The sequence below is a fragment of the Argiope bruennichi genome, chromosome 6 (genome assembly GCF_947563725.1).
Source record: "Argiope bruennichi chromosome 6, qqArgBrue1.1, whole genome shotgun sequence".
Taxonomy (NCBI): domain Eukaryota; kingdom Metazoa; phylum Arthropoda; class Arachnida; order Araneae; family Araneidae; genus Argiope; species Argiope bruennichi.
The window spans coordinates 81,741,333-81,813,421 of NC_079156.1; the positions used below are offsets into that span (position 1 = coordinate 81,741,333).

At 29.2% G+C, this 72,089-nt stretch overlaps 1 protein-coding gene across 1 annotated transcript; it reads right to left on the reverse strand.

The window, feature by feature from the left end:
• Window positions 1–22,636: 22,636 nt before the first annotated feature.
• On the reverse strand, window positions 22,637–30,748 carry LOC129972576 (neurogenin-1-like). The gene is made up of 2 exons (XM_056086768.1): window positions 30,543–30,748; window positions 22,637–23,808 (listed from the first exon to the last, which is right to left on the reverse strand). Exon 2 carries the CDS (start codon window positions 23,785–23,787, stop codon window positions 22,933–22,935), a length of 855 nt encoding a protein of 284 aa, XP_055942743.1. The 5' UTR covers window positions 23,788–23,808; window positions 30,543–30,748; the 3' UTR covers window positions 22,637–22,932.
• Window positions 30,749–72,089: the final 41,341 nt, after the last annotated feature.

Sequence of the window (72,089 nt, forward strand, 5' to 3'; positions counted from 1 at the left end):
CTGTGACAATGGCAAAACTACTGGCAAAGTCTTATTGAACCTGAAGGAAAAATTTAATAATTTATATAAAAATCAGAATGATTACCAATAAACAAAATGTTCTTTTTGATTATATATTATTTCAAAATAAGATCGATATTCTGGATACATAATCATAATGAGTTCCAATGTCATACAAGAGCCAAACTCAGTCCAAACTGAAGCCAAACGGGAAAAAAAAATGCAACTTTACGAAGCGTAATTAATAAAACAGGGCAAAAATAATTAAATTTACTTAATAGTCTTAAAATTTTAATTGATATGATGTTATATCGAATGTATTAAATATTATTATATAGAATATAATATTTCTTGGCATTTCCAGATTCAATTGATAAAAAAACAACAACAAGTAATATGTATAGTTGTGATCAGATATATCTTTAAATTGACTAATAAACTCAAAAATTAATAATTCTGAGCACTTTAATAACATTTCGTTGACTTTCAGTTCAGGGAAATTTCAGCACTAAACCTGAATTTCTTTTTACCGTTATGATGTATCTCTGCATAGGACCTTCAAAAAGTAACATCTTTTTCTGTTCCCATAACCTTGTTCTATTGTATTGAATTACTATTTTTCAAGACCAGTTATAGATCTTCAGAGAGGAAAGGAAGTAGTTTTACGAAGACAATACTCCAATGGTTCATCTCAAATAGAATCTGAAGGTCATTTTTCTTTCAATATCTTATATTTCAATGGTAGCATTCGATAGGCCAACTACATCCCTCCTTCTGCAAGGTGAAGCACAGTGGTGAGACACACAAAACACGTCAGATCGCTCATTTTCTGCCAAATCTAACACTCATACAGCACCCATTGGGTGAAGAAAGCAAAAAACTTCTTCTTTAACATTGCAAACAAACTCTTCAATGCTTTCAATGGTTGGGCAACAATAAAGAAGAAGCCTTCATAATCTGTCTTGTAACTCACCACTTGCATGCAAAACAAACTGTCTCCTTGGTGACATGCCGCTTTGCTGGAGTTAGTGTCAGGTGTACGATTACTTCTTGGACGGATGCAAACATGGATGACAGCATTCGTTTCGGGCGATCGGGAGATTAAAAAAACTGGGGGAGAGAGAATTTTTTGACAGGTATGTCAAAAGGTGATGTCACACAGCGTCAACTCCGAGTGGAATTTTTTTGCCTCACCTTTTCCTTGGGGAGCTGCTCTTTTTTTCTCTTCTCCCTTCATGTATACAGTGGAATATGAAGTTCGGTTTTTTTCTTCTTTGCCTAGGAGGGGTTCATTGGTTTGAATAGCCCGTTCAGAAGCATGTTGAACGACTTATTAAATGACTAACACTCTACAAAAGTACCTTTCCCTCTTTTAGAGAGTGCTTGTATGTCCAATTTCGTTTCTTATAGTCTTGCAGGGTACCCCACAATTGCTGTTTCATCTCTTGGATATTTCTTGTCTGTGTTGAGAGTTAGCTAAAATTCTGGACAATGAATTCAAGAAGTTTTTGGCTATAGGTGAAATTTTCTCATGCCTCTGAGATATTTCTGGAGACAAATTTATGTTTAAAAAAAATTCAAGTAACAATTTGGATAATTCAGCATTCTTTTAAGTGAAACGAAAAGAAAAAAATAGTTACTTTGGTTCAATAAAAATTCTTTCATATAAATACTTGATAAGGCATTTTTTAAAATAATTTTTTGTATAATTACTTCTTACGTTTTATTAGAAAAATATCAAAACTATTTTTCTCAATATATTCTATGACAGCAAAGGAACGTAAACTAAATAATAAGACTATAGAGGGCAATTTATAATGTCAAATTAGTTAATGAATAATAATAAATAATTAATGACAGAATAACAATATAACACAAGTTTTCAAATAAACCTTAGCCGAATTCTGATCAGAATTGTTTAAATCAAACTGAATGTTGATATGAAATTTATATCTTCAGATTTCAATCTCAGATGGAGTGTTTAAACAGTATTAATTGTTACATGAAATGCGAATTTAAATGTGAAATTTTAAAGCCACATGAGAAAGATATATTTGCTAAGATTTACAATGAAATAAAATTGTACAAAAGAATATCTTTACTTCACGGGGAAAATAAATCTAAAATTAATATAAAAAAAAACGGCAATAATGCTTTTTTTAAAGTTTTTTTTTATAACTTATTTCTAATTATAAAAGAATATCTATCATTTTGGGGTAAATAATGATAAATAATTCGAAAGCTATAACAACATTTTTTTCTCGACTAAAACTGAGAAGTTAATGATAATGAAGCTAGTTTCTGACTAAAAATAAAAATAATCTTAACAGAAATATATTTGCACGTAAGCTGATTTTAGTTCTTCGTTTCAGCTGCAGATATTGCAAAAAGCACTTCAGTAGTAATCGTTTAAAAAAAGGGACTCTGAAAAATTCATTTCACTTAAAATTAAATTATCAAATATGCAAAAACGAATTAAAAAAAAACGCAAAGAAATCTAATCTGTTGCAAAATTACTTTATTCGGCATATATTGTTAGTTATTTTATTCAATATTGAATAGATTTTTAGGAAACAATGTAAAAATAGTGATAAAGAATTTTATTCTAAATAGTTTAACATATAAAACAATATTGAATTACTTTATTTTTTTCTCAAAATACATAATCTTTATTTGACACTTTAAATTTAAATACACCCGTTTTCTAGTTAATATTTTTGCATAACTGAACTATATGACGAACCTGAAAAATAAGCCATTCATTATAAATACGGAAAAAACATGATGACATGACGTTTATATGGTTTCTTTTCAGAATACATTAATTTAAAGTCGCATTAATTAGAAATGCCTGGAATTGCATAAAATATGCATCTAATTCCAAATTTTTAGACTCAACCGGCAATTTTGAACTTACAGAACTGAACAAAAATTGTGGAAAAGAACCTCCATCCTTCTATTGACGAAATTCTTCTGGACATCTTAATAAAGAATATTTGCTACAGGTGAAAACCGATGCTAGGCGGAACCTTTGCACTTCACAGACAACCGTCTCCAATGCTTGAAAATAACCATGTCCAATTCATTCGTTGCGACTCGAGCGTGCAAATCAACACGCAGTACACAAGTCAGGACGACCGTGTATAATGTGCCAACACTCGAGGTACCCCAGCGTACCTAATAGAACCTCAAAGACCAAGAGACAGGAGTGAGGAGGGACACATTTCACGGTCTCATCGGTCATGCTACCTCCTTTTCTCTGCCATCTTTTGAATGCCCGCTGGACTTTTCTTAGTGTCTGGTCAATGAGCCATGTAACCGTAGTGGTGTTCTTTCTGAAAGTAAAAACTCGGACCTCTTGAGATTCTACTTTGTGTCCTTTGTTAGCATTACAAGGTTCGGTGGAAGCGCAAAAGTTGCTCTTTTTTCGGCCTCTGGGCTTAAAAATGGGAGGTACATGCCATGTAATTGCTATTGTATTCTTTGAATTGTCAAGTTGCAGCGGCTTGCTCAGGTGATACGTAAAGGTGCCGAAACAGGATCATTTCTGTTGATTAATGCTCTTTCCTTTGCTGCTGTATCGAGCATTTAGGTACAGCAGCTAAGGAAGCAACTGAAGGAAAGTGGGGTGTTTTCAAAAAGAAGGTCACAATGAAAGCCTCCGTTTAGTACTCCTGAAATATATTAAGTATTTATTAAATGCCATATATAATGAAAAAAATCCGAAACAAATTGTTAAATTAAAGACGAACTTTTAATGAAGTTTGTTTTTATTATTACAACCAAGTCACTAAAGGCACAATTTTGATATTACACAATGAATGGAATATCAAGCTGCTTGTTCTCAAAAGGAACATCAGTACCATAGAGTAAAGGGCTGTAATTTTTTTAAAAAAAATCAAAATCTTTAAAATTGTTGAATAGCATTCAGTAATTTCGTTGCAATAGTTCATCTTCTATACATTTTATTCTACAATAATCTGAACGTCTGTACTTCCGAGTCAAATTTTGGTTTCAGTCGGCAAAATCGGTAAATTTCTCAAAAAAAAAGGCGTATAAAGTGCTTATTAGAAAGCATGCGAGTAAGTTTCAGACAATCCACTACCCCTAGTCTTAAGGTATATTCTTGTTGAAGGAATAATCATATCTAAGAATTGAAGACTAGATTTAAGCAAGAATAACAATTTAAACTTAAATTCCTTCCGTAGTTGATTTCAGTAATGTCATGTTATAGTATCGTTTTGTTTTAAAGCAGAACGTGGGCCATAAATTCAGTACTTACATTTTACCATCAGATTTATTCATTATACTACTGTACAATAAGAAAAATATAATTTTTTAGTATTATATTCGCTTTAAATTGCAAAGTATTCTCAAGAAATTCAAAACTATGAACTTACAAGTTAATATTAAACAATTTGGGAAACGAAATGCACAACAATCTGTGATTTCTTAGTTTCTAATTTTGAATATATGGAAGGATTAAACTTAAGGAGAAACGGTGCGAAATACTTTAACAAATAATAAGTAAATTTATACGAAGAAGCAATAATGAGCAAAATAATTTCTTTTCTATTAAAAAAAACAATATGTTCTATACTTTAATATTATATAGAACAAAGGTATGTTAGAATTCGAAGTAGACGATTAAAATAATTTAATGGCTAAAGTTGGTATGCTTACTTATAATTAAAATTATTTTATAATTCTCTTTCAAGATATGGGATTTGGAATGATTTATATAGTAACTGTATAGCATGGTTCTGAATGAAGGTAGAATCCAAATGGCTATGCTTTTCAATTTAAGGGAATTTAGATAGTTAATATCTGGATTAGTTGAATTTGAATGAATGTAAAATGTAAATGGTCAATTTTATTTCGCTATTTCTTTCAAATTAAGGTATTTTAGATCATTTTAAATCTTTAGGTACTGATTTTGTAAAAGAGTTTTGCGCTTAAAACATATTTAATTTGGTAATAGGCGGACTAGTGAGTAAAAAGAATATTAACGAATAAAGTTTTATTAAATTTATCATTAGAAACATGAATAAAGTTAAATAAAAGTTTTCTTAAATTATTTGTCATCTAACCAGAAAAATGATTATATGACGAGTCTTAGCCATCAAATGTACTCGCTGGTTGCTAGATTTCGTGACTCAGATCAAATGGTCAAGTTTATTTAGTCGTCTCTTTTGAATAAGGAGATTTTGAAGAATTTAAATAGTTTCTAGGTTATATATCTCGGAGTAAATGAAAAAATGATTGTACAAATTTATTAGTCTTCCTTTTCAAATTTAAAGATTTTGAATACTTTAAATATTAATAAGGTTACGTAACTCAAAATTAATGCTGAAGAGTTGCAATAATTTAAAGAGAATACCTACGGAAAGGAATATATTTTTATAATGAACATCTGTATGGCTTGAGAAATGCAGTAATCATATGATTGTAAGAAGTAAATGTTTTCACAGGATGCCCCAGAAGATGAGTGTGGACACAGTTGGCCATATCAGATGCCATTACAAAGAATCCGAAACTGACAGGAATGTACAAAAGTAAATATTTGATATTTATGCAGAAATAATGAGAAAAACACATGGCAGATTTTTTTTCTGCAGACATATTATATGATCACTCTATTATTTAAATAACTACCTTTTCACTTTCTTCGAAGTTTTGGATTCTTTATGAGGGACATCTGATATGACCAACTGCCGTCCACACCAAACCATCTTCTGAGACATCCTGCGAAAACGTTTGCTTCTCGCAAATCTCATAAATCTTCCATTTTCTGCAAAATAAAGAGCCAAGCCTTGGAAGTCGTTTTGTGACTGGCTATTTGGTGTGGTTTTTCGCGATCCTCCTACCTTTTCTTGAAGAGGGGTTGTCTACCGCACCTTTCCCGACCGGCCAGGCCCTATTGGGTGCCAAGTGAAAAAATATGAGCGAAAAAATAGGGAAAACTTTTCAATCCATAATCGTTCTACCTTTTTTGATAGTCTCACGCCTCAATGTATAGGGTATATATTCGGTATACCACAAGAGCACGCCTTCAATGTAGAGCCTTTCTTCTAAGCTGTGGATGTCCCCAAGTTCTAGTCAACATCCATAAATTAGATCTTCACTAGAGAATGAGGGGATGTCCCCGCGTGGTGGTCGTGTTTGTTCGGAAGGTGTTTTTTCTCTTTTTTTATGCTCTCCATCCGATCGCTGCCAAGACGTTATTTTTTCCGGAAAATGGGGAATATTAGAGATTCGGATCGTTTTCAGTGTTTGGCGAAAAAATAAAATTTTATTGCTGTTGGAACTAAGATAATATTACCTGTGCTATATGGAATTTCAATGTGGCTCATGGTATAGTGTAACATGATATCAATAGCGATAGCTGTTTTTATTGAAATATTATGTCTCGAAACGTAGTTTATGAGTTAGTAGTAGACAAAAATTGGCGCTTCGAAAAAAAAAATTCCAAAACAAACTCATAATTTTTTTTACACTTATCTGCTGCTTAAAAAGATTTTAGATAACTATGATTTGTGTAAATTTTTCATGAAACATATTTGGGAAGATTTTGCTGAAGATATTCGAGTTCGTTTTGATAAAGCCTTTCAAAATATTTTTGAAATTTTGCTGTCTTTGCAAGCAACATTTTTATCCACAGAAGTAAGCAACGATTAATTTTTTTATAATTCGTCCGTTTTTAAACGTTTCTAATCATTCCTATGATGTAACTACATGTATGAAAGTATTTTATCGTTCACTTGGCTTGAAAAAATTGTTCTCTTGTTATAATACAAAAAAATTTTAGGCTAGTTTTTTTTTTTTTTTTTTTTTTTTTTTTAATATATTGAATAACCTTCTAAGACATTACTTGAATTATTATGTACACAAGAATCCAGTGCTAAGGGATTTTAATATTTGTCTTGATATTTATTTATGAGCTTGTTTCAATAAATCAAGAATGTTATTGGATTAGTTGAAGTTTAACCACTGCCTTTTAAATTCATTATTAAATTTTTAGTCCAAAGTTTTGGTGAGATGACAGAAAGTTTGTATATTACACTGAAAATAAAAATGGTGTAATTACAAGAGAATGCTATCATTTTTCTGTTGAAGTCATTAAGACCAAATCATGTATAAAATATTTCATTGAAGTTTTTAGCAATCTTTAATCTCTGTCAATCAGCTGTTCACCAAAGATGGCTAATTATAACTGAAAATACTATATTGTGAATACTTGAATGTAATGATTATCAACCCATTTTATGTTAGTTTGGTTTGGTCTTAGCTATTATTAATTTGCTTTAAATTTTAACCATTTATATGTAAGATAAGTTCTCATGGTATGTGGAATAAAAAAAGAGTATTTTTCAAAGACTTTAATCAAATAAATTTCGCTTAGGATAGCAATATTTCCCAAAACTTTTTTTCCTTCTTATTTTTTAAGATTGTTTTGAAAAAATATATGCATTTTAAATATTTTATGAGTTTAAATTAAATAAAGATTTCTAGATAAAGAACAACCGCCAGTTGTTACTTTTTCATACTTAGTTGCTACATTATTTTTATTGCATACTTTTTCTTTTATATTTATTAATCATATCATGGAAAACGAAACAGTTTCGAAATTTTATTGCATTTATATAAATGAAAGGATGCATTTAATCTATATCTAATCTAGGATTTAATTTAACAATTATTCTACCCATGTTATTAAACTTGTATATGATGACGATATAATTATAAAAGGTAATAAAATTCTTTTTGCATCTCAGCCGATCATAATAAAAAAAATAAATAAATTACTGAGACTTATAGACAAGGCATTTTACTATTTCCTCTATTCTAAAGATATCATTCATTTGTCCTAGTTTTCCTTGATATTATATTATTAATATCGATTTTTCTATTAATGAATATTGCAAGGAAGTACAACAATGAAAGAGATTTTCGCTATGTCTTTTCATAGGAACATTTCAATTTTCAACTATTAAAAATCATTGGTGTCAACAATTTATAATTAGTTTTATTTTTCAGTTACATTTTCATAAATTAATAACGAAATGTACAAGAAGATGATTAAAATCTCTTAAATGGATTAATTTCGTATCATGTTTTGATCTACCATCTGAAATCCTTAAAGAACATCAAAAATTGTTTCCCTTTTTGCGAAAGTTTAACTTTTTATATTCGTACTATAAATCAAACCCAAATGCCAATCACTTTTTGGTACTCTTATTTGAAACCTGATCTTTGATATTTGAGCTGGTCATTCTTATGGAAATCTTGACCGTTTGACAACCGTAATCCAATATTGGATGTGGCCCCTTTTTTATCATGACGGTCACACGTCAACTTAGCGACTTATTTTCTGGAACTTAGTGCCAAGTCTCTGTTTCCCCTCTCTTCGCCAGAGTCCTTTAACCTCCAACATATATACATACATATATAAATATATATGTATTCATTCATTGATACATTCAAAAAATACATCCCTTAGGTTATCGTGATTGGATTATAATGTATCGAACCCTACGAGGGCATGGTCTCTCTTCCGCTACTGCAATTCTCTCGAAATCATTCTTTTGCTCTTTCTTACAATTCGAATGTAACCATTTCGGACCGGATTTAGGTTTGGCAATGCCACAAGTGGGGGAAAGGAAAAGACGAAGGAAGGGGGACACAAAAAATTAACAACAAAAGTGGAAGTCTCTCTCTCTTTCGTTCTGTGCTTAGTGCTGGAAGCAAGTCTATAAAATAGAAATGCTTGGCAAAATGAACAACTGATTGTGACGGCATTGTGTTGCTGCTAACATGTGAATAACAACCAATGTACATGTGTAGAAGTAAAGCCGGGCTTTTCAGTGTTGGAGGGGGGGGAGTGCATGATTTTGGCAGGGGGGTTCTTTTACTAGGGCAGCTAGCCACTCCTAGTGGTACACGTCAATTGGGTGGGGAAGGTCGTTCGACTGGAGGGTGTAAATCCTGAGTTGTTACTGAATTCCTTGTGGTTTCCTCCGGTTTGATAATTAAATTCTTAATTGAATCACTGACAAAACGCTGATAGTTAATTAATCTGTAGAATGCTTCCTGATCTAATATGTATTATATATTGTAAGGATGATTTCAAATGCCTTTTCTTTTCAGATTATGAATTCAACATTTTAATATAATGAATGTATATTGTCTTTCGTCTTTGACCTTTCTTTTCTGTACATATTTTCTGTACATTTATTCTGTACATTTTATTCTCATCAGTTTTTTTTTTTTTCATTTCTTTCTTCAGACTAGTTGATTAAAATCTATCTAATTTCATTATAAACAATACAATAAATTTCAGTTACATATTTTGTTTTTTGAAAGAACACAAATTGATGCCATAAATACTTTAAGCAGTTGGGAGTTGTTTTTTTTTTGTTTTTTTTGTAATTAATTCTTTTCATATATTATTTCCTTTGAATCTTCGGATTTCTATGACTTTTGAATCTAATTTAAATTTATTTACATTATTAGAATATTTTTATGAAAACGGATATTCTGTTTGGAATAAGATACCATAAGTTTAAAATTCAGTTGTGCTTCATTAAAATAGTTGAGAATGAGTTCTTTAAAATCATGCATTTTTAAAATGAATAATAAATAAATGGTGGTATATATTTCTCTCGGTGTACGAAAATTAATTGTTTTAATAATAAACGTAAAACAGTTTTTAGAGAATAAGTGTATGATTTCATTACAAATGAAGCCTCTTTAGTTATAATAAATTTATAAACGGAAGAAACAGGTTATCCAACAGAAACATCTTTAATAAGAAGTGCCTGAACAGAAAATAGAAAACTGTAGTTTCGACTTAAAAGTTCGGAAAAATGGAAAATAAAATGAAATTATTTTTTGAACACACAAGTTTCTCTTACGAACTTATCTGTAATTATTACACAGAAGAATTAACCAATTATTCTCAGAGGTTCGCATGCAACTAATTACATATGAAATTTGCATTTTAGTGATAGAATGTATTGTTTAGTGTTTTTTTTATAATAATACATCCATAGGCAGAAATTTGTTTCGTTTGATTATTTTTTTTATAAAATAACATAAATAATGAATAAAAAATTTTATGAAGTATCTATTAGCATTTTTATTCAAAAAGTACTTCTTAAGTTCCTAATTTTTAAAATTTTAAATACGCTTTGTGAAAAATGAAATATATGCGCAGCAAATAAAGCATTTTTATTCATTTAAAGTTTTAAATCGAACATTTATGAAAGATAAGGATGGATCAGTAATTTTGTAACCGGCTGATATCAAAGATTCGTCAGAGTTTTTCCAACTAATTTGATACCCCTTTTAGTTGCAAATATGACAATTATGAGATGTAGACATTTTAAGAACGAATTAAATTCTACATCTTTTGATGCTTATCACAACATTGAAATTGATTTAATATTTTTATTGTAGTATTCATTATTAAAACACATACTTCGTATTCTATAAAGAAAAAAGTGAATAATCAATTAATTTTCCATTATTATTCAATTATTTAATTAATAAACATTATTAATAATTATCAGTTACAATTATAATTCGATATTTGTGCTAAATACATTGTATAAGAAAGATAATAAGATAATGAAAAAATATTTTTGCTAATTGTATTTCCAAAATATCTTTAAGAATTTAAATTTATTGAAGTAATGATTCGCTGTTCTACTAAATGAAATTTTGCTTTCATTTGATTCTATGAAAGTAGATTGATTTGATTTTTATTTTTGATGGTTTGATCCTTCCGTATATTTGCCTAAAATTTTAAAAAGCAATACTCTCTCTCTCTCTTTGCACCGATGCATAAGTGGACATTTCCTAAATATGCAACCAAGCTCCGTTTCCCCTTCATCACGTGACCCACCACCGCCTGTCATCTTTATGACTTCCAGTCGAAAGTACCTGCTCACGTGTCTTCCGGAAACAATAGAACTGATACCGCCACGTGCTTGTGGTTACGCAACGTGATGAAAATTGGGTTGCGAGTCAATTGAATTGACTGGGTCGTGTGCCTCAACTATATCTTTTTAGAGAAGACTGCCATCCTCTGTTTGACTTGATGGTGTGGATTCGGTTTTATATAGATCGTCTTCTCTTTTTCTCTTTTTATTTCTCTCACCATCGTGGAAATGAAATATTTTTTTTTTCCTCTGATAAAGTTTCTGTTTTTTGCCGTGGGATAAGTCAATAAAGTCATATTGCGTAGTTTCCGATAGTTTGTCAAAGCTCCAGCTCAAGTATGTTTAATTTAACAACTTCGTCGTGCTCTAGCTGACCATCTGTGAACTCAGAAGATACAAAATTTTAAAACGAAAATAAGAGATGTTGAGTCTGAATAAAATTTCAACACTATAACAAGAGCTAAAAATTTATAAATCTGAGAGTTCTTAAATTTTTGTTAAAGTTCTGTTTGTAGAATATTCTTTTGAAAAAATTCTGTATTTAAAGTACTTGAATTCTAGCAAATAAGAGTAAAATTAAGTCACTGTTCTGATTCAAAATTCCTCTTTATATTTCTCTCTTTCTTACCCAGCACCCTTAAAATTAAAATAAATTGACTACTCTAAGCGTAAAATAATAATAATAATAATAATAAAATAAATCTTAAAAGAATTGTAGAAAAATTTTCAAAATTCGTTAAGATCACTTTTTTAAAAAATTCCTTGAACTTAAAGTTTACATTTTCCTTTAAGTTTGATTATCATTTTTGATATCCACCTTTTCCTGCACTCATCAAAGGAAAAAAATTAACCTGAAGCTTCTCATCTCACCTGACCTCAATGGAGGGAGTTTTTATATAAACAAAAAAAAATTGTCTCAGAATTTGATTTTTAAAAATATTTAGCTAATTTTATTACTCTTCAAACTGTATTACATGCAATGCAATCATCGTAAAATCCATCAAAATTAATTCCAACTTTTTTTTCAACAGTTTTGAAAAATTATTTTACCAGACCAATATTCACTGTAGGGAATAAGACAATAAGAATTAAAAATAAATCTCATTTAATACAATAAGTAATTTTAAAGATTAATTGTGGAATCTAATCCAGAAAAAATATTAAAACAATAAACTGCAAGTCTGACCTTGTATTTTCGGTGAGTAACAGATTTCATAAGGAATAAAACGGAAGAACTTTGTCAACATGTTTTTTTAAAAGGAATGCACCATTATATTTGTGTGAAATGCGTCAAAAAATGCCCATCTGTACGTCCCCCCTTAAAATATAAATGCGAAAATTCAAAAACGCATAGCTAGATAAACGAAATTCTGTATTTACACTTCACTCTAAATTTATGTTCCTGTTTTGTGTCTAATGATTCAATGGAGAAAGATTGAAATTTCATATTTTTTTCATCGTATTACGAAGCTCAGCTCAAAAAGTATTGAATTATATATTAATATACAAATAATCACCAAGTGAACACTCCTGCTGGAGTGAATTAATAGATGCTATCATAATGATTTTTCCACATTTGAAATGAGGGTTAGCTTTTAATAACACATTGGAGGTTCTACTTGCTAAAACTGTCACAAAATAATCTTTTTCAATAATTGTAAGCAGGAATAGTTGAAAATCCATATTATTTTATTTCAAATGTTTCTTTAAGATTTACTAAATTATTAATTTAAGTTGAATTTCTTTTTATTAATTACCAATTAGGAATTCGTCTTCTTTTATTTTCTTTCCTATTTTAATAAAATAGCAATTGGGGGGGGGGAATAAAGTCATTGAAGTTCTTACACACGAAAGAAAAATTTCGGGGAGGGGGAATGTAAGCATTTTGTTTATGTATACTTTAATAATAATCTACCATTTTTCACTGTTAATAAAAGAGAATGTTTATGCGTGTAAAGGGGGTGGACAAGGTTAATGAATGTGGCTGTGTATCTGCATGCACGTGGTTACGTCCTACAAAGCACATATATATTTCCAAATTTGGCTCATACCTATTTCGGAGAATAGAAATGTGTACTATAGACAATTATTAAAAAATGTTATTAAAATCTGCTTATTTAAAAATCAAAACATTTTTTCCCCAGAATTATCTGAATATAACACAAAGAAAAATTTACACCATTATAACATTTTTAAAAATTATCGTTTCAACAAAGCCAAATTTTAGGCAAGCTGACAGAAAATTTGGATGATACGTAACCGAATGAAGATAACTATATAATGCTTTTAAAATAATAAATGCTATACTTCAATCCAAATTTGGAATTTAAAAGTACTTTGCGAGGAAGTCATTAATATCCTCGTAAAATATTTCGCTAAAATTTTTAGAAGCTATTAATACCGTGGAACCAAATAGTTACGGACAAAAAAGAAGTATGTATGTGCGTGTGTGTTTGTGTTCATGTGTGTTGGCTGCCTACAGGAAAGACAGTTTGATTTAGAGTTACCAAATTTGGCACAGATATATTTAGGGAAGTGAAAATGTGTACTTCGAAATAACTTTTTTTTTTCAAATTTTAATTGCTTAAAAATATAGGCAATATTTCCGTACTTTTCCAGGATAAAGGCCGTAAAATATTATTTCGCAGGACTAATTTTTTTAATGTTTTTTAGGCGATTTAAAGTTAAATGTCGAGTAATTTGGTTTTGAATTTTGACGAAGATAAAAAATATTTTTGGAGTAATTTTCAGCAACAGATATTATAGTTTTAATAAAATTCAAATCATTTTTTTATTGTTTCGTGCACTGATGATATTAGCGTAGTATTTTAACGAGAGACAAGTTACAGATGTTAGTCTTTTATCACTTTTGCTGAGCTGCCCTCAATAATAATAATGATAAATAAATAAATAAGCCAATTTTCTGTAACGAAATTATTTTTTACCAAAGGTAAGAATTCACAAAAGCAAGGACTGTATTAAAAAATGCGTACTTTTTAGGGATACCAAAAACCTTTTACAGAAGTTTTTCTGTTATCTATAAATTAATAATATCTCGATCACATTTCTTACTCGATTTCTTTGTATTGTTTGTTTTAAACTATAAATATGTGATACTTCTTTAATTGGAATTTGAAGTAATCAGATACCAGTTTTTCTATTATTAGATAAAAAAATATAATTCAAAAATTCTAATATTATAACATTGTATATGAAATTGTTTAGATATTTCTATTGACGCTAATAATTTTTAAGCTTGAAATATACGGGATGACCACTGTTACCGTGGCCCGTCAACCAATTTCTTAATCGCGAGAGATTAAAGTATAGTTCCAGTTGGAAAAATGCTGTAAATGACAGGAAAAAATATATTTTGTGTTGTTTTAGTCAATAAATATATTTCTCAAAAACTTAAGGACTATAACTTTTTTTATACCTGGTCCTATCATTCATATTTAATAAATTTTTTTGACTGTATAGCATATTAAATAAAATAAGTTCCATTCATTTGTGATTAAAACCGACCGACTTATAAAAAGATGTAAAACATTATTTCAGACGAATTTTACAGATTATTTCGAAGCCTCGAGGGAGATGTTAAGGAATCGTTTGCAAATTTAAATAATGCTTGTTTCTTTTCCAAAATATCCTTTAAAATAAATTCATAAATGGTCCCCTTTAAAATTAAGCATTTATAACTTGGTAAATTTTAATCATAAAATTAAGAGTTTTTTTTTTTTCGCCATATATTTCAGAAAATCGGTAAACCTGTATATAAGCACTTATCTTTGAGTTTTGAAACTGTGGCATTAAACTATCTCTTTATAACCGTTCTTTACAATGAATCTTGCTTATTGCATGAAGCTTACTTACATGAAGCCCTTTTTCTATTTAGACTTAGATGAGCGTATGAAACATAACTACACGATAGAATTTTTTTTACGAAAAGAGCGTCAAACTCACAACCTAAATGAATAAATTTGGAGTCCAGCAAGCGTAATAACAAGAAATAACATTTTGATGGAAATTACATAACTTAATAATTAAAATTCCTACTTATGAATAATTATTGATATAAAACCGCAATATCCGGCAAGGACCGATTACTAGCCATGTTATATCTAATGAGCAGGACCCGATTAAACCGTCTAGGTAATACAAATTTCGGAGACTCTCTTTTAACCCTCCACACGTTTAACACCGTCCATTGAACCATTTTTTATCGTTTTTAATGTAAGCCTTTTATAAATAATTTTCAGTAGAAAATTTTGAAAATCTGAAATATCAAACGATGATAACGATTTCAGTATATCGCATATAAAAAAACACACAACTGAAATTTCTAAGTATATATATATATATGCCGGTAAAAAAATGAAGTGTTATTATCTTTTTGCAATTCATATAAATTTAGACCTTATTTGCCTCGTTTCACAAATTAGGTATTTCAGTTTGGCAACCTTGTTATTCATAAATTTTATTTGTTTTTGTTTTTTGTTTTTTCCCCCTTTATTTAATTTTTCCATGATTATTATCATATGGGAAAGTTCTCAATTTTTTTCTATGATTTTTTTTATTTATTCTTAGAATGGAATTCAAAACTAACGTACAGTTTTCAAAATTTTAAAATGAAGTGAACGACGCTGCTATACAATCAATACACAGCCTGAAAAATTTTTGAAAATAGGAACTCTCTCGAAAATGCATTTTTTTTTTTTTTTTTTTTTTTTACATCTTTATTCGGAAAATAGACTAAAACATCAATTTAATCAATCTACCTGCGATCTTAGATAATTGCTTTGTCTGCCATGTCGAAATTCAATTCTGCCATGAGTTGTTATTTTCATATCTGGTTTTGAATGATGTTTTGAATGCATTTATTATGATTGTAAATTCTTCTTCACTATGATAGAATTTTTTTTTAATAAAATAAACTTATAAATAATTGGAAAATGTGCAGTAAATATTAAGAATCTGATGCTATCCTAACCTTTTACAGACCGAATCCTTTGCAGAGAGTTACAGAATAAGAATTAAGAAAAATTCCTGCTTTACCAAATAAGTACTCCTATTAAAGTCGAAATTTAATTGGTTCAAAATAATTTATTTTTTATTGCTAGAGGGCAATCATTTGATTTCTCTTTGCATTTTACTTTTTTACTAAAATTAGAGAAAGATTTCCAACTAAAATTAGAGAAAGATTTCCATCAATTTGACAAAAAAAAAAAAAGCAATTTTTATTAATTATAAAATAATAAAATAATGTTAAAATTTAATCAAGTATAATTGGTCAGGTTGCTATCTTTTCTCATTAGAATACTTAGTAATTACTGTAATTATAAACTGTAGCATCTGTGTAAATATAATTAAGCATAAATTTGGATATCCTACAGTTATGACTTCATTATTAATAAATACATAAAAAGCATACATTCGCACAAAGTACTAAAATTTTCAAATTTAACTTAAAATAAATCATTAAAAAGTTTATTAACTTAAAAAATGTGTTGAATTGTAAAATTCATATCTTAAAAGAGGGCCTATTTATTTGCACTGTCTAGGGTTGCAAAACACCAAAATTCGATACCCACTAAAACGTTCAATTTGTAGTCTCTAACGCCAAAGTAAAAGCAAATCATTTCAACAAAAAATTATTTCATAAATATTTCAAATATTTTTATCAATATGTATATATATTTAATATCTTTGAACACGAAAGGTTAATACAACATGAGCAAATAAAATATTATTTTTTAGGTTAAGTCGAACTATTATTATTATTATTTCAAATTCTGTCTTGTGTTTCGGCTTTTAATCAGATTTAACGTATAATTTAAATTCTTGAAATTATATGGTTTGACAAAATTTCTTTTCATTTGACGATTTTCTTTTTGAAAACTGTTAAACTGAAAATATTTATTTTTCTCATACAACAGATTAACAAAAGATTCTTATTTTTTAAAAAAAAATAATTAAAATTATCCTAGCATATTTAAAAGAATAGAGTTCTAGATATTGATTACATGCTATTCATTGATGGTATTTTATCAGTTTTCTTTATCGAGAAAGGCAGGTAGAATATAAGTTTTAATTTTTTCTACAACATCAGATTTTTCAGCTCAGAGGGTTTTAGTTTGACGAAGCGAAAATAGATGGCGCTACAGTTTCTGATTTCTGCAACAGTGTTGGATGCTTACTTGTAGAGAAAAGTTTTCGCCCTTATTATATACGTTTAAAATATCCTTGTAAGTTAAAAAAATAACAAAAGAACAAAATTAAATTCTATTTTATAATCTTAGTACATCAAATATTTATAATATAAAATATAACTAATTCCCAATTTTAAGTTTAACTAAAACAGAAAATTTCATATTTTAAAAATTGCTTCTAATGATAAACAATAAAAAAAAATAAAAGCGATTTTAATAAATTTGTTAAATAAAAAAAATGCATCACATTTCAGACAAGTACTAGACATATTCTTTAATCTATTTGACAAACGTGTTTCCTGTAACATAGCAGATTTTCTTTCGCATCATTTCAAAATTTTTATAAGCAAACTTTTTTTTTTTTTTTTTTTTTTGTAACAGATGAATTTAATAATTTTATGAGAGTAAAATTCCCGAGCAGTTCTCTGTTTAATTTTAACCCTAATTACTACCGTATCTAATACTTTACCATAATTAGTTTTTTATATAATTTAATTAATATAAAAGCTAATTAATGGAATAGTAAATTTGAAAACTCCAGTTAAGCATAATAAATTTATTTATAAGTTTGCCAATGAACTGTAAAATGAAATATAAATGGAAAGAAAGCACAAATAAAATTTTAATAAAAAAATAATCTACGCGCTTAATGATGCTATTGTAAAATTTATTTAAAGATAATAAGTTTAAAGATTGTTTTAACGCAGTACTGATATATAATAAAATTTTAAACTTAGATAATTATCTCGAAGTGAGGAAAACCATACCTTTATTGCATATTTCTTATTTTATGGCATTTGTGTAAGTGCAAGTGGGCGTTTAAATGGAAAAGAAGAAAGAAATCCTTGTCATCTATTGCATTGATTTCTCTAAGTGTTTAATATGATGAAATGAATCGAATTAAGTTTGTTGAGTAGATTTTCACATATGTCTTGAGTGGAAAAAATGTTCGAAGATTTTCGAGGAATTTCATTGCGTGTTTAAGAAAAGTGAAATAGGTTTTTCACAGCTGTCATTATTTAAAGTAACTCTGTCTTTTAATGATTCATCAATTTGTGAATAATTCCTACATCATTATTCGCTGTTACAGTTCATATAGTCTTTGGAAATGGCCTTCCCTGGAACAGGAGATTCCAGTGCTCTTACTAAAAGCAATGTGAAAATTTTGCATGATTTAATAATAGATAGGATCAAGTAATATTTGTATAGCTAATTTCGAACGTATATTATTACTTCTGTGTAAGACGAAAATTAACACGATATATTATATATTTAGCTGATCAAGTGAAAAAAAAAAATGGTAAATCAAGACACAGAGTGGAGTGTTTTTAACATTCCGTCACAAAATACGAATCTTAAATTCTCTTCATTTTAATTAAATATTTAATTTTTATATTAATTAGTTTTTATATTTTTTATTTTTCATATTAAATATATTTCTAAATACAATGCAACCTGTTTATATGTTTCTTTTTCACACTATAATGCATTCATACATTATTTCATTGCAAACCTCACGTTATTCATAGGCATAATAGCAGTCAAATATTTCATTTATACGATGCAAAGGATTGGAGGCGTCGTCAGTCATATGATGTTTTTCAATAAATAGATAATCGATCAAAGGCATTTACGGTTTTTTTTTAAAATTTCATATTGAAGAAATATGAATTTTAACCTTTGCTTTATTAATTATTAATGTTCATTAAAAGTTTAATTATTTATAACCTTTAAAACCAAAAACATGTAAGGATTGTATTTTTGATACGTCAAATTCAGAACATTTTAAAAAGTGAATTTAGACTTTTGATTGGAACAAAAAAAAATTGTAGCTTCGATTAGTTGAGGTCACCTTCAGCTTTAGTTACATAGATTGGTTCTTCTTCATAAGTTCTAATCGTTAAAAATTGAATTTCTTATAAATTAAATATTTTGTGTAAGAGAACGTTGTACGTTAGAACTGTATGTACATAGAAAGTTGTACATAATTTTGTCTATCTATTCTGACCAAATATGCATATATCTTTCTTTTTAAAGCTTATTCTTTTCATTCCTTACAAATTGTGTCTAATAAAACATTTCATAGGATTCATTTCACTATTTTTGAAAATAATTATCTCCAATATTTTATATTAAAAATAGTAGGGAATTCGACAATTGAAAAAAATGGTTTAGAATTGCTGTCGAAGACTAATTTAATTTTTTTATTTCTTACATAAATAACATTCAATTTCGGTAACATGCTTAAAATTCAGTCTCTAGTTCAACATTTACATACTGATACAAAATGAGAAGCCTCATCTTCATGAAATTTAAAACAGATGCAAACTTTGGTTCATTCAAAACCAGTGAAATTGATTTTTGAAATTTATCGCGTATTCTTCTGAATGAAGGGGGATATAGCCCTCCTCACAGCTTAGAGTAAGATAACTGGCATTTAAATTCAAATCGATTTGCGCAAAAACAGTTGTCACATGATTATGACGACGCTTTCATGGATTTAACTGTTACCGAAACATCATACATTTCATGTTAATGTTAATGTGTATAAAAAGCACTAAAAATTGAATTTTAAGAAAACAATGATATCCTATGCTTATTTTAAACAGTTCTGTAGACATTTTAAGAAACCTATTAACTTTTTATTGTTTAAAAACAATGCTATATAAACAAATGTTATTACGTTATCTATTTTGGTGCATCTAAAGCAGTTTAGTTTCACATTCACAATTTTTTGTGCATTTCATAAGCTTTGATGTAATTCGGTCCAATTTAGTATTTCTTTATATCTTTATCAATATTGACTTTAAAAAATTACTTTAAAACGCAATATTCAGGCTAAATTTTCTTTCTTTATTTTTTTGGCTCTTACTTTTCCTACAGTAATCTTTTCAAAATTATTCTTTAAAAATCATTTATCCTATTCGTAGTTAAGAAAATTTATTACAGTATACATATAAGTAAAGTTTCTCAGCATTAAAGTAATTGCTTATAACAATCGCCTCCTCTGAGAAATATTATTTCATATAGATCTAGAAGCAAGTTGGTGGAATGCCATTTTGTATTTTAACTTGAAATATTATTAATTATAGTTTATATATGCAGTTTTTTTTCTTTCATTTTTTTTCAATAACAACAACAAACAACTATTTATATATTTCTTTTTTTTTTTTAATTCGAATTTAACGTATTCAATTTAGAATCATAAATTGCAAATAAATTTTGCCACTTACAATAATTTCATTATTAGGATTTATTGCTATATTTTTTTTTATTATTTTTAGTATTTCCTAAAAGATGGATTTTTATTTAAAAAAATAAAAACATGTTAAGCTTTTAAGGGGCATTCCATTTGAGCACACTTCCCGTCTAACAACTGAAACGCGTAAAACCTTTCTAACTGCAGGATACAGGAAAAAAAGAGTAAATTATCCTCAAAGGAGTGAAGGAATAAACATCCTTTGATCTGTTCCCCTTTTTTTCCAAAGGACGAAAAAAATATCTTAAGTTCCGAGCAGTCCCTACTTTATAAAATCTCGCCAGGTCACTGCATTTCAAAAGTAAAAGTGGGCACCCGTAAAACGCTGAGCACTGCATTTTGCTCTACACTTGTTTTGAGGTTCGTGACTATTTCCGGTCCAACGATTGTAGTCGTCACTTCCGGTGGGTAGTTTCCTATTCTTTCATTGATGCGCATGTTATTTTTTTACCTCTTACCCCAAAGGGAATTTTGCGCGCTGTCAGCAAGATGATCCTGACGAAATCTTCCTCGAAGTGAGTATGGTGCATTGGTTTCGGGTGGTAAAAGGAGTAGCTATTGACATTCAAAAAAAAAGTGCTGTCAATTTGGCGAAAGAAATGGATTTTTTTTTTTTTTTTTTTTTTTTTTTTGTTCATGGGTTGTATTATGTGATCATAATACGATGCACTTTCAATTTGGATCTGGATCCCTACCTGTCTTTTTTTAAGAGTTTTTTTTCCCTACTTATATCATTTTGAAGAAGATGGGTGCGTAGATATTTGATCTCTACTAAATATTCTGATAATTTTGTGCCCCCCCTTTCCCTCTTTTGCTCTCTTTTCGCTTCACACGCTGTCAGGTTTTTAAAATAAAATTTCGAATAAAGTCCTATACGCTTTATGTTCAATATCTACTGATAATAAATATTAGAATGAAAAAATTACAATTTCAAAAAGAAAAAAATAATGTATTTGCATTATGTATTAATTTTTTTTCTATGTAAGAATTAATAATACACAAATCTATATAAATCTAGTGTGATTCAGCGTGTTATTATTACTAAGAACTGCTTGAAAACGGAAACACAGAAATTTAGCATATGTTGCTCAAACATCTAATTAATTCAGCTTTTAAAACTTGTTCTGGGTAAACTTTCGAAATTATTTTCAAATTTCAAATCATTTAAATAATAAATGGTTCTCTTTAAAACTAAATTTCTCTTTAAAAAATTTCATATTTTTATCATATTCAAAAATAGGAACAAATTAATGATTAATTTTTTTTTTTTTTTTTTTTTTTTTTTTTTTGATGTCGGTATTCAAAATACAACATGGGGTGGATTTGCAAATATAATAAACATATTAATTTTTTTTACAATAATAATATTAAATTAATGTTATTTTTATGGTTTTAATAATTATTTAGAATCTTGATTTCATATGAAAAATATTGAAGGGCTGCTTATATGTAGTAAGTAGCACAATAGTAATTAAATGTTAAGGAGACCTTATTAAACCCTTTTAATGTAAATCATATGTAACATTTACCTTAAAGGAACATTTTTTAAATGCATTGAAAAAATAGGTTAAATAAAATAACTTTAATCAAAATAATAAGTTCTAATACCAATTAAAGTTCCAAACAGAAAAATGAATTTAATAAAACATTGTTTTATTCAAAATTATTTTTTTTCCAGCTCACTTTACAGTTTATAAATAAGAATAAAAAAACGTGCAATTTCTTACACAAAATACGTATTTAAATATACAATGTTGTACTTTAATTATCTACACATTTAAAAGAATATATTAAAACTATTCATATACAAAATATGCAATCTTTTGATAATATGAGATAACAATTGCATGCTTTGGTATTGCTTTGAAAATCCAGCAATTCATTTGCTGCCATCATATCAGATTTGAAATATCAGCAACCTTTCATAAATAATTTTTTTTTTCTTTTAAAAGTATAATTATTTTAAAATAGACATTTAGAATAAAGAATAAGAAAATGGAAATAATTTATATTGAACAAAGTAGTAAAACTGCAATTAAAATAGATATCTTTAATGCTTAATATACACAAATATTTTCTAGTTCATATTTAGACATGTATGCGACGCACTAATAATTGCTTAAAGGAATTCTTCAACTCTTAAAATTAAAAAAGAAAAAAAAAAAAAACTATTAAATATTTTTAGCAATGATTTTTACATAGTTATATTTAATCTGAATGTATATTTAAAATACTATTATTGAATATTAATAATAGTTTTAAAACCCTCAACAGCTTTCTGTAAATTTCTTCATGAAATACACACTTTATTTCATCACATTATCATCAAATATAAAAAGTGACGCACCAGTTTTAAAATTTTTGTTAAAAATATTCTAATTATTAAATGTAATACTGAATTGACAAAATTTCTAGAATTCGTCTAGAATTGTCCAGGACGTAAATGCAAAGTGATTTGAGTTCTTACGCTCAAAGTATCTCAACATGAGACATTTCATCTGCGGTCATGAAACAACTCTGGTCATAGTAATTCATTCTTCATGAAAGTATTGCTACACTCAGAGCCCGAACAGGACGAATCGGAAAAGTCTGTGGACGCGTATGAACCGGACATATGGACGGATGAAGAGCTGGCCGGATGAGGTGATCCCATGGACGACCATGCCGGACTCGGGGGTATGATAGGAGCTGAACAGTAACCATACAAAGGTGGTGGTTGCACATGCCCTTCTGAAGAACTAGTATCTGGCGTCATATAAGGTCCTATACCATCATTCTGATTTGACTTGGTACCTTTGGAATCGAGCATTTTCAAAGTTTCTGACAGGGCCCATATGTAATTGTGAGCAAATCGGAGAGTTTCTATCTTTGTGAGCTTTGTTTCGTCAGCAAAGGTGGGCAAGACGCATCGAAGTCTATCTAAGGCACTATTGAGATTGTGCATGCGGTTCCTTTCACGGTCATTGGCTTTTAAACGTCTAGTTTTCTTTACTTTGATGATGGCAACGGGATTTTTAACTTTAGTGCGAGATTTAGTGTAGCGTTTCTTTTTGGACTTGTCTTTTTTCCTGTCATCGTCATCACAGTCACGAAGGTCAATGTCTTCCTTGTCGCCAACACTGCCTTCTGTGGACATGAGAGGAGACATCATGTAGTCTATGTTGTCCACGTTTGTTGGCTGGTTTCTGTTAGGTTTCTTGTTCCACGTTGGCTCGTTTTCGGGCTTTGGCGATGCTGCTACTGTCGTTGAATAGCCAGTTCCAGTGGGAAACTGTCTTCTAGTGTCAAAAGAGGTAGAATTTTGCATTGGAGATTGTAGGCGCAGATGAACTCCTTCGTTTGATGTTGATGGAGATCGAAGAGTCTCCGCAGTCATTCTTATTAATAAACCATAAATCTAGAAAGAAAGAAATAATTTTATGTTAACTACATTTGAATTCAAACAGAAATAGAAAATTTTGTACTAATAATCATCAGTTAGTTAAATATCAGTCATTCATAAGTTTAAAATCCCAATCAACATCAATGTTTTATTGGCTATATGTAAGATAAAATTATCAAATTCCTCATTCTTACGATTTTCTCAATCATGCGCAGTTTCTTTAAATTGTTCATATTACATGAATAAACTGGATAGCTTTTAAATTTATCCTAATAGTGAATGAGTAATATCAATACTTTCTGTGAGATATTTACATTGAAAAAGAGACTTTTTCAAGGGAAAATTAAGATAAAATACGATAAAAATTCGTACGAATGTGATATTTCGAAAAAAAAAATGATTTAAGTAAGATATATAAGATCGAAATATTAATGAATAATTTTTTTTTTCATTGCCAGAATTTAAATTTAGTCAAGGATAATTTATAAAATTTCATTTTGGTACCCTTCTTGTCATTACTTTAAATTAATTTTTTCAACGCTATATCTCTTTCTGAATTATATTCAAATTTAATTTTAAAAATTTTAAAAAAATGCTTTGAGAAACTAATATCAAAGTTTCAAAGCTATTAGCGACATTTTTAATTTTTATTATCTTCAAAAAATGTTTCACAGTATAATTTAATAATATAAAAACTTTTGTAATTATCTAAAGGAATTAACAAACCGATGTCCAAGATAAATTTAAACAATTTTTATTTGATTTGTTCTGGTGTTATACGTTTATTTTTGTTTCTTATAATTTGTATCTACCCTCATAAAAAAAGTACCCCAATGATCTATTTTTAATTATTAAAATTGCTAGAGCAATAATCGAAAGCTATGAAAATAATATAAAAATCATACCGATTTTTTTTTTTATAAAGAATTGAGAATGATTCAGAACTACACGAACAGTATATTTAAACTTTAATTTTGGTATGATTTTACAATATTTAACATTTAATTACTTCTGAGCATACTATGTGTTTATTATATTCCTTATCCATTTACCAATTTAAACTGTATCAATTTCCTTAATTAATAATCAAATTCCTTATATGTTTGACATGAAGGATCCTAATTAAACTTTAGACTACTGTGAATGAATGAACTACGGTTTGTAGGAACTAACATATTTCTAACCATTCTAGGTACAATTTCTAGTTTTTCTTCCAGCGAATAGCGTTATTCCTATTAAAGAAACGTGGTCCAAAAAGACTCCGAGAAACCGGATACTTCGCCAGATTCAAGTATTTGGGTTCTCACCTCCAAATCCAATTCAGCTCTCATACCTGTGGCCATTCGATACTACTCACTCAAGAAATATCGAATTCGAGAATGACCAGACCGATATTCGAAGCGTGGAGTACTGTTCCGGACAATTGGTGCCATTGCACACAAAGAAAGGCGATACTTGTGGCTCTATTCAAAGTGCAAAGGTGGGGCCGTTCTTCCAAGGTGTAAGATTTCAGCAGTCAAACGAGAATTTCACACGCTTGAGGGATTCGAAGTAAAAGCTTCATTCATTTCTTCACTCACTTCGTTAGACATATATTCATTTTTGTTGTTATGTAGTGGTGTAGAATGTTATGCAATGCCGTTGGTTCGGGATAGATTACTGATAAGCGTACAAACTTCGTCATTCACCCAGGGAATCGCGGAGTACTTTGATTTTTCCGACAGTAATTTTTCGGTTTGAACTCAACTTAATCCACATAATTTCTGATTCATAATTCTTTTACTTGATATAAATATTATAAATCTCGCTGCATGTGTTGTAATAATATAAATCTAATTTCCATCATATTATCACTCATAAAATATAGATATGATCTTATAAGGATATTTTAGATAAAAGATTCTGTTTCTAGGAATGTTAAATTCATATAGCATTTATAAAACTCAATAATTATTTATGAATATTGAGATGAATGAGTGATATGAATGTACCTTGTTTCTTTTTTAAAAAAGATCAAAATCAAATAACAAAATTATATCTTCCTTAGCTGTGAAATATTTAAACATACGCGGCGGCAAAGAATGTATTTTAAAGTATTAATAAAGAAATGATAAAAGTCTCCACTCATTTAAAATAAATATAAAGTAATTATTTAACACTTTCAACGCTACCGACAAGATATCTCGTCTTTCAGATACTTCCAATTACAGATTTATGTGTTATACAAAAAAAAAAAAAAAAAAAAAAAATGAAAAAGTAAAGTATTCTTTAGGTATGTATTAGAAAATTCAACCTTTCTAAACTGGCATAAGAGACAAATTTTAGCCCACAGAATCCTGTAATTGGAAGTATCTGAAAGACGAGAAATCTCGTTGGTAACGTTGAAAGTGTTAAGAGATTTTCTGGTTCTAAAATTAATGCATTAAAAATATAGCTAAAAAGAATTAAAACATAATTTACAAAAAATAATTTTCATGCTTTTTTAAAAAGTTAAGAGCTAGCTAAAAAATAAGGATTTAGCTGTGTAGTTACAAAATCGTACTACTGCTATTCGTTTTGTTATTTTATCAATAGTGTAGAAAGATTTTTTTTTTCTCAAAGTTATGTTATTGCTTGGTTTAAACTCAACAAAAAAAATAATTTAAATATATTGTGAGTATTTTTTAAATTAATACCCGTGACTGAACAAATGCCATTCACTAAAAATACTCATTTGCGAAAACTATGCATCAGTTTTCAGTAATCAGTTTTTCTTCGTAAATTAATCCATATTTATGAATATTTATTAAAATTTTAAAATATACTAATAAAATTACTTTAAAATTCATAAGAATTCATTCATTCATTCATTCTTCTTAAAATATTCGAATTACTCTATTCAGAATCTAAAGTTTAAATGGAATAAAGAAAATTTTATGGATAAAAATTAAAAATTAGAATTAAAAAAAAAAGGCAAAATTGACAAAAATATCACAAAATATCATGCGATCCTTACCAAACTCTTTCCATTGGTGTTTTTTTTTTTTTTTATTATTATTATTTTTTTTTTTTTTTTTTAGAACTAGAAAACTAGAAAGCTATTTTTATACCAAACACGTACACTTGATCCGTTTCTCAGCATTTCTTGTACGCATTACGGCGGACGAAACCACAAACACCACTATAAAAAGAGAACTTCATGTGCAACTAACAAAGTCTTCTGTTAACTTTAGAAAAGCATTGAGTGCTTTTCGATTTAAGGACTGGGTGCTATTTTAAATGAAAAAGGCCCAAAAATCACCCGTAACCCTTCGGTGAACATTCGAAGGGTCGTTACAAAAGACCCAGACGATACTTTTTCGCATCGAACACCTACACAGCGGGGGTACTTAGAGATAGAAAGGAATCCGTTTTCACAGAGTCCTAATGTTGAAACCGGTAAGTTTGAATAAGGTGCAAAGGGTGTAAGAGTTAGCTCTTAGAACAGCACCCAACCGATAACTTTAGGGTGGAGGGAGGGATTAAAATAGGTGTTTATCGTCTGTGATTTAAGATGTACGCCAAGTTATCGTTTGTGATTTTAAGTGAGAGGGGAGATCGGAACTGACCGCAGTACCATTGTGGGGAAGGTTTCACAGCAAAGGTTTCTTTTGTGCTTATGAAAACATTTTTGTATCATTTCTGAATCACAACAAATTTATTCCGAATAGAAAGGAAGGAGTTATAAATATTTATATTTTTGCAGTGTTTGTAAGTTTGATTTAAATTTTATTGTTGACTTTGCCACCCAACGAGCAAATCAAAATTTATGTTTTTGTATATCATTTAATAGAATTTATTTTCTATCATTTGATGAATTAAAAACATTTATCAGGAATTCCAAGCAATCGCGTTTTATAAAAAATTAAGTATATTTGATATAATTCGTTTTAATAAAATATTAAGTTATCTTAAATTATTGTTTAAAATATTATATATTATATATAATATATTATATATATATATATAATATATTATATATTATATATATTATATATATATATTATATATTATATATATATATATTATATATTAAATTAAAGTATTATATATATATATATATATATATATATATATATATATATATATATATATATATATATATATATATATATATATATATATATATATATATATATATATATATATATATATATATATATATATATTGGAGACTCAATACTGTTACTCGAAATTGATTTATCTATCATTATTTTAATTTGGGAATTTAATTGTACAACTGTAATGACAGAAATACAAAGAAAAAAACTCCATAATTTTGTCATAATATATGTGAAAAGATCAAGTAATTAAAACAGTGTGATACTGTCTTTGTAATGTAAATAATGTTGCTGTAAAATATATTTCAAATATTATTAAAAAGTTACTGAAATTACAGAACAATTGGGCAGGAAAATATTACTATCTTTAAAAAACTTATTTTTTTGAGTTGGGTAAAAAAAGATGTAATAATATGATTTGAAGTTATGGAGGAAAAATGCTGAAAGTTTAATTAATTTTTAACTTAAATCAAATCATAATTTTGGAAAATTCCTATTATAAATTAAATAACCATGTTTTGCATTTGCTTGCTCTTAATCGAGTGAGTTTGCGTGTGGAAAAATTTTAATGATTTTGTATTCATTCATGTCACTTTACAGATAATACGGCAGCGTAGAGACATTTTTATTTTAAAATTTAAAGCAATTCAAATGTGACACAGAACCAAAATTAATATAAAACCAAATGCAAGCAAAATTTTAGAAATACCAAACACCAAAATTAAAATATGCATTCTATTAGTGAAAAAATACACTCTTGGACATTAAACAGCACATGTTTAGGTTGATATATTTTAGTAAATTCGAATATTTCTATTATTTATTTATTGCCCATTTTATAGTATTTTGTTGAATTAATGATGAATAGGAATCAAACTGGATTGCAGTATTAACAGTTATAATCTGAAACGACGGACGACACGCAACGATAAAGCAACTCGGCATTACGGATATTGACTGTATGGATTCGAATTGTACTTATATGACTAAAAGTACGAAAATGGTCTTAAAATGTTAACAAGCAATTGATATATTTAAACAAAATTTTAAACAATAATAATTGATTATAAACGTGTTAAATGTAATTTCATTTAATGTTCCTCAAGTTCTTAAAAAAAAAAAAACATGTGATGCAATTCATCTGCGAGCATTCATCTCCAACATTTTACATTTTATAAATTTGATTAATTACTAGCTTGAATTATTAGTGACTGGTGAGCACATGGAATGTTTTTTATTGTAGTTCATCGAAAACATCTCCTAGTTTGTGGGCAAGCTTTGCAGGATTTTATAATTGCAGTTTTTTTTAACAATCGTAGTATGCATATTTATTTAATTTCTACTTACTGTATCAAATTATTTGACACTTGATTGTCCAAAAATTTAATAAAAGTTTTTCAAATAGTACAATAAAAGTTATTATATAAAACGTTGATAAAAGGTAATTTAATTTTTCTGAAAAAAAAAAAGGGTATTAATATTATAATTAAATCGATCACATCCTGGGATTTCATTTGGAAACAGAATATTATTAAAATATGATGATGAAAGTAAATGTTATCCGTAAGAATTTAAAATTTGTTTTGTATGAAGTTTAAGCAGTAAATTCTGCATATTTAATCTTTTTCTATTTATCAAGGTTATGCTTTAAAATTTTTAAAGAAAATAAAATTCAAAAATTTCCTAGATTTTTCAAGAAGTTTTGCATGAAAATAAATAAATTAAACAAAGTATTAAAAATAAATTGTTTTCAAAAACATTTTTTTGTAACTTTAAAATGCATTTCGTATACGACAAATATTTAAGTTCAATCTTATTTAAAAAATTTTTAAATAAGATTTTGCAAAATATAGAATTTATAAAAATTTTAAATTTTAAATAGTATATTAAAATGATAATGTTTAACATTATTAAAATTTTTTTAAATTTTATTTTTAAAGAAACGAATGATGTTTTTTTATAATAAAATAGTATTTTATAAAATATTTTTCAAACTCAAAGAGCAACCCTATTTTTATTTTAAGAAGCATAGCTTGACAATTATCATTTTTTAAAAATACCTGTATCTTCAATTGCCCACAATTATTTTTAAATTAATTTAGATTTTTTCTATCACAAAAGCATAAAACTAGTTTTATAAAATACGTTTTTATGATAAAATGTAAAGTAAGAATTATTATAGACATAATTTTGAGTCTTAGCGATAGAATTACGAATCAAAACTTTGAAATAATAAATTAGCATATGTGTCATATTATTAGACTGAAATACAGTAATCATAATATACAAAGTGCTTTAAATGCTAATCGTTAAATTCCGTTTTATAAGAATGCATTTTTTCTTACAATACAAACAAGATTTATAATTCATTTTAAATACACTCAAATACATATGAAATAATTTTTATCAACAGTAAATAATTTTTTAATCCATTTTTTAAATTAATAAATTTAAAATTTATTTCCAAAAATAAATAATAATTTTGTCATAAAATTGATGTATGATGTTAAAACCATTTAATTATATTATTGGATTTAGAAAGAATATTTTCTATAATATAATATAATAAAAAATATATATTGAAAAAAATTAAAGTCGAAATTGTATGCTTATTTTGAACAACTTAAAGTAAGAAATATTCGAAATATAAATAAAATCAAAGTAACTTACCAAATACTATCCTGTCACTTCTATAAACACCAAATTTAATAAAAGTCAATGTCCATACCAAACAGTTGTGGGGAAACGTTTCACTGCGTTTAAAAACGTGAGACAATTCTTAATTCCAAATATAGAACATAAGCTATAAAATCTTGAAAAATGCACGTTATGGGAATAGGAATGGTAGAAATCTTCACCTCCGAGTTTTAATCGACACGAAGCTCAAACTGATATGACACAAGACCGGCAGAGAAACGGTTTATATAAAGCCCAGGGGGGTTCATCAGACCCCCACTCGGAGTAGGGGTCCAATAGTTTCGTGCTGGGACGTTCGTGTGCTCCACCTACCACAGGGGACCGTCAAACCCCTTCGGGGGGGGGAAGGGAAAGGAGGAAAGGGGGGGATGTTCACGATAGACACTTCCTCCGCGTGACAAGAAGCTATGCAATCACTGGCGCGAAGTTTCTGTCGCGACGAACTTTTTTTTTTCCCTCCTTTTTCGTTTTTTCTCTTCCTTTCTTTTTTATCTTTCCGATACCTTTTTGTTGGTTTGTTTAGGCGTGGGAGGATGGGAAGTAGGTATCTTTTTTGGAAAGCATTAATGAAGCAATTCGCACTCCTTTCCCACGTTTGAATTCCGTTGGAAAGTATATTTGTGATGGGAAGAGATTTTTCGACTTTATTTCGAAGGTGGTGTTTATGATTGTTTTTTTTTTATGTATGTGTATATGCTGCAACGTTTACCACCTGTTTCTATTACTTACGCCTAATAAAGGCACGAATGAGTTATAAAACGCTTTTATGATTTGTCCGTTTAACTCTCCCTTTTAATGCCTTTATCATTTATTTATTTTCTCCTTTACTTCCAATATTCGAAAAGAATTAATTAAGGAATCCCACTTAAGAAATTATTTTCTTCTCTTCCTTAGTGCCATATGGTTTTTAGTGAACTATGTTCTTGCAGATTTTATTACGGGTTTAATTGAACATGAAAAACAAAAGCTTAAAGAATATTAAATGAATTTAATTTCTATCAATTTAATATTAAATCAATTTAATGTCATCTATTTTAATATTATTTCTATATTTTAAAAACAGCAGATGGATAAAATAAATAAATAAGAAAGATATTATCTAGCAATAGATATTGTCTGCATTAAAATCGCATAAGATTACACACTCAGAACTTGAAACATTCTTCACAATTTCAAAAATGAAATATTTTTCTACGTAATTCTTTAAAGGCCAGTAATAAAGTGTTTTTTTTTAAATTATTCTATAAATAGCCGCCTTTGGCGAACAGTTGGTTCACTTGAGTTATTGATTATATTTAATTTCTGATATAATTTCATGTCCTTGATTCTGTCAAATTGTCAGACATTACAGCCGTATTATTCTAAGTGCCTTATTTAAATTCTGAATCTGTCTATTGGAGACTGGTTCCATGGCAACATAGCGTTATTTCACATGCAAATGTGCAATTCATCTGATTTCTAAATTTCGCGTTAATATAGCTTCTCTTTTTTTTTATTCGTTCTTGTAAATATGTACGTTCTTCTATGCAAATATTACACGGACTTTTTCTTCCTTAATTTTCAGCAATCGAAGTAAAATCAAGCGATTAGATATTTGATGAAATAATGAAAAAGATTTAAGTTTTTAGGACAACTATGTAATCTATTAATGGAAATGCGACAAAAAAATTTTTTTTAATTGCCAAAATTTGGTAAAAAATTTGTACGACTATTAAAGTGATAGCGTTAAAAAGACAATTCTTAAAAAATTCAAATTAATTTTTAATTAATTAAAATTTTATTAAAAATTAAAAATTTACTTTTAGGTTCACACTTACTCACTCCAAGGGTGCAAAATTTGGTAACTGCAAACCAAACAGTAGATCTGGCCTATAGAGTGCCAATATACACAGACATTTATTTTTATTAGTAGAAGTGATAAAACAGATTGTTTGGTTTTAAAATATAAACTCTCGGGCTGATTTATTGATTACACAAACTTTTCGGATTGATTACATTATCTCTTCGGGTTGATTAACTGATTACACTAACTCAACTTCTTATTTCAAAACTAGATATTTTTTAGGGAAAGGTTCTTGTAATTCTGAGCTTTGTTCAGATGACAAAAACATGAGCTGGTGCTGGCATCCCGTCTTCAAGCATCCACAATGAGAGCAGTATGCAAAATTTTCGACCTCGACAGATTTTGATACGCACCCACACAAATTTGGCAGAATCGGACTCCGAATCCAAAATTTTCTCAGAAGGACACCTATTTCATTTAAAAGTAATAATCTCAATTGAATTATTTAATCATTCGAGGCAAATAAAGAATAAAAACTGTCAATAGTCACGCAATTTTTCAACTTTTTATTTTTTTTATTTTGAGTGCATTCTATATTTTGAAATATAAAAATTATTTCTTCACGTTTACTGTAAGAGCAATGCGTTCCCCATATAAAAAGAAAGAGTCTTTAAAACCAAACTTTTATTCATGCGTTAAAAAACAAAATTTATATATTTTCTTATATTTAACCACAAATTTATAATTCGTTATTACTGATTTTTAATATATCGTAATCAAAAAGGCTGCAGTAAACAAAATTTCAAGACAAGAAAAATTAATAAAAAAAAAGGATTAAAAATGATAGAAGTGACAAAATGAAACATTTCAGTTTCAATAAAAATGAATTCAAAAATGTGGAAACGCGAGACTGCTAATAAATTGAATGTTAGTATTATTTTTAATTATTTGAAAATAAACTAAATTTTACTAAATTAACATTCATGTGAGCAATTCTGGAGAATTAATTTTCTAATGAATTTGAAATCGGAGAGTTTCGCTTTTATAAAGGTTTTCTGAAATATTTCTATCTTCTTATATAATTATTCTAGAACAGAACTAGCAGAAGAATAGTGCATCTTCACCTCTTATTCACTCTAGGTGGTATAAAATGTTATTATGTTTCTAGGGATACCCTGTTCCATCTGGGATAAGTAATATAGCGATCATGAAAATTATATACTTACCTTCAAACCAATCGCTGCAACTTCGTTCCATTTGTTTCCCTGTAGAAATAAAAGGTGATCAGACTAAAATTATCCAAAAGTTATTGCTTATTATTACGGAGCTATCTAATCGATTTTTTTTATTTAAATAGAAATAACAACTCTTCAAGCTTAATATCAATAGATTTCGATTTGTGCATTCTTTTGAAGTCTGATAAATGCTTAAATGAAATTCCAGATCTCGCCAGTTGTTTCGTAACCTGTCAAGAATTATGAGATGATTGTTTGAATGTTACACTTCTTCAACTCCTTCACAGTTTCAGTTTTTTGAATACAATGGATTTAATGAATATTAAAGCAAAACAAGTCTAATGGGGTCAAATCTGGAGACCTCGGTGGTCCTTCTTTCAATTCATCTTTAAGGAAATGTCATATCCAAAATCGTGGTAACGTCTCGGTGGTAGGATTGATATCCATCCTGTTGGAACAGAAATCCTTTAGAATTTTCAGAATAGCAAATATACATTACTAGTAAATTTAGTCTTTACAAAAATGAAACTGAAAGTAAATGAAAGCATTAAGTAAATTAAATTTAACGAATTCGAAAAATTACGAATGACACTAAAATTAAACTAACTCTTCTAATTTACTAATGATATTTGTTGAACAGATTCCCCACTCCCTTTGGGTCGATAGCTAATTACTATACGCATGCGCAGATGAGCGATCTATATTCAAAAAATCTCAGACAAATTCCCAAGTCACGGAGAAGTACTTTATTATATTTTAAGTAGAGCATGAGCTATAAGTCTAATGGAGTTCCAATAGGGAAGTTTCAATTTAAGTTATCTTTGGGGAAGATCTTCAAGAGAAACTGGACCACATCATGTTTCATTGAGAAGGAAAATAGGAAAAGTCATTCACTGAATATCCGGAAGAACCGGTTCGATCATTTAGTTTGAGAGTAATGATCGACTCACAGGAAGAAGATCTCTGCATCGTGAAAGAAACCATCAGGCCATAGAAATAATGATAGTAAGGTATGTTGATAAATTTAATCACATATTGCAAGAGATTAACAGGATAAATGCAGTTTTGCAATATTATGTTGAATAAAAACAAATACTGTTGAATTTTAAAAATATCCAAGAAGATGTTATGATACAAGTATAATATTGGCAAAATATAATAACAGCAAGTAGTAATAAAATTTTTGGAGGAATAAATTGATTTTTCTTAAATTTTCATATTATAAAGGAGCCACACATAAGTGAAACAAAGCAACGACAAAAAATAAATAAAAATAAAAAATACAGCAAATGTACAATTATTCAAAACTACTGTCTATTTTCAGATATGGAAACCCTCTATTCTTTTGCTCGTGTACCAGGCAGCGTTGATTTTACTAAGAAAAGGGATGCGGTGAAAAATGGAAGAGAGGATATTTATCTTTATTATACATTATAACTGTTTTAGGTGACATAGGAAAACACAAAAAAATGTACTAGAATAAATGATAAAAACATAAATTTCGAATTAAAATAAAATAGTGCGATTCAAAGTGATCACAGACAGAAAAATACTGAGAGAAAACACACTTAACTGGATTGAGGTCAATGTCTTATAAAGAATTCTAGAAATGTGCTCTCCTTGCTCACTATGTACCAAATACTTTTCTGATGGATAAAATGGTCCAAAACTGTAAATTTTGGACCCTAGAAGGAAATAGGATTTACGCATCGAATTGTAGATGCAATAAAAAAAGAAAAACCTCCTAAAAAACTTACATCTTGTCCATATTAAGTGACTAAAACGGAAATTAATCTACTAGTTTTTGAACAATGTTAATTAAAAATATTTCCAGAAGATAAAGTCCACAAATGCCTACTTCCGATTCTTGCTCTTTTTCTATGCTACGCTTTATTTACCACTAGCTTAATGCATTGTCACTTAAATATTTTACATATTCAAATGCTGGTAATTAATGAAATTCAATTAATTTATTGACATTATCATATTTTCAAGAGCTGACTCATACAAAATTTCACTAAGACTAGAAACTGGATAAGGAAATACATATAAAAAAAGAAGAGCTTTACAACGTGATAGTCTATAAAATAATTTACCAGGAACATATTTTTTTTTTTTTTTTTGAGTAAATACAGTTATTGAAAGATTTTGAACAGCCTACACATTTTAAAAATACACAATGATACCTATTCAGATAAGCCTTGTTCAAACTCTCAATTTTCTGAGATTATGTTATATGCTTAATCCTATACTTAATAATTTATATGATACATTTCTGGCCAAGTTCAGTGGTTTTACAATTAAGTTCTCATTTAAAATACAAGTTCAATACTGTTTAGTCTATACATGTAATTTTTTTAATATCATATTATATTTTAGGGCTTAATTCATTTGACTCATGATACTCTAAGACACTAAAATGCTCTATTTAAAATTTCAAACACACTCATTTAAATTTTAGACCTAAAATTGAATGCTTGGCAGATTTTCCTCTTACTCACTTTAATAACTTGAAAAGGGAAACGCCTTATTTGCTTGGTTTCCAACTAATATGCTAAATTGAGTTTATTAGCTAGATAAAAATAAGACCTGTCTAAAATGTTTCTCAATTAAATGAAAAATAATATTAAAAGCAATGCTATACAATTGATTTTAAAATAGAGATTATAGTATTGTTTTGTGCTGGTCTATGCTAGTATATGTCTGATATATGGTAAGAAATCTCAATAACTTAGTTGCACTGCATTTATAGTAGCATGTACAATGCAATGAAGATAAAATGGATCTAGTCCAACATTTGTATTTCCTATAATAGAAAAATGAAAGAGGCCTATACTGTTTTTACAAATAATGGAAATAGCAAAAGTAGTAAGGAAACTCCCGATTAGGTGTAGTTTTATTGAGAAATGCCTGAATAAAAATTTTTTGCAGAGATATAAGATTAGGATACTGATTTCAAAGTATAGTCCTCATCCATCCACTTTCACTTCAAATTTCAACTACCCTACTCTTGCATGTGAAGGGTGTTAGTTAGCAAAAAGGGATCTACATTTATGGCATCAAATTACTCAATTCGTCATCTGACCTTAACAACAAAGCGACATGAACAGCAAATGATGTAACAGAACAGCCTCAACATTTCAAACCCTTCTCTCTCTCCAGCACACGCGAGGCTAGATGGTATCAACCTTCCGATTGTAAAATTTTACAAATCGGGGGACTCTTTGATTCCATCCTTTCTAACCCCTTTCGGAAAAGGGGATTAAAATTCGGGGACAGAGCGTGATTTTTTGCTGCGTCTTCCTGCTTTAAAGACCGACTAGATCAGCATGTGGATACCTGTTTTATAATTTTTTTTCTTTTTTACTTTTTCATCGGAGAATGAATGAAAGAACCTAAAGGGGAGACCCAGGAACTCGAATGGGGTATATTCACCTTGGTTACATAATCCCTGTGATAATAGGGTGATTATTACAAAAGGATGCGCTCAGGGAAGTGCGTTTGGTGTGCAGCATAGGTGCTGCAGATAGCACCAGCTACCATTGGACTCGTTGCTTTACAAATCCTATATCCTCTTAGCTGTCAGAATAATGGCTGTAGAGGAGCTTCACCTTGCGTTCGAGGTTAGAGAACATTGGCAACTCGAACGTCGATAACTTGATATCTACACATTCTCTTATACGGTATTATTGCCAAGAATAGAAGGCGTAGGCTCAGTTGGAAGCAATTTTGGTCAGTAGTTAAAGAAAGTATCTAAGAAATTAGAATAAAAACCAATTCAAAGGTGTATGCTCGTTTTTCCTCGCATGCGTATGAGGATATACGTGCAAAGTATGCAAACCTAAACCATAATTCTTTTGCACGTATTCCTTTTTTTTTTTTTTTTTGCACGTGTACACATTACGGCATGTTTGTTATATATATATATAATACCATGGGAGGACAGCACGAAAATGCATTTCGAATGGCATTCTTCTAACTGACTGAGATTGATGCAAATCATAAATAATTGTGAAAAGGTGGAGTATGAAATTTCTTTTAACCAAATCGTTTATTTCTGTGTAAACGTGACCTTATGCACGCGAACAGATCAACGCCTTAAACTTCTAGGTTTGATAAAAACTATGATAGAAATCTACAATTTTGGTTTTATGGCTATATACCAAATTCCACCTTCTCGTTTTTAAATTGCTATGTTCTCAGGCAATTTTTCAACAACAACAACAACAAAATGTTTTTCGATTCAGAGTTATTTAAAAAGTGGGGATTCATTCAAATCTCGAATTTAAATCCTTTGTACTTCGGATACAAGAAAATTAGCTTTCTTAAAGTGTATAGCTTTAAATAATGGTGCTGAAATACGTATTCTTCCACTATAGTTACGCCACTGAATTATGCTGGGAATAAAGATAGCATTGTGGAGAGTCGTCGGATAAATCTATGAATATCATTACATAGTAGAATCTGAAATTGTGTCAATCGGTAATCATTTTTTTCGTAACATGTACCAAAACTCATGCAGAAAAATTTACAGAATATACGAATAAAAAATATTGCAGTAATTATAACCATCGTAGTGGTTAACACTTGCTTAATTTTTGATAATTTTCAATAATTTAATTTCTTAATGAAAATTTAAATTTAATGAAAAATAACATTAATTTTGCCATTGATATTTTAGCCTGCAACATTTAATTTTTATATTTATTAATGTCTATCCTAATCACACAATTATCTTCTTAAATCTGAATACATTAAATCAACATTTGATTTGCTTTATTAATTTATCAATAAAAATAAATAAATAATATAAAATTGGAATACAGCTTATATTCTCCTTTTACTTGCAATGAAACTTCAATGATATGTAGAAAATTATCTTAAAATCTTCAATCTATTTTCTGACTGAATATTAACAAACAAAAAGCATTGATAAATATGACTAGCAAACTTCTTCTAAGAAACCTAATGAATGAAATATGGAAGTAATTTAGACAAATGCAATCTGTTCCTTAGTAACAAAATATATGCAATGAATTATCTCATTAAAATTCATCATTTAAGCTTACTTTACACAGAAGAAAGAAAGGTAAAATCTATTCTAAATATTGAGTGTTGTAATGTTAATTTTATAATAATCCCATATCAATCAATTATTATACTAAATAATTACATTTAAAGAGTTGGGATTGGGAATTTTAGACTGATAAGGACTGAGATACCTATAAAGGCGAAACCCATTTCTGTGAATGCAATTGAATTTTAAATTAGTGTCATTTAGAAAGTTAAATATCGAAATATGTGTTATTTCAAGAATTGTTTTGGTGCAGATTACTTTATGAGGGAAAATTTCTTACTCTCCTTAACTGAGTGTGATCAATTCTCTTTGAGTTGGATAGGTACCCTTCCTCTCCCCCTTTCTCATTTAGACTCATCTACATTTCTATGGCCAGTGGTGTAGCAGGGGCAAATGGCATATGGGGCATAATATTTGTTTTCTGTCTCTCCCATTTTTTAAAAAAAAATCTTTTTATCGAATTTTGCCGAATTCTTTTTTTTTTTAACTTCCTAATTTAACTATGCAAAACGAACTTATTATCAACATTTCATTCTTTACTTATACCCTTCATTTTGCTCATTGCTCCTTATAGAACTCTTATTTTTAATGCATTTAAAACTGCTGGTTTCTATCATTTTTTTAAAAATCTTTTTTTTTTTCATCTACAACTTTTTTTTTAAAGTACAAATCTATGTATGTAATTCTTTATGTCTTCTGTTATTACTGATAAATAAGCACTATAATGATTTATTTAATTAAATTAATAATATTTTTTGTATAAATTTAGGCTCTTGTTATTGAAAATTATAATGTACTGTCTTTAATTTTATAGAATAAGATTAATTACCATTTTCGAAAGTTCCAATTTCATGCAGTTAAAAGAATGCATAATATAAATTTGTATAAAAAATAACATAATAAAACAACTAATATCTATAACTGTTAATAATTTTTTGTATAAAACGTAGCATCATAAAATAAATAATTTTTATGTCTGTTAATAATTATTAAAATTAATAAATATATAAATCATTAATAGAGTCATGCTATTTTATTCGTTTTTTTAATATCATCTATGGATTATGGTACAGAGAGCTGCAATTAATGATAATCAATAACTGTTCAAATAACTCTAATTTCATTTTAATTTTTATTAAATTTTTTTAAAAATATTATTTACTTAAATTTTATTTTAGTAAAAGGCGGTTTTCAAAAATTTATTTCAAATCAAACAGTTACTATTGAATTTTCCCTTAATAATTGAAGTATAACAATATTTAATGATACACATTTAAACCTAGATAACAGAATAAAGTTTCTAATATTTCTAAAGAGGGGTTATGATTTTTCTCTTCCCCCACACACCCTAAAGTTGCAGATGCAGAAGGCTAAGGGGCCACGCGTACGGCCGTGCGCAGGTGGGGCGCATAGCCACGTGACCTTTTCTTAAGCGATGTCAACCCTATCGCGACCGTTTTGTCGCCTCTACCCTTTGGGAGGAAAAAAAGTTTTTTAAAATAAATAGAAGTTTTTTTGTTATATTAGCCTTCTCTTTTAGAGGCATGATTGAGAGTCGGAAACCGACACTCTACCTTCTGTTCCCGCGGCATGCTGATGATGGTGGGTTGCAAGAAGTGGTACTGCATCGCTTTTATGGCGACATTTTTATTTTTTCTTATCGAATTAGATATTTTGTGATTATTGAATAAATACGTATTATAAAATTCCCCATTCGTTCATTTGGAGATTTGAATCGAAACTCATTTGATTATTTGCAAATTAACATTACTTAATAAAACATTTTTATTAATTAGCTTTGATAGTTAGTCTATTTTAATTACTATTTAAATTAAATTGTAAATTTGTATAAAAATAGTATGACGAACTGTAACTTTAAAAAGAGTTAATTTCTCACAAGAACATTCGGCACATTAATTAGTCAAAAATAATCCATTTGCATAGATAAACATGAAAAAAAAAAATTTTTTTTAATGAAATCCATGATCACAAATTTCAAGTTATCATGTGAGAAAATTATTATTTTTTAAGTCATTTTTGGTCATAATTAATCTAAGTTATTAACCAGAGCGGTTTGAAACAATCACGAGACTTCTCTATTGGTCTCTATCCCTCACCCCCCCCCCCCTCTCTCTGTATATATGTGAAATGAAAACTTATTATTGAAACAATCTGAAATTAAAATTATTTCGGAAACGAAATCAAATTTTTACGAAAAAGAACCTAAATTATTTTGGGATCGAAACTAAAAAATTATTTCGGAATCAAACTAAAAACTAAAAAAAATAATAAACAAAAAAAGCACCATTGTATTTAGGGAGCGCAAATGCAGGTACTACTAAAACGCAGATTAATCTAGACAATTAGTAATAAAAACCAAGTTGAAAGGGAAAATAGAATCAAAATTAAACCAAAATAATAAGAATCCGGCCTGAAGACTTTCTCAAGGGTCACCCTCAGACAGGGATTCAAAATAAGGGATTTTTTTTCTGTGAGGAATCGGACTTTTGTCCAACAGTATTGACCTCTCGTGACTACCTGATTGCCTACGCGATTTCGAGCTTCAATATTCATTGCTACGGATTTCGAGCTTCAAACCCTCTAACTAAAACAACATCATATTCTCACATAATAATAATAAAAATAATAAAAACTTGTGTTAAAGAAATTAATTTAGCAAAAGAGCTAATCGTCAAATGTTTTAAAATTATTTATAAAAGAAATTTGAGCAATGTCAAAACAACTTATACATTTAAATACTTTAGAGTTTTATTCATGTACTTATTTGGTCAGAATTTATGATATTGCTTTAAAATTTCAATTGGTAAAAATGGTTGATAACAAGACTATTAATTCGAAATTTATGTATGACCAATGCCGGAAATCAAAATACAAAAACAGGATAATCATTTTTATTCAAAAAAATTTATCAGTTTTTAAATTACTAATGGAAATTTGTTTTCGAAACATTAAAAAAATTAATTAATTATACAAAAATTAAAAATTAATCACTCAAAATACTAAAAAGTTCAGCTAACTAACATTTAAATTTAACTGCTAAAAGCTTTTAACAACTTATAATCTTAGCTATTTGTTGGGAATCGTGTTAAATACTTAATCTATATGAAATTAAAGATAGTTAAGTGTTGTTATTAAACTAACAATAGATAATTTTATTTAAAAAAATATTGATGAATTATATTTTAAACAATTTACCAAACAAAAATTTAAAAAAATAAATAAACAAAACTAGGAATTACAAAACAGAAGTAGGAATTAAGTTTCTATTTATTTATATTCGTATTAAATATAATATTATATAAATATTTTAAATACAGTTTTCTTATTTAAAGCAAACAATTTTGTAATTTCTGCGAAGAAAGTTCATAACAGTGTAGCGCCATTCTTTGCATATTATGTTTCAGCGCCATTCTTCGCATTTGGCTCCTTTTTTTGTACGCCAGAGTAACCCTTTGCGCCTCTTCCAGCCGGCACGCGCCTCCATAATTAAGAGCCTAAACTGAGCGCAAACTTCCTGGGCTTGAAGGGTGCTTGAAGACTTCATTGGATTGCGCCTGTAAACGGTTCCGCGTATTGTGCAAGTCTCCGGCAGTTAGGAAGATTTCAAGGTTAAGCACAGAAATTTCAACAATTAGAGCTCGAAAAATGAAATGCTGTATCTAAATCGCATTTCAGTTTATAAATTTTATCTAATTTAATGCATTTATATATTTGCTAGCATAATGTTAATTCAAATGCACATAACTACCAATATATATATAAAAATTACTCAAATTACGTTTTAAGAGTTTCCAATAAAATCGCCTATTGAACCAAAGGTAATTGGTAATTTCTTTGAAAGAATTACCAGAAACCAGTTAAGTTCGTGGAGTCAAATTACATGACTGCCATACAGTCGTGGAGTCAAATTACAAATGCCATACAGTCATGTCTCAAACATAACTATTCATAGCATTTTGCAATTATCTGTTGGATTTTTTTTATGCAGTGTTTTTATGTACCGAAAATATCCTCTTGAAGAATACTTGTTGGATGTCAAAATTGAAAAAGGGAACATGTTTGACGAGTATCACTTTCTTCAGTTGTTACCATTTTATGAGAAATGCTTCTAACAGACATAATACTTTTCTAGAAATTATTAATGTTGATATCTTTCTATAAATTACGCTTGATACATTTTTCCTGCAATTTTTTTATTTTTTTATTCTTGACTCAGTTGTAAGTTATGTTAGAAACTGCAGTTTGTCATTTTTTTGGAAGTGTAACGTCAAGCCTGAACTAAGTTGGCATAAAAATAATTGCCTATAAATATTTTATTTATTTATTTATTATTCTTTTTTTTTACTAAAATACTCGCTTACTTTAATAATTTAATAAAAAAAAACTAAAGAACTGTGAAATAAAACATTTTCAAATACAAACATGTGTGTGTGTGTGTGTGTGTGTGTGTGTGTGTGTGTGTGTGTGTGTGTGTGTGTGTGTGTGTGTTATTTCTTTAATACAAGATACAATGAATTCTGCTTGTAAGGAGTTTGTTAGTTTTACAGTTTTGTAAACCATTAATAATCTTACATTTAAAATTAAACTTATGGCAGAATTTTGCTGCGGGACTAGAGAATGAAATGTTAGAGATACTATTTGCTGGTAGAACCAAAGTTTTCTATAATCCTGACTTCTAAGATCTATCGAGAGTTAACAACTTTCTATTGGTATAATGTGGAAGATTACTCAGCGGGTAGGGCTCCGGTACTGAACATTTCATCAGACCACGGTTCAAAATTGAGAGATTTGTCCTAATATTGATGAATCTTCGAAACTGGATAATAATCCAAACAAGCTAAATTTCCCAGTGGAGGCATTTCAGATAAGGAACTCGGAAGCTTTCAAAATAGTTGTTGGTACAATAATGGTGTGAGATTTCATGCCTTTACTCTGGTGACGGATCGTACTTCTGTGAGAGGTGTAAACATACATGTTGCGTTGTAATCTATCTATCTATATATATATATACAATTGCATATCCGTTTCTTTGTTTCAACTCTGTATTATTGCATCGCCCTTAACCACTTGCCTATGAATTTATTTAACTTCTTATTTAGTTGACACATCCTATTTGGAACATGCAATGTTATTTTAATTTCTATAATAATATAAGGTACATTTGAGATATTAAAGTAGTTCTAAGTTATTTTTGAATTTTAATACCTTTACTTAATAGCATATTTAAAAATTCTGCGTTTAAAGGCACGAGTCATTGTATGCGAAGAGTTTAACAGAGTTGAACAATATGTGGCAGACTTGTTTCGTAGCACATCGGAAAATTAAATAATAATTTCTGTAAACGATTCAAATTAGTTTGAGAGTTCTAAAATATCTTAAGGGGTTGAATATAAGTATTAAAATCTGCATTACCTAAAATTGAATGTATTTCATGTTTTCTTACATTTATATAGAACAAGTAAACCAGGCGGTAACGCAGATGTAGTGAGAGTTATAAAGCATTCACCATAAACTCTGTTTTAATTTTCTTGATGATTCGATCATTCAGATTTGCCATAGATAAAAATTCAGAACAGAGATAGCTTCTTTCAGCAACTGAATTAAAATTTAAAATCTAAATACATTTAAGACAAGTAATGCTGTGAAAGATTTCTAATTCCTATATAAATGGTAATTAGGAATATTTCAGAGAACTGTGTAGGATACATTTATTGAAAAATATTGCACTATTCAACGTAGAAGGATTTTGTATTATGAATTGATCTTTTGCTGTTATTTTTATAAAGATTTGACGAAATAGTTTAAAAGATAGAATTTAAATAATTACTGTTGGATTTAGCTGGTATTTTTAATCCTTTGGGTTAAAAAGTAAATTAATCTGATAACTTGAACTGGAATTAAAAACCTAAACGAGATTATTTTTCTATTTTGGAGACAATATTTATAACTAAAGTGTTAAATAATTTGGGCCACAAAATTATTTTTTCGCTTTATTTTCAGCTCTAGAATTCATTAAATTATAATAGTTAATATTTTTGCATTAAATTACTGATGATTTCGGAGAAACTATAAATAAGAATGAATCAAAATACTGAACTCTTTTAATGGAGTTAATCTCCTTTATAACGATACGGATCTCTCAACGATTCTGTTAAGCAAACATATTTTCACAGAACATTCATCTATTTCTCCAAACCGTTTGAAATATTATAGTATCACAGCGTCCATAGACAAAATTTATGGCCTGTTGAACATATGGCAATAAAAATTAGTACGGTGGTTCTCACGAGTCCTATAGAAAAGCCGCAACAGATCGTAATTCAGGATTATCTCTGAGGGACTGGTGTTTGATAACTCATATAAAGCGACTTACATTTTTTTATAGACCATTTTGAATGTAAACAAACAATCATAAAATTAAATGGTATGACTGAAAATGGAAAAAAAATATTTAATGCGAGGCAATATATATATATATATATATATATATATATATATATATATATATATATATATATATATATATATATATATATATATATATATATATATATATATATATATATATAATATTAAGCTTAATTATTTCAATGAAATTTTACATACTTCTTTTAATGAAAATGAAAGACGTCTTAAAAATTTTTGTGCTGTATGAAAATTTTATTAGAACATTAATGATTATTTGAAATCTTTTTCCTTTGAAAATCTTTATCAAATAATTCAAATGTTAAGAATGACAATTTTATATAAAAGATTCCATTTTCTTAAAATAACATTATAATTTATAACATAATAATTTTAGGCTCAGTTCGTTTCATTCAGGATGGTCATTAAAGCAATTTTCCTTTAAGAATTTAGAACAGAATTAATTATTTTTTCTGGCTCTGTTTATCGAAACAAATAGTTGTTAATGTTTAATGAATCGAATTAATTAAAATTTATATCAGTCTTATTCATGCCTTGAACAAAACTGTATTCCTATGATATTCGAAAGAAGAAAAATCTTTCTTCCTCAACTTAAAACATTTGAAATATTTTGGATATTTTTTAAATAAAATGTATAAAAAGTCAATGAATTATTAAAAACCTTAGTGGACTCAAACAAGTGGTTGGATGATACGCAAGATTATTTATGAAGAAGATTACCAAGTGGAAGTTGGAAAAAAAAAAGTCTCTGGCGCAGCCTTCTTTCTTTCTTTTCTTTTTTTTTAATTACCTGTTTTTACTTAATTTTGTTTGTTTCTAAGCTTGGAATTTTAAGCTTAATTTTATACTCACCTTTTTTCACGCATTAGAATTGTAAAATTTGTGTATTTATAAATTATAAAAGGCAATAGAAAATTATTTTAAAGCCCTTAATTATTCAGTGGTGGCCTAAATTGTGGACACTTTTGGAAATCGCTATGTTTTCTAAATTTGTACGCTTATAAAAAATGTTACATTTCACAAAATGCAAACTCTTATGTATATTTTAAAGAGAATTTAATACTGATTTTAATACATAAAGCAAAATTCAAATATTTGTAATACAAAAAATTTATTCTTACTTTAATCTGAATAACAAACTCAGTGATGAAGTGAATAGTAATTTCTACCATTCCTGACAAATCACTGTTCCAGATCTGGGAACCAATTAAATGTTAATAATTGTTAGCCGAAGCTGACATCATCTTTAAAGTTGGAACAAGTCGTTATTGGGCATTTTTTTTTCTGTAGAAGGAAGACTGTTTTTTTTATGTAAACAAATTGGAAGTTAGTAATTTTGATAAACTTTTTAATATATAGTAGGAATTTTTATAAATATTTCTAGTATTTAGTCTAGAAGCAATGACATAAAATAAAAGAGTAGATTAGACATTTAGAAAGAGAACTAAGATTATTGTGTTACATGAATGTGGTAACTTTCCTATGCTGAAATTGCAAAACAGGCAGGTGGTTCAATGACTACATTTGAAGTTTGAAAGTTTTGTTTACGATATCAGGAGACAAATTCAGTAAAAAATAATGCAGAAAATGGCTGAACTAGGCTCACCACATTTGTTGATGATAGAAGAATAAAAAAGACTATGCCTCCAAGATAAAAGAATGTCCTCAGTGGCCACCGGAAGTCAATTGAATGATGCTGGCATTTTTGTCATTCAAGAACAATCAAGGAAAGATTATTAGATATTGGACTAAGAGGTAAAATTCAACAAGAGAAAATCCTTATCTCAATTTATAGTAGAGTATAAAAAGATTACAGTGGGCAAGGGAACACATTAATTGGACAGATGATTAGTGGTCGCAATTTATACGGAGTGATGAAGCAAAGATATTGTTATTCGTTAGTGATGGTGAAAATATGTAAGATATAGAATACACGAAGTGCTAAATCCTGACTGTATTTAAACAATTATGAAGAACTTAGTTAGTGTTATGACTTGGTCATGCATATCAACAAACAGTATTGGTCTCCTTCATGTTATCGATGGGAGATTAAATGCTAGAAAATACTTTGACACTATTCTAGAGCCAAAACTTACACCTTAAATCAGTGGTTTCTTTCCCAACAATGCATCATTTATTTTTCAGCAGGTTTCAGCTTCTTGTCACACAGCAAAAATATCGAATGAGTGATTTAGTACAAACAGCATTCAATTGTTATCATGGCCAGGAAACAGCCCTGACCTCAAAATTATTGAGAACTTATGGCACCGTTTGAGAACTCTTGTACATGTGAAGCATTTATCAAATAAAAGAGAATTAATTGAGGTTATAATTGTTTCTTAGCATCATGCAATAACGAAAGAAGAGCTTAAAACATCAATGTGATGATCAGTGAAACATCAATGTGAAGCTGAAATAAAAATTAAAAAGGCCACTAAGTACTGATAACTCACTGTAGTCATCAGCATCTAATGAATCTCGATAATTATTGCCGCTCAACATTTTTTGTATTACAAATATTTGAATTTTGCTTTTTGTATTGAAATCAGCATTAAATTCTCTTTAAAATGATATGTAAGAGTTTGCATTTTGTAAAGCGTTATATTTTCTATAAACATACAAAGTTAGAAAACAAAAATTTTCAAGAGTGTCCACAATTTTGGCCACCACTGTATAAATGATCATGTTACTCTAATTAAAAATTTATTCCACTGTAGTAGTAAAACGTCATCTAGAAATTAATTTAAAAACAATTTTTAAGATTTATAACAATTTTAATTATGAATTATATTAAATTTAAGAGGTACAAAATAATATTCAGAAAGCTCTTAAACTTCCCTTTATTAGTGCTATGAAATGTAGGAAATAATAAATATTGTCGAAAATTAAAAGTTGTTATAAAATTAAGATGCAATGTAATCATAAGAAGGAAATTCATTGAAAATTAAAATATGTTATTAAGTGATTAAAGTTAAAAATTTTTGTAGCATTTTTATCAGAATCTCAAAGTTTATCTTGAAATTTATATTTTTATTTAAAAAACTAAATCGAACTAAAAAAATTAAGAATATTAAAGAGAAAATAAGCATTAAAAAATTTTCTTAGAAAAGGAATTTTGCAAATACGAATTAAAATATTTGTTATTCTAGTGGTATATTATGATTTAAATATATAGATAAACAAATTAGAATAAATATACTTAGAAATCTAGAATAGAAATAGGTTATTTTCTTTAACCGTGTCCAAATTATTTTTGAGTTTAAAATAATATTGACATCAACATAATTACAGAATTTCGGCTATTGTAATTACAAATAATGATAATAACAGCTAATCGATTACTATTAATATAAATATTACAGATATTTGGCAGTTATTTTTTATGTAATTTTTGAATATTTAATTTAAAGAATTCTATAATTCAAAGCACTAATCAGACACTTCGATGTATGGAAAAGGATTAGCTCTTTTTTTTTTTTTTTTTTTTTTTTTTTTAAATAAATCTAGGGCTTACATGAGTTAATTAAAAAAAAGCAGCGGGAGTAGTCTCCTCAAAACTTTCTCGCTTCAAATAAAGATATGAGCCGTTTATTTTGAAAATGGGGCAAGTTCATTTTTTGTTATTGCGAGATATTTAAAGGTTTGCATTTCAATAAATTTAAAAATATTGGTACGTATTAATAGATATATTTTTTTTGTCTTTTGTGGTACAAGATAATATAAGTTTATAATTCAATAGGATTATAAATCTTATTTTTTTAGTGCTGACTAAAAAAATAAGAGTTTTATTATAACTAAATGGACTTGCCTCACTTTCCCCCGGGGGGACACCTCGAAATGAGGAAGAGATGCTTCGGGCATGGTGGTTGGATCTCGCCACCCTGGAGGGTACACTAATAGGTGGGGGATCTGACTCCTCCCATCGATGACGGGACGTACTTCCTTCGGGGAGGGTTGTACCGTAGCCGGTGACGGCCCTTAGGACTCAACCACAGTTCCCGCCAATGTTGCTGTTGCGGCGGTCCGGTCATTCAGTTTTTATGGTTTAAATCCGTGTGCCTTCGTGGCGGGTCAGAGAGTTAGATGGCTGACTTGCCTCACTTTCAAAATTAATGAATTATTGTAAACGTTCGTTTAATTGGGAAATATTTCAGTTACATCAGTCTGTTTTTTTAATAATAAAAACAAAATATTATTCAAAAATCTGCAATTATTTATTCATCTAATAAAAAGGGAAACAAAACAAAGAATATTCTTGTAGAAAATATAACATAACAAAAAACCAATTCAGTTTTATTAAGAATTTCAATGAAATTATACTTTTTCAGTTTATACGTAGGTATAATTCAATTGAAATTTATTCAGGATTTAACATTTTAAAATGTCCATGATGAACAGGAGTTATATATGGAATCCATATATGGTATATAAATCCATCCTTTCCTTGCATTTTTCGGATGTAATAAATCTCCTTTTTTTTTCATACATAAAAGATAATTTTATGTTTCTGAAATCACTTAGTCTTCCTCGTTGTGGTGGCAAATCGATAATTTTAAATTCAGCATCTCGTTCTATCGAAGTTTTGTGAAACATTTTGTATGGTGCATCCTTTGTAAATCTGATTCAGCATATGAGCCGTTTATTTTGAAAGTGGGGCAAGTCCATTTCTGAAAAAAATGGAGATAATGGTAGTATAGATAAAACTTATTATGATCTTTTTTATGCGTAAACAATTTAAAGTAAAAAAGAATAAATCAGATTCTAGTATTTTGGAGATGGCAGTTTTAGCTCTTAACAGTATTGAAAATCTGTTTATTTGAAAGTGGTGCAAGTCCATCTTAGATTGGAAGGAATTATTTTTATTACGGCAAAATTTAGCTCCGGTTGCTGTATGGTGAAGAAAATGTGGCCGTTTGATATCACGTCTGAAATATAGGGTGTTTCTATCTATCTATCTTTAATAATGAATGGTTGTACAGTGTTTCATAAATAATAAAAAGTATATCTTATTTTTGTGTTTCGATAATAATACATCATTTATGTGTGCATCTCTGACCAGATCTGTATCTAATTACGCCCGCTTCATATATGCATCAAATTAGAACTGCATCCAGTTAGGCCTGCATCTAAAAAGATCTGCATTTAATTATATCTTAATCAGGTTTGCATCTAATTAAGCCCGCATCAGACCAGCATTTAATTACATCTATTTAGACCCGCTGATATAAACGAGATGTATTTAAATCTGCATCTGATAAGGCCCGCCTCAGATCTGCATCAAATTAGATCCGCTTCTAAATAGAACTGCATCTAATTAGGCCTTCATTAAGTTTGCATCTAATTAGGCCTGCCTCAGATTTGATTAGATCCATATCTAAAAAGATCTGAATCAGGTGTGCATCTAATTAGATCTGATATGCATCTAATTTAGACAGCATCAAATCTGCATCTAAATAGAACTGCATCTAATTAGGATCTCAGTTAATTAGATGTGAATCAGGTCTGTGTCTAATTAGGGCCTCATCAAACCTGGATATGTTTATAACTGCATGAAAATAGATCAGATTAAATCTGCAAATAATTAGGCGCACATCATATCTGCATCAAATTAGATCCGCTTCTAAATAGAACTAATTAGGCCAACATGAAGTCTGCACCAAATTAGACCTGTATCAAATCTGCTTCTAATTAGGCCTGCATCAGATCTGCATCTAATTAAATACATATTTAAATAGATATTCAACAGATCTGCATGTAATGAGATCCATGATCCATATATAAATAGATCTGCATCAAGCCTGCATCTAATTAGATCTGAATCAGGTCTGCATCTAATTAGGCCGCATCAGACATGCGTCTAATTAGAACTGCATGTAACTGCATCTAATTAGCTCCTCATCAGATCAGCATCTAATTACATCCGCATCTAAATAGAACTGCATCTAATTAGGCCTGCATCTTATTAGGCCTGTATGAGGTCTGCATCTAATATGATCCATATCTAAATAGATCTACATCAGGTATGTATCTAATTAGGCTCTCATAAGACCTGCATCTAATTAGAGTGGCATCAGATCCACCTCTAAGGCCCGTCTCTAAATAGATCTGCATCTAATTAGATCTGAATCAGGTCTTCATCTAATTAGGCCATCATCAATTCTGGATCTAATTAAACGCGCAAAAGATCCGCATCTAAATAGAACTGCATCTAATTATATCTCAATCAGGTCTGCATCTAATTAAGTGGGCATCAGAGTGGCATCTATTTAAGACTGTAGGTAACCAGATATATTTAAATCTGCATCTAATTAGGCCTGCGTTAAGTCTGCATCTAATTAGGCCTGCTTCAGATCTGCATTTGATTAGATCCATATATAAATAGATGTGCATCTAATTAGATCTGAATCAGGTGGGCATTTAATTAGATCTGAATCAGGTCTGCATCTAATTAGGCCCGCATCAAATCTGCATTTAATTAGGACCGCATCTAATTAGATCTGAATCAGGCCTGTATCTAATTAGAGCTGCATCAAACCTGCATCTGATTAGAAGTGCATGTAAGTAGATCAGATTAGATCTGCAACTAATTAGGCTCGCACAATATCTGCATGAAATTAGATCCGCTTCTAAATAGAACTGCATCTATTTAGGTCTGCTACAAGTCTGCATCTATTTAGACCTGCTACAAGTCTGCATCTTATTAGGCCTGTATGAGATCTGCATCTAATATGATCCATATCCAAATAGATCTGCATCAGGTGTGTATATAATTAGGCCCTCATCAGACCTGCATCTAATTATGCCGGCATCAGATCCGCCTCTAATAAGGCCCGTCTCTAAATAGATCTGCATCTAATTAGATATGAATCGGGACTGCATCTAATTAGGCCCGAGCCTCATCAGATCTGAATCAAACCTGCATCTTATTAGATCTTCTTCTAATTAGAACTGCATGTAACTAGATCTATTTAGATATGCATCTAATGAGGCTTGCATCAGACCTGCATCTAAGTAGAACTGCATATAACTTGATCTAATTAGATCTGCATCTAATTAGGCCCGCATCAGATGTACATCTAATTAGATTAATATCTAAATCTGCATCAGGTTTACTTCTAATTAGAGCGGAATCAGGTTTGCATCTAATTAGGCCAGCATCGGTCCTGCATCTAATTAAGCGCGCATGGGATCCGCATCTAAATAGAATTGCATCTTATTAGGCCTGAATTTAAATAGATCTGCATCTAATTATATCTGAATCAGGTCTGCATCTTATTAGGCCCGCATCAGAACTGCATCTAATTACATCTGTATCTATTTAGAGCTGTAAATAACTAGATATATTCAAATCTGCATCTAATAAGGCCCACATGAGATCCGTATCTAAATAGAACTGCATCTAATTAGGCATGCATCAAGTTTGCATCTAATTAGGCCTTTATCAGATCTGCATCTGATTAGATCCTTGTGAGCTGTTTATTTCGAAAGTGGGGCAAGTCCATTTTTGAAAAAAATTGGAGATATTGGTAATACAGATAAAACTTGTTATGATCTTTTTTGTGCGTAAACAATTTAAAGTAAAAAAAAAAAAAAAAGAAAAGAAAAAAGAAAAAGAATAGAAAGAAAGAAAGAAAGAAATAAGATTCTAGTATTTTGGAGATGGAAGTAAGTTTTAGCTCTTAACAATATTGAAAATCTGTTTATTTTGAAAGTGGCGCAAGTTCATCTTACGGCCATATTTGCTTCACCATACAGCAACCGGAGCTAAATTTTGCCGTAATATATTCGGTCAGAAATAATTTCAATCTAAGATGAACTTGCACCACTTTCAAAATGAACAGATTTTCAATATTGTTAAGAGCTAAAACTTACTTCCATCTCCAAAATACTAGAATCTTATTTCTTTCTTTCTTTCTTTCTATTCTTTTTCTTTTTTCTTTTCTTTTTTTTTTACTTTAAATTGTTTACGCATAAAAAAGATCATAACAAGTTTTATCTGTATTACCATTATCTCCGTTTTTTTCAAAAATGGACTTGTCCTTCTTTCAAAATAAACGGCACATATCATCCCAGTAAACACTTTTTAGGGCATCGTCATACAATAGTTTCGAAATATTTCTTTGGCGGGAATTTAGCATTTTTATTGAATCTATCAGATGATCCCTGGTGAGTGTTTTAGCGGTTAATCCCTAGCGTGCGATCAAAAGTATCCAAAAATCGAATTTATATTTCAAAACGCGTTCTTCCCTATAGATTGAAACAAAAAGTTGACATAAAACTACACTTAAAATCACATAACAATTTGACATATTTAAGTCATTGAGTTATTGCGTTTAAATGTTTTTGAAAGCACGCATCGACAGATGGTTAACCTCTTGTTGGATTTCACAAAGAATTTGATGGGCGTCTATGCTGAAGATGTTAAATCTGTATACCAAATTTTATCTAACAGGCTATCTTCGTTTTGTAGTTAGGGTGCTAACTTATATTCGAACAGCCGGACAAACAGACTTCCTCTGATCTGATTTCGTTCAAAATTTGATAGAAATTTACAAATTTGGTCATAATTCTATATATCAAATTTCATCCGTCTCCTTTGAGTTATCTTTGTCACAGACAGACAGACAGACGAAAGGAAAAATTCGTTCAAAAATGCGTTTTTGGAACTCAAGGACGTCTAAAACATGGAGATTGTCAAAATCTCAAGTTCTAATTTTTTCACGATTACTGTACTTTCTGTATACTTCGTATATGAGAAAGAAAAAAGACCATTTTCCCCCTTCCACCTAAAGCATTTTCTGTTGTCGGATTTTAAACACTTGTCTTTCTGCCGTGAGCGAATAATTCCTAAAGAGAAAGAAAGAACGGAGAGGTTGGATTAACAAAATAAAGAAGAGCGAAAATCCAAATTGGACGGATTTTCATCGCCATCGGCACACTATCAAACAAACTTGAAAGTGTCACATCACCTGAGTTTCATCACTTTCTGTGTTCTCAAGTGCCACCAAACAAGACCCGTGTATCGGCTTAAGATGCTGTTCAAAATTCACACCTGGTCCCTGCACTAAGTGCTTCCACTGATTATGGGCAGCGTGTTTGTTGACTCAGGACGCGTGCCGCAAGGCGAGACTTTATTGGAGGCAAATAAAAGTAACGGTTCTGAGTGCCTTATCAGCTTCCGATTTGACACATCCAAGTTGCACTCTTCGCGAGTGATAATTTCTGTCGTATATCACCGCATTAAGGTATTGATGGGAATATTTTGAGATGTAATTGTCAAAGATGGATGTTTGGTTTTTTGATTAAGGCAGAAAGAACCATATGCTTCTTATTGAACGGATGCGCTTCTCAACGGACAGTTGAAGTTATTGGACAGATTCTTTAGTTCGCATTAAGATACTTTCTTTTTTAAGTATGAATGTAAACTTAAAGAAAAGTGGCGATTGGGTGCACCACTGTTATATCATCAACATGATTGCATTCAATTTCCAGTTAAAGCATGAATGTTTTCTAATTAAATTCTAGTTATTTTTTTTCTAATTGAATCTCAATAAATAAATAAAAAAATTCTAAAACTTAAAAAGTATGAATTTAAAAAATATAAAATCATTTTCATTGAATGGAAATGATTTTTTTAATCAAAAATTTGGATGTGAGCAATGAAATTCCGATCTAATAACTGGTTTCTTTTGAAATTCTTCCTACATTATATAATTTGGGGGAAAAATTATGTAAAAGCAAATCTTCTGCCATACAAATACAAGTGTATTATGATTCAAAATTAACTTGTAGAAAATTTATATTTTTGCTAATAACATTACGTCATATTTCCAACTCTAGAGTATATTTATGATCTTTGAATTTGAAGGAATTTGTTATTTATACATAAAAAGGGATGCGAATGACTGTAAAAATTAATTTTTAAAACGGAAATACGGCAAATAACGAGAGTAAAAAAGAATTTGCGAGGAATTTTTAATCAAACAAGTCCATTAACATTAGCTAATCCACACACTGATTTTATTTTTTGAGCTCCGATAAACATTATTGTTCTCCAGAACTTAGCGTAGCAAAAAAAAAAAAAAAAAAAAAAAAACGCTCTGCCCATATGTCGATGAAGAGCTTATATGGAAGGCAACATATGGGTCAATTTGACTAAGTGATCACGCTCGTTTGAACAAAAGAAATCACGCAGAGGTTTCTATTATAAAATGGCCAACCAAGCTTAACCGCCGTGAAATCGAAAAATCTAAAGATAGGTTAAACAAAAAAAGCAGTCAATGTTTTTTTTGGAAAACATAAGAAAGATACCTGCTGTTTCCTAATTATTGAACAAAATCTGTTTCATTTTCTCTGACTCCGGAAGTGTCAAGTGTTAAATAAAATTGAGCTACATCTGTCATAATTGGATGACTGATTTATTAGAAATCGTGTGAGATTTATACATATAAATCTCGCACGATTTCTATTTCTTTTTCTAGAGTTCAGTTTGATTTTCTTTGCATCCTTAAATAATTTCTCCGATCAATTTTCTGTTATTTTCTAAATCTCTGGAAATAAGCAGCTAAAAAAGACACTAAACTTCTTTCGGCATAACATTTATAGATTGAGATATAATTAATCAGATAAAGAAGTGTTATAAGAAAAATTTCTAGGAATTTCAGCGCTTTATAGTTCAACTGCAAAAGCTATGGATAAAGCAGTAACAATAATAAGTTCACGGGAAAGTTTAGCCATATTTATATTCCTTTATTATTGCAAAGTTACAAATATTTTGAATCGGATTTCATCCATTTGATAGATAGTCAATTGACAATAAAAGAAAATGTTTTACCACACCAAAGAGGGGATTTTAAACCCACACCAAAGAGGGGATTTTAAATTGCCGATCTAATGTATCCCAGGCAAACATGCCTAGAGAATGTTTGTGGAATCGAGTGTCGAAGCTGGAATCGATGGTGTACCCGAGATCGTACCACGAGGTGAATACAGTCCAATGAGACAAATAGAAGGTTGTTATTTATCTGCTAGGAAATCAAACAGGTAAATAACAGTCTTCATATCATAAAATACTAACATTAAAAAATAATAGACTAAATAATTTTCTATACTCTTTGACGTGATTTTTCATATTATGGATACATTTATCATTTTTTTAGTTCATTTCTTCAAAATTTGTCTATTATTTAGTTATGTTTGAGAGGAAGATTTCGTGATTCATTTAGAGAAAAAGTAAACGTTTTTCTTTAAAAGTTGCGGTAGTAAATGCTGATAGTTGTAGTGCTTTTCCATTATTTCTTCTAAGAATGAAGGAAAATTGGTACTTCACAAGACTGACTTTTTAATCTAGAGTTATCAAGTTTGGTATAGATATATATTGATGAATGGAAATATGTACTTTGGAACGGTTTTATTTTTTAAATTTTAATTGATTAAAAATAAGCAATATTTGGGCATTTTTCCGAGAAAATTCCCAAAAATAGCATTGCGCAAGATTGATTTTTGTGTTTGTTTATAATTTTAAAACATTATCTTTTGAATAATACAAATTTAATTGTCATGCAAATTTTTTTCGAACCAGGCAATTTTTTTAAAAAAATTCTTCCTTGATTTTCAACAACACGTTTCATTGTTGCAAGGAAATTAACCAATGAAATGTCTTCGCTTTCATTGTTTCATCAAATATTTAATGATTTTCTTCCATTGTTGAAAGTTAAGGAAGAAGGTTCCTATTTAATATTTGTGTCGTTTACATGAGGAGTTAGAAAGTATACGATATACGATATATATTAGAATATACGATATTTATAAGAGCTAGGTTTTTTCAATAATGCTGCTTAAATTTCTGTCTCAATTTGAAGTTCAAAAATATTCTGCTGAAAGAATCATGGTCATCAAATTATGCATAATCGATTTAATATAATTAAACTCAACAAATATTTCTGGCGAATCAACTGGTTGCTTAAGGAAACTAGTTTATAATAATAATAATAATAAATTCGCTCTAAACACGCTGCTAAGTGAGATTTTTGATGCATTGAAATTCCCTGTAACACGATGAATTCGTTTCGTATTTAACAGTACCGCGTTGAAGGGGAAATATCAGAGTATTGTGTTGGCGAAAGGTCTCAGTACTATTTTCTTCAAGCTATATCACAATTGCTATTTTAAAACTCCTTTATATAAGAGTCGTCTAAGAAAAATAGGTTGATAGAAATAGAAACTGTGTTATTTATTTTGTAAGAAGAATGACTGTAAAACTAAAAGCCACTACTGTCCCATTTCACCGATGAAGAGGGACAATTGTGCCAGTCTTCGGAAATAGGTCAAAGGCAAAATTTCAGATGTTTATTCCACTTTTTGCATTCTTGTGTAGAGAAAGTGTAGTAATAATAAAGAAAGAATAGTAGAATAGAGAGTAATAATAAAGAAAGAATAGTAGAACAGAGAGTAATAATAAAGAAAGAATAGTAGAATAGAGAGTAATAATAAAGAAAGAATAGTAGAACAGAGAGTAATAATAAAGAAAGAATGGTAGAATAGAGAGTAATAATAAAGAAAGAATAGTAGAATAGAGAAAGTACAGTAATAATAAAGAGAGAATAGTAGAATAGAGAAAGTACAGTAATAATAAAGAAAGAATAGTGGAATAGAGAAAGTACAGTAATAATAAAGAAAGAATACTAGAATAGAGGGTGTACAGTAATAATAAAGAGAGAATAGTAGAATAGAGAAAGTACAGTAATAATAAAGAAAGAATAGTAGAATAGAGAAAGTACAATAATAATAAAGAAAGAATAGTAGAATAGAGAAAGTATAGTAACAATAAAGAAAGAATAGTAGAATAGAGAAAGTATAGTAACAATAAAGAAAGAATAGTATAATAGAGAAAGTATAGTAATCGTCACAAATTTGAACTCCAAATGTTGATGAATCTCCACGTTTCAGACCACCCTGAGATCGAAAAATATATTTTTGGAGAATGTCCATCTGTCTGTCTGTGACGAAGATAATTAAAAAACGCTTTGAACTAGAAGAAAGGAATTTGGTAATGGTCTTTATATGCCAAATTTGTAGATTTCTATAAAAATTTGAGCAAAATCCACTCAGAGGAAGTCTATCTGGCCGGCTGTTCGTATATAATTTAACACGATAACAACGAAACAGAGAGAGTTAGATAGATAAAATTCGATACACAAATTTAATGTCTATAGTCTAGACACCTATCAAAGTTTAAGACAAATTCAACATATAATTGGCCGTGTTTTGGTCTGTACATTTTAAAACATGTAAACGCGTTAAATGAAAGACGCAATGGCTTAAGCATAACAAATTTGTTATGTGATTTTGTGACTATAAGTGTAGTTTTGTGCCAAATTTTTATTACAATCAGTTGGGAAAAAATACATCTAAAACAAAAATTCGATTTCTGGATACCCTTAATCATATGCCAGGGATCAATCGCTAAATAACTGGCCAAGCATGTTACGATAGATTCAGTAAAAATGCTAAATTAATATTTTGGTCAAAGGTTAATATTTTGTAACTATTATACACCAATGCTATGGAAGTCGCTCTCTGGGATAGCTAGCTCCTGTATCAGAGAGTATGCGAGAAAGTATTGGGAGACAACTTCCGCTGGTTTAACCAAATATGATGAAGAGCCCTGTGAAGAAAAAAAAAACTTGTTCTGGTATCATTTCGCTCTTGCTACTCTACGGCAAAAGAAATCATCACTTAAATTAATTTCTCCAATTGTCCACTAATCGTTTTTTAACCACCCTCATTCGATATCAAATCCTCGATCCCAACCCGAACATATGGGCGAGGAAGATAAAGGAAATCGCTCTCTCTATTCATGGCCGTGCTTGTGGAAGAGGCAGACCAATTATGGAGGGAGCGACGCGGAGTGGATTTACCTCCGACACAACTGTAAGATGCAGTGTTTACGGCTTCTCTCTCCCGTAGGTACTTGTCGTGCGTGTCGCATCTGTCGCTTTTTGGACGATTTGCCTCCGCCGTGGGTGGTGGCCTGTCATGGATAGGGGTAGAAAAATGTATGCGGTGGTTGGAAGAGAGCGAAAGAAGATTATAGTAAAGAATATTAGAGGACAGTCCAAAAAGTGGGGATGGAGTAGCGTACGGAGTGCCGCTGAGGCCGGGATTGCAAATTTTGATTTAGTTGTGATGGTACACCAAATAAAAAGACTTATAAACAAGCAATATATTCTTTTGTCGGATTATTTCCAAATTTGCTACAGATTAATTTAAATCTATTGCAAAATGGTCAATGATTATGCATCTATGCGATCCCATCTATTCTGATTATACATCTATGAACAAAATCCCAATGCTCAAATGTGTTGCGTTTTTGAGATACTATATTCATATGCAAAAGGTGGAGAGGTCAAATTCCTTCGAAAATTTGATACAAATCTACATGATCAGCCGGTACTTCCCTATTCATTTAGAAGTCGAACAATTAACCTTCAACATCAAATCTAGCTTGTATCGGATTCGAAGATTTTAGATTCAGAGCCAAGAGCTTACAATTTAGCCAGCGATAAGTTTATGATGTTGAATGGCTCAGAAATCATTTTTTGCCAAATCGCCAAATATATAGTATAAATTCAAATCCTGTTTTATAATTTAATTATAGAATTCTCTCAGAACGCCATGACTTTTCAAAATGTATATTTTATACAAAAGAATTCACAATAAAAATTAGGCTCAGGAATATGCTCATTCAAATCAAATAAGAAAATAATAATAATAATAATTAATTAATAAATAAAAATAACAATCAGTTTTAGAAAGAAAAATGATGAAAGTGGAGAGTTTTTTTTAAGTATCTTTTTATATAAGAATTGTCTATAGATGTCCGTAACGCTGTTTTCACGTTAAGCTGACTTCTGCTTTCTTTTCGTTTTTTTTATGTGTGCGGACCATGAATACAGGCAAACTCAGAATTGTTTATGAACGCGTATATGGTTAGCACTAAGTTCTTTTTTTATTTTCGTATAATAAGCTTTTTTTTTTTTTTTTTTTTTTTTTTAGTTTGGCAATGCATTTTTTGTTACTATATCCTCATTCATTGCTTCAATTTAATGTTCCTGAGTATTTTCTAACTACGGGATTGCAAGCTTCACAATTTATTTACACATTTTTTTTATGCTTGATTACAGCAAAGGTTAATGAGTTGAGGTCTGCTAGTACTTCCCTTCAGCAGTTTTTTAAATATTGTATTTGACATTGCATTAACACTGAAGCGCAGATTTCAGCGTTATCGGAATCGAATCTTCTCATTCCTGATTATAGATTAATTTTGTTTTGTACAATTTTATTTTATTTTATTTATTAAACATATTTGCTTTATTTCGCTCTTTATATTTGATAAAATTCATTATTTTATTAAGTTTTTTTTTGTTTTGTTCTAAGCTTGTGTTATGATGCCATGTCTGATTTCTTTCTGTCATAGGACCACTGTTTGATTTCAAACCGATTTTAGTAATTATTTTCGATTTGAATGCTTGTGAACATTATGAATTGAGAAGGAGCACATTAGTTAATCTGTAACAATCATAATCGAGATATTATCAACAGAATAACAGTCCATATTTACAGGAATATCTTTATTTAGTATCTTTAAATAATGATGTGGGAAGACTGAAAACAACGAAAGCATTGATGACTGAAATACCCTACAAGATGAAAAAGCCAATTAAAATTCAATCAGGTGAGCATTCACGAAGCATTGAATCAATAAATGTTTTAAATACACAATGTTTTCATCGATATTCAATATATCTGAATCACTAGATATGATATAAATAGATAACTATCAGTTTTCAATTTACACAAAAGGAGGATTAATTTTTTGAAAAAAAAAAGTTTTCAGACCATTTGACAGACACTACTTTTGAATTACATCATGTCGCTCAATAATCGTTTGACTCTATTTGTACACTGATTAGTATTCGTTTCCCTTGTCTCTCAGTTCCTGGGGTCTGTTGTTCTCCTGGGATCCTTTGCACCCTCCCCTGTTCGAAAACAGACCTCCCCTTTGCGACCGGTGCTAATCACGTCTAAGTGTTTGGCCCGCAGCTTTTCGACTTTCAATCGCTTTAATTGGGCGATGACACATCCAAGCCAATGACGTAACTGCCACGAGATGAATTCAGCAGAGAAAGACATCCGCTTTCACCACGTTAACAAGTATTCTTAAAAGAGATACGTCACAAGACATTAGACTAGAAATTCGCCCTAAATTTATCGAAATTTACGCAAATAATATAATGCATAAATATTTATTAGGATTAGAGATACAGTTATTCATTAATAAGATTTGAAGAACTAGCTGTTTCAATAGTGAGGCATGTCTACTTATTTTGATGGATGAATGGATTAGGCTATGTAAGAGGCCATTTATTCTACATTAAGCATGCACACAATTATTTATAAGCCACACACACACATACACACACACACGCGCGCGCACACACACATATATATATATATTAATAACAGTAAGATTTTATATAATGTCACTTTGAAAATTTTAAAGAATTCAAAACGATAATACAATTAGATGCTGCTATCTCTTATTGATAAAATGTCATTTGAAAATAGAATTCAATTAAGTGTTATATGTTTAATTTAATGTTTATGGAGTCAGTTTAAAGTTACAGTTAATAATAGTTAGTAATTTGAGACGATCACGTGAAATTTATTGTATATATATACATAAGAATTTATTAATTACTGATCGTAAGAAGATGCCAATATATTTAATATATATAAAAAAGTAATAAAATTTCATTCTCAATATTCATTAAAAAAATTACAAATAAAACCTTTTAAATTGATACTTTATGCAAGATACATAAAAACCGTTCTTATAATATTTTATACCATTAATTAATTATCTCGGGAAAATTTTATCGTTTAAAAATCAATCCATAGAATGTCTAAAGATAATGTTTTATGGCAAAGCCAGAAGGAATGCTTTTCCTTCGCCTGTCAATAATATGCTGAGTTCTATCGGATTTTTTTTTAAATCTGACAAAATCTTTGAAATTATCCCTTTTTCAGACATCTGGGATTGCTGCATATAATAGTGTATTTAAATCAATAAATGAAATATATGGTTTGATTACTTATAATTGTAAAATTGATACTATTTATAATTTTTTTTAGGAAAATTTACACGAAAGTGATCCTCTCGAAACTTCTCACGTGAAAAATAATAAATGCATTATCTTCTCTCCTCGCGTAAAAAAATTGTGAATCTGAGGCAAGTCAGTGAAATTTGCTCAAGTCCTAAGAGTGGCCGATTTAAATTTTATTTTTAGAATATCACACATTCACGTTTTGCGCTTCATTAAAAGCGTTGTTTTGCGTTGTTATAGAGCAAAGGAAACCGAGAATACATTTTGGCTGTATCTTTTCTAATGATTGGAACTAAAATTTAATTCAAATTATCCACTGTATTAAAAGTTTATATACTAAATTTCATTTACTAAGTAGTTATGTTCCTGAGTTCTCGTTCGCACATGCATGAAAATTAACAGACCATCAGATGTTTTTCTTATTGAGGGTTTAGTTCAATGTTTGACTAAGGATCTAGAATTAAGATGCTAAAATTGTGTATCAAATTTGGTCTATCTAGTTGTTTACATTTTGTAGTTGTACACAAAAGTTGAGTGTAAAGTTGCTTATATTTGAACAGGGACAGACAGACAAGATTTTTATGAATGTGTTTCTTCCAAAACTTTAAAGAAACTTACAAATTTAGCTCTAAAACCACATAACAAGTTTACAGATCTAGAATTTAGATGTCAAAATTCTGTAGCAAATTTCGTGTATTTAATCGTTTATATTTTGTGGTTGTACACAACTTTTATATACAAAGTTATTTACTCATGAATTCGGACAGGCAGACAAACTTCCTATTAATGTATTTCTTCCAAAACTTAAAATAAATTCACAAATTTAGTTTTAAAACCGTATACCAGATTTTATCCATCTAGTTCAAAGTATTTTTGAGTGATTGTATTCACAGACAGACATAATCCTAAACATGCATTTTTGGGACCGATGGAGATTTGAAACTTGCAGATTTGTCAAAATGTTCGAATTCTAATTATTTTGGCGATTAAGTTCTCATTACGCATTTCATATGCTAGAAATTTAAAAAAAATAACGGTATGAGTCAATTATATATATATGTACTTTCTGGCATACATAGTATAGTAATCATCAAAAAATTCGAACTCGAAATTTCGACGAATCTCCACGTTTTAAATCACCCTGCATACAAAAAACACATTTTTGGGAAATATCCGTCAGTGACAAAAAAAACTCAAAAACGCTTTTATCGAGACAGATGAAATTTGTATACGTTCTTTATGCCACATTTGTAGATTTATTCCAAATTTTGAGTAAATTCCGCTCAGAGGAAGTCTATCTGTCCGGTTCTTCGAATATAATTTAACAGGCTTACTACAAAAAAAACAAAAAAAAAAAAACAATATATATATATATATATATAGAGAGAGAGAGAGAGAGAGAGAGCTAGATAGATACAATTCAATACACAGCACTAACATCTATAGTCTATTCACCTTTTTAACCAAATCCAACAAGGATTTGACCGTCTGTCGGTCTGTACTTTTAAAAACATGTAAACGTGATCACTCAAAGACGCAATGAGTTAAATGATCAAATTTGATATGGGATTTTAGGATTACAATTGTATTTTTGTTTCAAATTTGTGTTTCAATCGTTGGAAAAAGCGCTTCTGAAACACAAATTCCATTTTCAGATACTATTATCACAGAGATTACTCGCCAAATAACTCGACAAGTATCATATGACAGACTCAGTAAAAATGTTATATTAATATTTTGTAACTATTGCATGCCAATACCATGCAAGGCGTTGTTTGGGATAATACGCTTATTAGAAAGTATGCGGGAAAGTTTTAGGGAGACTATTACCACTTATTTTAAATTTGAAAAGCAACCCTGAAAAGTCAAAGAGGTTTAACTTTTCAATAATGCATAAAACCCATGATAGATTTCAACGACAGACTTATCTAAGTAAACTTCAGCAGTTGATCAATATTCCATCAATAATATGACTCCATTAACCCATCGAAGCCAAACGTGAGAAAGCCACATAACCTCAATTTAAATTTTTCAAAAAAAGAGGACCTTATCTTATTTTAAAGCGGACAACTCATTTATTTTGTAGCAAACTATATTATGTTGCAGAGGGTAATAATGGCACCGACAACCTAATATTGGGATTTCCCAGAGCTTAAGCAAACAACTCGGAGAGAATTTTCGAGAAGAAAAAAAAAAAAAAAAATCTAAAATTGATTGAAATGGAAAGGGGTTCCTACCCTTTCAATAACAAGTGGGCGTTGAAACGCTACTGGATTCAATCAAGAGCCTAATGAGTTTTTCCCTAAGAGGGATTTTTATCGTTTCAAAGGGATGAATTTTCAACTTTTTCCCCCTATTTTTCGTAATACATCTTCAGAATATGGATAAGAGAGTGTGAAAAAAAAAGAAAAAAAAAAGATGAAATTAAGTGAAGAATTCTCTTGATCTCATTTCTGAATAGCTGGTATCGGAACGAAGATTTGATGGAAGTTAAATATTAAAAAACAATGCTGAATGTTAAATATTATAGAAATTCCATTATATATTTTGGAAATGAACCACAGTGTATTTATGTAAATAAAAAATTTTCTTTTCGGATTTTTTTTTCAACGCTTTATGTTAAGGTGTTAGTTGAGCTAACGTTTTTAAAATTTAGTTAAATGTCCAAGTTGTCTGATACTAAATGATAATTTAGCGATGTAATTAACGACATTAATATATAAAAATTCGGAATATAAAAGATTTGGGTTTCGAAAATTTGTATTAATTGAATATGTTACATAATGCTCTGATACTATTTTGTATCTGAACGAACTAGAAATGCGAAATAAATTTTTTTATCAAGTTATTTATAATGAATTAGTTTAGAAGTATATTTATTAGTAATTTCATAAAGCAGGTGCAGTATTAAACAATTTTGAATTTTTAGATGTATATTATTTTTTCATATTTTAATTTTTCTAAATTTTAAAAAAAAATTTATTTTTAGGGTTTTTTTCCTTGAAATTTTTATATTAGACATTTCTAAAGTAATGTTTATAGCATGTATAATGTTTTATATATTTATAATTATATATTTATTTTATTTTATTTATATATTTATAATGTTTATAGTGCAGTCAGTATTGGGCTTTACGTTAAAAAAATTTAACCGCTATAAATGTAGACATTTTTTTAAAAAAAGGCAATCTTTAATTTTAATGAAATTTAATTAGTTTAACGATAATTTTAAAGTTAAAATTAAAAATTTGCATTAATCAATTCTTTAGAATCAAAAGATTCTGTGATTTCTACTTTTGAATAAATAGTTAAAATTTAACAAGTTCTTGAAATAAAGTATTGCAAACACATCTTTCAAGGTTATGGGGGAAAAAAAGAAATTTAAAGTTATAATAATATAAATGAATCTTATTATTAAAAATATTGTTTTTTTTTCACTGAAAAAAATTAAACATTTTAATGAAATTAAAATATGGCTGAATTTCTTATAGCTTTTTAGGCGCCATCAATTCTAATAATTGGAGAAGACACACTCTATCCTTGTAATTTGCTTTATACGTAAAAATTCATTTGATAGAGTATTAAATTTTCATACATTTTAAAAGCATTCCTAAATGAATTTGCCATTGCTTCTAACACTGAGTGAAATATCTGTTACATTTCAAAATCTTCAGTTTCATGTAAATCATTATTTTGATCACTTCAACTGAAATCAATTTTTCCCTTTAAACAGGGAATAGCATGGAAGAAACTATAGCTAAAGGGAATTTCCCCCCTCAACCAGTCTCTCTCTACCTGGGCTGTCAATCCAGAAGGGCTATAATCAGTAACGCACACAAGTTGATTGGATTAACTGGACCAAAATATCCGGGCGGCGGCAGTTTGTACGCCCTTCAATATCTGTCAGCGTACTTCCAAAAGGCTGGATCAGTGTCAATGATAAAAAAAAAAAAGATCCTTTCAGATCTTTTATCCCTGGAATATTGTTCTAAAAAAGAATCTCCAGATGGGTGGTATTTTAATGAAGTGCAAACTAGTGAAAAAAAAAAAAAAGCGATAAACGTTTGCATAATGGCAGGATTTATTAATAAAGATTAATAAAATAATTTTATTCTGGAAAAGGATTTTACCGATTATTATTTATTTTATTTATTTGTTTTTGTTCTTTTTCAATCATACGGTCATGAAACTCTCTTTTCTTTTCCTTATTTCTTTTTTAAAAAGGCAAATATATATTTTTTAAGTATGCAAGTGTGCACAATAATTTAAAAAAGCAAAAGGCGGGCTAAATGAAATTTGATTTGCGATCTTAACATCCAAATTGCAGATTTGTATCATATTGTAAAATTCAATGGATAAACATAAAGAAATACAAAACTCTCACTGAATTCTCTTCATTATATGATGAAAAGCAAAAAACGAGTCGTGTTCTTTAGTAGACTAAAAACGTTGAAAGGAGAAAACATTTACTGACTTAAAAGTTCCCTATCATATGAAGATGGTTTGTAGCTATGTGTACCGAATGGATTGTAACGATTACCCGGTTTCAATAGTTGCGTGTGGAACTGGGAAAAACTTATAATCTTCCGTTTTACATAAGGAAATTTAATATGTTATTTTAAGATATTAAAATAACAAATGTACCAAAGTAAAAATAAATAAAAAATAAAATAAAATAAACATATAGTAAATTTTTAATAAAAATTTTGTAGCTTACTCTAAAGCTTTTAAAAATTATAATTAGAAGATATGCGGATTTAGACAGGCTGTTATCATTTAAAATTAAATTTATTTCAGATATCATTATTATAGATTAACTAATGAAAGTTGTAACAGAAAATTTTATGTACATTGGCAGAATGATTAAGAAACTAAAAAAAAAACGTATATTATTTACAGCGCACTTTACATGCAAAAAGTAGTAGCATTAAAAATTTTATTTCCTTGCAGTAAGATTTTCTCTATCCGTAAAGTTCAAGAACATTTAAATGAAAACTAATCATTAAAATCGAATTGAAACAAATAGAAATTCACTACCAAAAAAAAATTAAAATGCCGAATAAAAAAATAAAAATAATCCTATAATAATAAAACAATGCTGTATCAATAATTTCTAATTGAAGTGAAAATATTATCAATCAGTGGATTTCAATTCATTAAACTATGCTAAAATCCAGCATAAAAAATAATAAAATGAAATGTGAATTTTGCGATCCGATAACTAATTTTATTCTCTTAATTTCCTCTCGTCCTAAATCGTGCAGATCTCTCTCGCATGCTCACGCGCGCGCGAACCTTTGTTTCCTTACAGTAGGATCTTTTCTCTATTTATATTCGTTAACTAACAAATTAAAACCAATCATTAAAATCGGGTTGAAGCGAATAGTCATCCATTAATAGAAAAAAATACAATTCCAAATGCAATTTTTTTTTAAATGCTGAAAGAAAATAATAGTCATATCATGCCTGATTACTCAGTCATATCACTGAAAAATAGTCATATCCGCCTGAAGGCCCACGAATAATAAATACTGCATGACCGGACCGCCTCTGCAGCAACACTGACGTGATCTGAGGTTGAGTCCCTAAGGTCCATCACCGGCCATGGTACAACCCTTCCCTAAGGAAGTACGTCCCATCATGAACGGGAGGAACCAGACCCCCACCTTTTCGTGTACCCTTCAAGGTGGTGAGATCCAACCACCAAGCCGGAAGCAACTCATCATCATTTCGAGCCCTCCGGGGGGGAGAAAATAATAGAAATAACTTCAATCTATCCTGTGAATTGAAAATATAATAAATCAGCATGATATAAGATAATAAAAAGTTGAAGATTTTACTTACTTGAATTGAAAGATGCTTCAATTTTGCAAATATTCTAACACCAGATTCGAAAATTATCGACTGAAATTATTTCCATGTTTGGAAATACTTATCGGCAAGGGCAATTATTTTTGCTTATGACAGAAAGTAAGACTTTGATCAGATGTAGAATAACACAAATTAATCTTAGATCGGCTTCAAATGAATCACTGCGAGCAAGATATCTCTTAAAGTAGGAAACAATGTACCGAAGAAGAAAAGATAAAGATCCTTAAATAACATTAACTTTACAGTTGTTCTTGTTCCGTTTTTTAGATAGAGATTTCAAAATAAATCATGTTTTTATGAAAATCGAAGTTGCTTTTTCATAGTCCTTTTTGAATTTGACCCTTTTGAAGTAGTGAATGCATTTTTCAAAAAGCTAATTTCTCAAAGATAAAACCTTTTCATCGTTAAATTGAATAAGTTCGAAAACAAATGTGTTTTGTATAAATAATCTTTTTTCCTGAAGAAAGAATATTGTAATATAAATGATCTAATTATTTTTATGCTTCATATAATATTTTTTTAAAAAACAAAAGTTGGAGTTTTCATAATATTTAAAATTTATGTAACATTTGAAACTTTTAAACTTAATAATGTATAAAATGATTGTTATATCTGTTTGCAATGTAAGTCCATGCCATTATAAAGAATTACTAAAATAAGTAGTTAATAAAGAATAAAAAAAATTTTTTAAACAATGTCGTCTTCTTTATTACGCCGCCAAAGCCATCAAACCCCCCGGGAGCACCTCGAAATGAGGATGAGATGCTTCCGGCATGGTGGTTGGATCTCGCCACCCTGAAGGGTACACTAATAGGTTGGGGATCTGACTCCTCTAATCGATGACGGGACGTACTTCCTTCGAGGAGGGTTGTACCGTGGCCGGTGACGGCCCTTAGGATTCAACCACAGTTCCCGCCAATGTTGCTGTTGCGGCGGTACGGTCATTCAGTTTTTATGGTTTAAATCCGTGTGCCTTCGTGGCGGGTCGGAAAATTAGATGGCTGACTTATTACGCCGTCAAGCGGTCCATTGATGATTTAATTAAAAAAATGCTATGAAATTAGCTATCATAAAAATCAAAAATGCGCTTATAAAAAAAGTTATTTTTATTTATATTTAATCAGCAAAAAATTAATAAACATAAAAATTATGAGTATAAAGTTTTTAGAGCATAAAGAGAACTAAGTAACTTTACTTCAAAAAGTATATTTAAATTAAAAAGCAACTATAAAAAAATCAACAAAGACAGTTTTCCTCAGATTTTGGACAGGATATATTACAATAAAAACCATAAAGAAAAGGAAATATCCGGTAAAGGAAGATATTTAGCACTTGTTAACTCTGCATATATCACAAAACAATCACATGGGAACGTGAAACACTAGAAGAGTCAAATCTGCTTATTATTATTTTTTACTTCCGAAACAATTGTGTCCAAAGTATTAACTGTGTGAAGGGGGAAAAAAAAAAGACTATTGTCAAGCTTAAATTACATCGACACGCAAACGGCGATTCGCAGAGAATCGTTTGCTGTCACCTTATTGCGTGTGGTCATACTCTGCTAGACTTCCTAATTGTAATGGCAGAGATCGGTTACTGCTAAGTGGAAATGATTCTTTTATAACGCTATTTCAATGGCGAGCAAAAAATGATAATTTTGGGGATTTTCACACGCAAAAGTCACCTATAAATGCGATTGTGTCATTGATTATTGCCTTATGGATTGAATGTTTGAGATGAATAACATAAGACCATATGTTGCTTAATAAATCACTACCGATTTTAAATTTCGCCTATATTTTCTACAGATGTGAAATATACCCTATTTATATTGGTCAGAAGTGTTTTTTGTATTCGTTTTATTAAAATAATTTAAGTAATAGTTACTTTCGAGTCTGAAATTAATTCAAGATCATTTTGGCAAAATTAATTATTAAAACAATGTTTTTTTTTTCTTTTTTTTCATATTAAAAATATTTACTATTATATCTCGAACAAAATATTTGGGATTATATTCTGGCAATACTTGGGTATTGAATGCAATTTGAAATTTTCTTTGACAACAATTTGCTGCCTATTTCAAGCGTTAATTTTAAAAAAAATCACTTAGCTTTCAATCTAATTTCAAAATTCAAATATGCATTTAAAACTCCTAAATTGTTTTTCTAATTAAAAATGGAACATAATTTGAAAAATATTTTTAAGAAATCTATTTTAATTGGGATAAATGTATCGAATAAATTTTGCAAGCAATTTCTTTCATTTTAAACGCTTGTATTTAAAAAAATGAATTTAAAGTTTAAGTTATTTTGGATGATATTTACTTATAGACTCTGTTTATATAAGATGATACACTTTTAGAGGATTTTTAAATGCTTTTAATGGAGCATATATTTCCTAGCAAGCAACATTACCTATTTCAAATTGTCAAATATTGCAAATAAAAAAAAAAAAAAAAAAAAGTGTTTTTTTTTTTTTTTTTTTTTTTTTTGCCACATCTAATTTTTTTTGTAAAATGATATGAGTAAAATACCTAAAAATATGAGGCCCGTACATGATGCACCGATGGGGGAAAAATTTATTTTTTAGTAATTCTTTGCACAATCGGTTTGGTATTGCAAAATTTTCTTTGATTACAAAATAGTGTTTGTAATTAAGCAATAGATAGACAGTTCCGTTTTCATATGTTCCGAAAGAAATTTTGTAATTTGGTATTCAAGAACATGCTAAAAACGATAGAATCAATTTATCTAAAATCAAAATAAGCATGATTGATGATAGTAAAAAACGATGTAAAAAAAAACTCCTCTAAGCACATTAAGCTCTCTAAGCTACTCTGAGCTCATTCTCTAAGCACATTAAAAAAGGAAGAGAATTTATATAAATACTTTTATTGTAAGATATTTAATTTCATAAAGAAATTTGAAATTTGCTACCAACTAAAGGCGTTGTTACGAAGTTATGTTTGCTTTTTCAATTAACTTTACATAAACTAACGAACAAATTTTTAATATTTAAAATATACAAATATTCTCTTATAAACTATAAAAATTCCTCGTATAAACTATAAAAATTCCTCGTATAAACTATAAAATATTAAGCAGAATCCTTCTTCTTTTGTTTTCAATAACGGAGTAAAATCACGAGATTAAATACTTGATGAAACAATGAATACAGTTTGAATTTCACTTCATCGATGAAAACTACTGTTAAAAACTATGCAAAAATATTTTTAAATTATTGTCAAAATTTCGAAAAAAATAGTTAGATTGTTAAATTAGTATAGTTTTAAAAGAATTTTTATAAATTGGTGCATAAACAAGTTTCAAAAAAATTGAGTTTGGGAGAATTCTAGCAGAAAAATGCCAAAATCTTGTATAATGTTTAATGAATCGATTTTCCAATCAAATTTCAATATTAATCGTTCCAATATGCACGTTATTATCACCAAAGTATGTGCATTAAATTTAATAATTCTAGGGCATGCGATATGCCTTGTAGAGGCAATAAACACAGACACGCGTTCCCCTATATTATTAATAGAAATAAAAAACCAAAGCATTCGACGACAATGCCAATAATATCTTATTTTTAACAGAATACAAAATACTTTTTTTTTATAATTTAAATGTAGTCATAAATTGTAATGTTGCATTGATAGCACCATTTTCTGAAGAATCAAACCCTACAGACAGTGCCGACCAAGCTATTGGAATTGAGTCTATTCATACAGATTAAGCATTACTTCTGATAAGGTTGGCATTAAAGTACAAAATGTCTTATATTGCGCTGCACGACGATTATGCACATTTCCTTTCGGTATGATGGTCAAATGAGTTTTAAAATTAAATAAGTGCGGCGCGTTTGATCTACATCACGTGACCATAAACTGACTATTGTCCTTTATGCAACTCAATAATTTTTATACAGCGATTGTTA

What these genes read in the sequence shown, in the direction of transcription:
- LOC129972576 (XM_056086768.1), bottom strand. Translation starts at nt 23,787, where the DNA reads ATGACTGCGGAGACTCTTCGATCTCCATCAACATCAAACGAAGGAGTT.